General features: G+C 36.5%; 1 protein-coding gene across 1 annotated transcript; it reads left to right on the top strand.

The window, feature by feature from the left end:
- The first annotated feature begins 19,741 nt into the window (after positions 1-19,741).
- On the top strand, positions 19,742-71,694 carry LOC134651127 (uncharacterized). Its single transcript, XM_063506144.1, has 5 exons — positions 19,742-19,997; positions 59,323-59,393; positions 68,694-68,981; positions 69,588-69,776; positions 70,056-71,694. The coding sequence occupies exons 3-5, from the start codon at positions 68,703-68,705 to the stop codon at positions 71,223-71,225; spliced, it is 1,638 nt and encodes a 545-aa protein (XP_063362214.1). The 5' UTR covers positions 19,742-19,997; positions 59,323-59,393; positions 68,694-68,702; the 3' UTR covers positions 71,226-71,694.
- Positions 71,695-72,089: the final 395 nt, after the last annotated feature.

The following is a 72,089-nucleotide window of genomic DNA, read 5'->3' as shown; positions in this document are numbered from 1 at the left end:
CTAACAGCCGCAACAGCCAAAAACAGCTACAATAGCGCTACGCCGTAGCATCGCCACATGACTTCACAAGAGGCATTGACAGTCACGTGACGTACACATGTCACACGCCATCACTTGCAGCATAGGTACGATCTTATATCGTAGCTCTTTGGAACACGTTTTTCGAATGCACCTAGCCTAGACTAGCCAATCGTAAAGGATAGCTGTAGGCTAGGACACCGTTGTATGAATTTGTCGTCGTCAAATACGACAACACGAAATTATATTCTAATATTTTTTGCTTTATAAACAAATACACAAGTGAAACAAGACAAACACGTTACACAGTGTAGTACTAGCCTTGTTGTGACGGAAAAAAAATATTCAGTAGGTAAGTACTTATACTGAGAATAATATTATTAACCCAAACTAATATACTTTTTTACAAATGTTTCACTAATTTTTAGCATAATGGCTACTATCATGTACACGACTTAAAAGTTAGTTACCTCTGCATTTAATGAAAACACATTTTTATTGTAGGTATGTTAATAATGAGCGTATGTAGATCTTACTGTATTACTATACTATATTTAGTACTATATTTTTGTCATAGGCGTCATAGCTACGCGATAAAACAAGCGAAAACGTGAATAAATTTAATTCCCACTGTTTTAAAAGCGCATTCTATAGGTAGAATATTTTCTCTAAGTAAGAGATTACCCTAGTCTAGGAATACTTTCATCCCTATGAGTTGCGGTGCCGACTCTTAGAAATTGGTCGTGGTAGCCCCATAGAAAAACTTCAGCGGCGAACTAATTTCATAGTCAAAGCGTTAACAGAAAGTCAGCTTACACTCAGTAAAATCTACTTTGCGCAACGGGCTCACAGTCAACAGTATAGTGTATAAAACGTGTCCGTTCCGCGTCCACGGGCCGAGCAGCACGTGAGGCCTCCTCGTGATCCGCTGTCCTGAGAACGGCTGCGACAATAAGCAACACTCATAAACCTTTACCCCATAAACCCTTCCTTGGGGTTTATTGAAACGGGATTCAATGGGCAAGGAAATGTTATTGCGCATCACGGTTTTTTCCCTTTGTGGAATTGAGAAACTGATAATAGGTGCGTACATTCTTCACTTGATTTATAAAATACAATTAAGAAAATAAATCACGTTAAAATACTTATTAATCTGATACATTTCTATATAGGTAGGTAATATGCTGGTCTACTTAAAGAGCAATCAAATTCAGTATTCGTTATATAATTTTATCACTTCTAGGGTTCTGGGGTACTTTAATAGGTAAAAAGTAACATTTTATAATATAAACATTATCAAATACAGACCAAAACATTTTTATTTAACTGTGGCCATCTTTAAGTAATTTTTACAGTTTTTCAAATCCAAAATAACTGAATTATATGAACCTTCATGGCTCCCAACTGCATACTCGTATTAAAATAAAATAAAATAATTTTACGTTCTAAGCTGAGTATTAAAGTTAATAAACACAGAGATAATACAGGATTTGGCCAAATACCTGAGATTATATCACAGAATAACTAATAGTACTATTATATTTCTGTCACCTACACAGCGCACACTTATCCCATCCAGTATAAGTGTCAACTCCGATTAGGTACGTATAATTTGTGTGAATCTCGAGGTCACCATATTATGGTGTATCAATCAGGTAAACGCTCCATTTTGGATGAAACGTAGAACTGAATTCATAAATCAGCGAAGTAGGTCATGGCCCAGGAGGCAATGATCCTACATCGCTAACTTTATTTTAGACCTTTTGTCTACGGAATAAGGTCCTAAATTACATACATGTCGTTTTAGTAATACCTGTTGCCAATCATTCGGACGTTTTCGCCAGCCATCCTAATTCCATTACTCAACGTAACATTCTCACAATGATAAATCTTCCCAACTAAAATCCCTACTGAAACGAGGTATGCATATGGATTCAGATCATATGTGAACGATAAAATAAAAAAAGTCGGCGATACCTAATTCAAAATCTTTGTATTTAATACACACTTTATGCATCACATCAAGATTTCAGTCATGACATGATGAGCGTACCTACGTAATTTCACTTCTAAAAGTTCAATTCCAATTGCAACTGCATTACCGCACCGCACTGCTGTCGGCTGCATTGCCGTAGGAAATAAACATTCAAACCAAATAAATAACCAAATGATGGTTTTATGTTTTAAGACCCCAGATTTGCATTTATTTTTATACATTTTATGAAATTCAGGCTCATAAGAAAAGTGAAAGCAACTTTATGTTATGAAAATGTTTATTGCCATTTTCCGGTCGTGACGTGCACGGAGCAAGCGATTCGCTATTGTTTTGGACAGCTTTTTTTCTTGTTCCCATAACAAGTTGGTAAGTACAGTATAGGAGCCAATGTAGCCATTCGGTTCGTCTATCTATATATGTCCTGTTATATTATATTATATCTACATATATAGATGCGTATGTCCTGACTGACTGAAATCAACGTAGAGCCGCAACTATTTACAATGTTAAAATTTGCGTAATTATCAGGTTACCTGACGAATTGTACTAATGACGACTGTTACTTTTCCTGTTTTGTTTTGATTTTTATACAATAAAGTGTTATACTAAGTACTACTAAATAGGTACTAACTACGTTAGTAATGCAATGCGTACAAATAGAAGCGATTTTGAAAAATCCAATTTCTAGTTGATTAAACAGGGGATGAAAGTTTATATGGTGTCCACAGGAGAAAAAACTGTACAGTTTTGATGAACACACAAGTTTTCTCTCCTGTGGACAATAGTTAACAGCTTGTGGGCATGTAGGTAATGGTTTGTTGATACTTATCCAAATAAAATGAGGACCTTTCTCCGTAAGCTCCGCACCAGCTCAACCACATCATCCACGGCCTGGTGCCGTTTATCTTCGAAATGTTAAGGTGCAGTGATTAGCGAAAGTTACGTACCTATTACCTAAGGTCAACCGAGGTAAATGCGTCACTTGAGTTAAATGCGTCTTTTAAAGATTTCTTATAAACGGAACATTTTAGAACTATTGCAACCCCTCTGTTTGAAGTGTGGTCACTGAACTTTTAATGCAGACGGCTATAATAGTTATAATATGATTGCGTTTCGAAGATATCTTCAAATGACGTATTTACCACAAGGGACGCATTTACCTCGGTTGACCTTACCTTATTACGTACCTAAAGGTACCTATGTAGAATTATATACGAGTAGACTATAGAGACCGTATATGTAGACCAAAGTTTTGCAAGAATCGAAAGAGTAGGTATATTTTGTATAAGCTTCATGCCGCCCTACACGTGTCGGTGCGCTAGTGGGCCGATAAGTGGTTACGCTGTTAACACCAAGCTTATCGGTGCAAACATGACATTGACAAATTGGCAGGCTCGTGCCCTTGACAAAGCATCGTGGGCGACCTAAACACCGATACTTGCATACATTTCAATGCAGTTCTGAACAGAAGTCTGTGCGGAAAGAGAAGAGTCGTGGGATTTTAGGGCGCGCCAGTGGTATTTTATGGTTTTTGCTATGCTGACAACACTAGTCACGTGATTATAGTACGACACTAAAGGTCATGATACTTGAATCCCTTTGTTGCGGTTTTTTGCCACGGCTTACTACAGGGAGCCTGGTGTCGGCTCGTCAACTCAATCTTCTGAATTAGCGCAGGCACTAGTTTTCTTCTACCCAAAGTTTAAAACAAACTCTTGTTCTTATGTCTCAGGTACTAAAGTGACAGTGCGATTGACAAAACTACAGCCCAATACAACTGACATTTTAGTACCAAACTAGATAGAGTTTCATTTATATACTACCTACCTAATCTGTCCAGACTTCAGTCCAACAGTTATTTTAATACAAAACCGGGTAGATCGGGTAGAAATTGGGCAATCGAATAGTAATTTTAGTATCTGGGATATAAAAATAGTGCATAAGTAGGTAGGCTTTATCGAAATATGCCCGGTTCTCTCATCTCATGATATTTTACTTCGCCGAAATGTCACTGCTAAATATGAAATATAATTTCGTAACTAACTAACATAACCTAGTAAACGATCTTACAAATAAAGAAATATTTATTTTTATTAGAAAAAGTTTTATTCTTTGTAATCGAAGTCTGAATTAAAATATTCAATGTCACTTGTGTTTGAGGTAGCTTCAGAACAACCAGGAAGACTCATAGAACTATCTTCATCTGAATTGGATGTGCTTGAATCCGGCACGTAGATTACAAATTCTTGCATAATATCACCTACTTACTGGTCTTTTATTCGAGATACCGTGGGTACTTTTACTCAATCCTGAAAAAAAAAACATAAAAATATGCATAAAATGGCAAGTATCAAGACTATTTGTCAGTTATTTTAAAGATCATGAATGACCTGCATATTTATGAATATTAATATATTTTGAATGAATATACTTACCGATTATGTACCGGAGACAAGTTACTTAGGGGGCCTATTAAATAGGTAATTACAACATCAATACCCGTCAATAGCGGAAACACGTTCCGCGATTATTTGTAAGTCGAAAGTCGGCTTTTAGCCGTTTTCTTCCCGCTGACAAAACCGAACAATGTTAAATATAATTTTCCTTGTGGTTTTATGTACGGTTTTATCGTATTTTGAAAATATTTTATACATAAAACTTGCGGTTTTTGTTAATAAAAATATACAATGACAGAAGTTTGTTTACGTTTTACAAGACAGGTGTCAAAGGTTTGATTGCCATATAAAATTGAAAATGTTAGTTCCCGTTTCTGCCACGACTCTTCTCTTTCCGCACAGATGCTAATTGGCTTCTGCTTATATTATAAGATTAAAAAGACCTCACTCATCAACATCATCTTAATTTAAGAGCTTCGCTCTTGTGGATGTAGTATTCTCTACGAATTTCCTTCCTTAGCTGTTTTTTGTCAGCTTGATATTCCACTTTCTCCTTCACTTGATCCATGTAAGTAAGTCCTTCTTTGCTTCCTTCTCTTCCTTAATTTTTCGATTTTCCCTTCTGTGATAGTCTTGATGAAATCATCGTGTTGTAACTAACAGACGTCCCAACATGTTCCGTCTTTTATTTTTGTACTTTCCTGAATAATAAAGTTCGAACACGACAAAAAGACTAAACCAATTTGTATTTTAAAATAATTCTAATTATCACAGATTTGGCGACCACCCACTGTTTGTAATCCGTACCGCAACTTGAAGTTTTAAATCAAAGCCACTGGTAATTTTTGCAATCCATATAAGTCACAAAGTTGCTCAAGTACATTGTACTCTCGGCGATCTGTATTTCACACGCAGTTATGCAAACCAGAGATCAAGGATGTTAATAAAATTAATGAGGTATCACAATCTAATTGTACAATTTTAACACGTTCGCGGCAGCAATTAACGAATATTCTGCACGGGGTCGAATATACCCATTAGACCCCGTACTGCCAAAAGCGTGTACAAATCTGAATCAAACCTATTACTTTAGCATTTGTGAAAGTATTTTTTTACCACAACAGCTAGTCACACTTAGAGGATATAACCAAACGGAGACGATTTGTCTGTAATTTTCGGTACAAAACAGTCTGCCGATTTTTGTGGGGAAGGGGCACGTCAAATTTATGCGTACTTAACGTAAAAATAGCCATGTCAGATAAACGTCAGTCCATACAATGTGTATGACCATTGTCCGCCTATTTTCGACAGAGGGGAACGCCTGTTGATGGCTACCTACTCCGTTTGGTTATATCCTCTTAGTCGTAACAGGTTCTCTTTATTCTTCAAAAACCAAATTTTGAGTTGTTTCGTCAGGTTGGCTGGTGGAATTGAGTTTTAAGTTACAATTTTATTACAGTTAGTATATTTTGCGTTGGTGTGGTAATAATTGCGCAAATATGACCATTATTATCATTTTCATGCCTAACTTTTAAGAAATGTTAAAAGTTACTATTCAACTAACTAGTTGCTTTTCAGACCTCGTATAATTTTCACGGTGCTATAGTAACGAAATATTAAGGAGATGTTTAAGAGAAAATATTGAGTATTTTTGATATTTCACAGCACGTTGAATGTCATATTCGTCTTTTAGGTTTCAGACGTCCAATTATAGGGGGGTTTACCATATATGACCACATGTATGTTAAACATCATAGAAAAGTACCTAGAATAGATACGCCGCATTATACTCGCTCGCCACAGTGTAACCTAACTAACCTAAGCCGTGCTTAATACTAAAAGCTTCGAGATAATAACCCACTGGCGTTTTTATGAAAAATTGCATAAAACTGTCATATCATATCACATCATAATTAAACGAATTACGTACGACATACCTATCAGCCATATGTAATCCCCTTATTTGTTACTTAATTTATTGTTCTCTTACACTCATTTGTTTTTCGAGTTTGATTATTTTTAGACACATGGTTGATATTAATGACATTAAAGTGTCATTCAATAGAACTTGCTAACTATGTAAATAAAAGTTACTAGTAATTTGACATTCAGTGTCAATTTTAGTATGGCGGTTTGTTTACATAGTTAGCAAGTTCTATTGAATGACACTTTAACATTTCATACGTAAAATGGCATTGAGAGCAAAATGCAAAAGTACCTAAAACAAGGTTAATTACTATTTACTTTAGTTACAATTACAATTGTACTTGTACAAGTCACAGTCTCAGAACTGCAATGAGCATTAAAATTTTAATTCTGTACAATGATATTCTGTAATTTTGTATACTTAAGGTATGTGCCATGCCAATGTTGTGTGAAAATAATTTGAGTAATATACTACTATTAAGCTTTTTTTTATTAACAAGCTTTTATTAGGTCGACCTGTATGTAACTAACTATGTAATGGAATCTAAGGTAACTAATTTAACCAGCATCTTCCAAGGATCGTAGCGTCATGAAAATTGGCAGCTGTATGTAAAATGCGACCGTGCTACTAGGGCAGAACTACATACTATGTAGTTCTGCCCTAGTAGCACGGTCGCATTTTTATCATTTATCACCATGCCTGTCACGTTCTAACAAGTATGTAAGTGCGAAAGTGACGGGCTTAGTGATAGTCGATAAAAATGGAACCGTGCTGAGCCCGCTATGACAATACTATAATACTCGTATGGTACTGTCGAACCGATCAGATGATGATGGAGACAGGAGGTGGCCATACTCTGTGAACTGTGATGAAACAACGCAACCTAATTGTGTTAGGGGTTTTTAGAATTGTCTCGATGAGTATTAGTTGTCTGTCGTAAGATAAGTACAGTCAGCGATAAAAGCTTGTACCAAAAATGATTGTTTTTCCAAAAACTTGTTTACATTTCCGCGTGCTTACTAGGTGAAAGTAGTGGATCAAACGACGCGTCACAAGTATGTATTCTCTAATACCTTAATAAAAAAGGTATCTTTATTATGTAGAACAATTAGATAGTTAACAGATACTTTTGAACGCGAACTATTTGGTAAAGTATTCCAGGGTGGCCACTACTATTATTGATGATGGCTGTACATCTTACAGTTACGAGTAGGTTTCTAGTTGCTCTCTTCCACATAGAACCTGTAATTGAAGTGCCCAATACCTCGAGCTGTCAGTAAATTTCAACAATGACAAAGTGCAAAAGCACTATCATTTTGGTCCAGTAATGGAGCTTCATAAAATATATACTCATATAAAATTATGCGTGATGGAAAGTGGAATCGTGACATCTGTCGCCATTCGCGGGGATTACGGGAGAAACCGCCTTTCTACCGACACGGGCATTAACATCTATACACTCGTTCACCTTACGACATTACAGCAAGATGAAAATGTGTTTACTTGTTTCTGACCGGAGTGTACCGCCCGAATTATATGCCGATACGCTGTGGTTGTTTTGGTTAATGCCTCTGGGTGATTATTTGCATCGCTTGCTAAGCGTTTGCTTGTGGTACGAATAAACAGGTTTTGAAAAAGCCTACGATTTTAATACGAGTTGTTAGTTTTAGGTGGAATATCATATACCTACCTTTAGTTAGTTTCAGGTAACAACCGAAAAAAGTGCGCGACTCTTTCAAAACCTGGCTTTTTTATAGGTACCAGCACTCTTCATTAACTAGAGGTACATGTGCTGCATAGGTACGCATCTCAGGAGTACGGCCTAGATGAGTTCAAGATCGATTTACTAAAGACAGACAGTTATCTGGTCTGGATTACCTTAAACTTATTGCTTCGACGCAAATGTTTCTAAACATTGTCATGGGTTTATTTATCTTACAAATGTATAAACACGCAATGGTTCTGCGAGGTAGGTACACTAGTACTCAGGCATTAAACATGTTCAATTCACTTATCATCGCTTTATTGTGAAAACAAAAAGGTATTCTGGGGGTCTACCGCGACTTCTAAAATAGAAATTAGTGTAGGTACTATTTGTCATCTCCACGTTACTGTCACTGTGACGTATCTGTCACTTTAACAGGTAAGCACTAAGCACGCGGCAGTAACTTTACCATAGCATTAGTAAAATGTACCATACTTTTAGTTTAAGTTACCATACTGTTCTGTTCCTTCCAATACTGTACTGTTTTTGTGTTCTGGTAATAAACGTATTTTTTTTTTAGTTACTAGAAAAAAATACAAGAGAGCCAGTTAAGACTTAATACCTAGTTGAAAAGAATCCACGACACGTAAGTATTTTAAAAGTCGAAAGCTTGAAATTTCGAGAGTTTTGTTACTTGTTAATATTTTAATGATATACCTATGTAGTCCACTTTAACAACTTCTTGAAAATCCTATTGTAAATAAAATATAAGGGCTGTGTACAATTTCACAAGTTCACGGAGTAGTTCTGCCTTTTTATTAAAAAAAAAATATTTTAAAATAAACTAACTCACCTATAGTTCGTTTTTTTTTAGCATTAGAAAAAAGGTAAACAATCTTGATGTGTCTTTTAATTGAAAAACATGTTTGTCACAACAAAAAAGTCACGGCAAATATGTAACAATTATGAATCTAATACGATCATTTATATTCTTCTGCTTTCATAAGTATAAGTTACTGATTTTTAAAAAGCGTTTTTCAATTAAATGACATGTCAAGATCGCTTACCTTCTTTCTAATGCTAAAAAAACGAACTATAGTGCCTCTCAATCACTCTTGCTTATTCGAGCAATTGAGAGGCAGATAAAGAAAGTTCGATTTACGTTTTTCGCAGTAGGTATCGCTCTGGCTCGAAATTCAGTAATATAGCTGGTCAACCAAATCTTGTCAGTAAAAAAAGGCGCGAAATTCAAATTTTCTATGGGACCTTATCTCTTCGCGCCTACATTTTTCAAATTTGCCGCCTTTTGCTACTGTCAAGATCTGGTTGACCAAGTATATCTATTAAAACGGCTATGACCAAAATATAGGGTTAGGGGGCAACCCTTATTACGCAGCGCAGTTAACAAATGCCCATCACAATTGTTGTTATACAACTCTAATATCCTTCGTGTTATTTTAATATTCCAGTAAAATCCTCTTTTAATTGGATTCATCAGTTTTTAGGTAGCCCCGTTGCCTGTGTTGTCATTGTTATTGTTACTTGTGTAACGAGATAAATCCTAGGTTATTGACATTGTTTTTTATAACAACATTTCAGTATCACTTATATAATAATATTATTTACGTCACCCTAGGCCCGTAAGTGGGATTTTCTCCCCGCTATGCGAGGAGAAAATTTCACTTCCTGGCCAAGACAAGACGTAAAACTTTAGACAAACCACGGGCGGTAATTCGTAAAGCCCCAGATCGCATATTTATGGCCCTCACCTTCGGTTCGGGCCACAAACACCTGCGATCTGGAGCATTCACGAATTCACCTCCCTGTATGTAATGTACTATTTCACCACACCAGCACGTAAAATTAAGCTATTTACAGTTCGTATTTTCTTCGTGTTGGTGTGGTGTTTTTTTTTTGTGTTTCACTCGGGTTTTTTCTACGCTACCCTCATGCCTTGAAACCATGAAACTGGTTCTGTTCTTGTAATGTTTCGCCTGCTCGAGTATCAGTATTAGCTTAAGGGATTAAACAACAATTTTGCCCCTTACAAAACTATTTATCTTTATCTGTCCCAGCAAGTGGTTGTTCAACTTGAGAGGTATTAAGATTTATTGAATTGATTTTGCTTTCTATAATGTATGAACGCGAGCGACATGTAGTAAGAATAATATTTAAACATAAAATTTAGCATACCTACTTGCCTATTTGCCTAACATCGGTGACATTAATATTTTAACTGTAGTTTCCCAATACATATATTATAGTATTATTTATGTTATTAAGAATCTAGACTCCTTCACTAAGAATTCTGATGTCCATAACTTTAACACTAGAAATAAAAATAAGCTTGCTATCAGAAAGTTTCGTGTCCGTAAAGTACATAAGTCATTCGTTGGGCAATGCATTCATTTTTATAACAAGTTACCTGAGGATGCTTTAAGATTACCCTTTCCAGCTCTTAAGAATTACTTAAAAAAGTCATTGATGTTAAAAGCTTATTACAGATTCGAGGACTACTTGACAGACAAACATGCATGGTCCAAACCAGAAACTAATAAAAAGTACATAGTAGCAATTAAAAACATTGTATTATGTATAGAGTTATAGGTGACACAGCTCAGGTAAGCAAGAAAGCACATCAAATATTATATGTTGGTAATTCATAATAATCAATCAGATTTATATAATATGTTTTCCCATTTCTTTTAATAACTTTATTTTTTTTTCCTTTTGTAAGAATTTGATATGTTTTCTGAAAGAGCTACGAATTTGTATGATTACATGTACATATGTATATTTTCTAAATCAAATTTCTATTACACCTTATGTGTATAATTGCATGAATTCTGTAGTAATTTAAATTGTATTTTTTTTTCCTTATTTTCTCGTAATGCATGTTAATTATAAGATGTAATTATTTTTGAAAAGATGTGTCCCGCCGAGTTTGTTGCAGGTCCCATATTGGGATACCCTCCTCCAATTAAGGGGGTGTTTAAATCTTCTCGGGGCAGAGGTGTAGGATTGGAGCCGGTCTACCTAGCTTTATTTGACGTTCATAAGCGCATTGTAATTATGCCTACTTGAATAAACTATCTTTTATCTTTATCTTATCTTATTGATTTAGACTGAAGATAAAAAGATAGCCAGTGTAAGGCCTGAGTAGACGCTCGAAGCGGAGCGTTCGGCGGAGCGTGCAGCGTGGCGTCGGGCTCACAAGTGATTTGAGCAGCGTGCACTATGCCGCTCCTATACGCTTGCATTTGTTTAACATGCACGCCGCACGCCCCGCCCCGCTGCACGCCCATCTTGAGCGTCCACTCAGGCCTTACACTTAGGATGATAAATAAATAGATACAACCCCAACAGGGTACGCTTCAGGTTCTGGTTTTCCACGGACAACAATACCACAACAATTCCTGCAGCTAAGCAAACCCTATCGAGTTTGGCCGGTTATATTTTTCACGAGTAGTTGATGACTTTATAGAGAAAAGTGGCTTTTGTCAACAATAAATATCTATAGGTACTATGAATATTTTTTTCATAATAATATGTTAGTAATAATTACGCGATGGGTTAAACTACCTATGCGGTGTGTCTTTCAGCATGTGGATCATGTACGGAGACAAACGATAGAGAACCTTGCTACACACATATTAACCGCATTTGACTGAAAACTGTTCTGATGACTATCAATATATGGAGATTATTAGATGTTTGTGCTGCTGAACATTCCTAGAGGTCAAATCGGTAGTATTTAGGGTTTCAGGTAGGTTTGGGGGCCTTCTTTTGATCCGGAGGTGTATTCTAATTGTAATAACAGGTTATAAATTAGATCTGAATGTGTTATGGATAGTTATGCTTATGATCTGTCAATGTCAAATTCATAACCTGTTATTTCAGTCACAATACGCCTTCTGTAATGAAATGAACGCGACAGCCTGTATTTTTAATAACGTGGTATTTATGTAGTAGGAACCTACAGGTCTACTATAGGTTACTACCCGTAATGGATCCAACTATTAGTTTTATTTGAGTTTTTGAAATCCTTTCTTATTTTTAATAACGTAGCCACATTTCCGCCCAATTTTAGTTTAGCTACATTTTTATCCAATAACACCAAAACAACGCACGATACAATAAATAGTGTAATAATGATGTTAAGAAATAATCTCTTGGAGAAGTCTACTTAATACAATTCACTGTTTACAGCTTGTTGAAACGGCTACGCCATAATTTTATTGGGCGTAATAATTCGACCAATAAGAGAGCCGTTAAAATGTAACGAGCAATGTCTCGGACTTTCTTCTCGTTTAATGGGCATCGCAAATGTTGTTGCAGCAATTGAAATACACTTGCAACACAGTGTTGCAGTCGTTGCAGACGATTTTTATGTACCTAAATATGTTTAAAATGTTGTATCCAAATCAGTTTTACACATTCCTCCCATCCTCCCAATACATGACAAAATAAAAAAGAAAACATATTTCACATCACACCAGCTGGTAAAATCTCTCTTGGTTGTTCAAAAATTGATGAGAAAGTTGCATTTTATCCACATGTGGGGCAAAGTAATCGGATGCAAATTTTGAGTTGTCCCCTTAGTTAGCTGGTAGAATTGACTTTTAAATTATAATTTTGAATGATAACTATTTAATGACGTTCATTTGGATTTGATTTGGTTTGATTTAGTTTTATTCTTACAGTTAATATTTTCTTCGGGTTGGTGTGTTGAAAAACGGGGGCAAATTTTGTTTAACCCTCGTGCTTTGAAACCTTCGCAAGGCTTTAAGATTCCATTTTTCGAATCAGACTCTTTCGCTTGCTCGAGTATCAATATTGGCACGAGCGGTTAAACAACAACATTTCCCCTTGTAAAACAAATAACTATTGTCTTAACCACGCTGCAGAGATTTTAGTAGGTAAAATACAGGTTGTACACCTCACGAGCATAACTTAAAACCGAATACATACCTACATTTATTCAGTTTCGGCTCCGCCATTTTGAAAAATTTCCAAAAAATGAATCGACAAAATAATTCTAAGTGTTTATTCATTGAATCTGCTCAAGTGCTCACAAATTTTCACGTGAATTTTTTTGCCCAAGCTGAAACAGAAACCTTACAACACGCTTATATATAGTATCAAACAAATGGAAAACTAAAGATAAGATAAATAAAGATTGAAATAAACCTGTTGAAAATATTTTTATTATAAGCATTCAGTTTATTAGTGGACTTACTCGTCATGTTTAGAATTATCCCAAACATTTTCGAAATTCACTATTAGTTATCTTCAACTTTATTTAAAATATCTTAGAGACTATTAAATCATTATAATATACTGTTAGTACTCGTTTCATTTTAGTCCGCACGCGTACATTGACTCCTAGCGAATGTCATAATAACTACTATTAATTCATTATCACATTGTATGGCAATGTTATGCGGTCTCCTTGTGTCACTCTCACTTTCAATGTGTCTATACTTGTGTTGCAATATTATGAAAGTTACTCCAGGATTACACATTGATTCATGAATATTTAATAACGATAAATAATCGTGAGTAATAAATTGATCGATCATTACTTGCGAGTACTCGGGTTACAGCATATTAAGACAACAACAAAGTTGCAAGCTTACCTACATGAAAATGAAAATGAAAAAATGAAAAAATGATTTATTTAGGCATCAAAAATGCAGCTTATTACATAGTGGAAGGGTATTACATTTTTAGGAGTAAGTATTCTATTGTTAGACAGCCTAGGAATAGTGTCCTGAGACTCCTGAGCCCTAAACTAGGTAAACCTGTCTTATAGGGATCAGGGAATAAACCACCGCTACTTCTAGCAATGCAGGTTGGTTGTGAAGTATACACATGTTAAAAATATTATACCTAAGGTCTGATCGCTTACATATCATGTATGTAGTGCATGAACATGTATTTAGTTCTACACATGTGCTCAAAAAACGTAATTAAGTTAATAAGTAAACCGAATTATTTCGTTATTTTATTACAACGAATATGAAACTGAAATGTTTCGTAAAAATAAATAATTGGACTCATATATATATACCTATATAGTAGGTATACCTATTTTATAATAAGGTATAACAAAAAAAATTCACCATCAGCAGTTCCGCTTCACCCAATGATGTTTTTCAAGAGCAAATGCGCGAAAAAACCGGCCAAGTGCGAGTCGGACTCGCGCACGGAGGGTTCCGCACCATCAACAAAAAATAGAGCAAAACAAGCAAAAAAACGGTCACCCATCCAAGTACTGGCCTCGCGAAGGCGTTTGACACTGTTTCTGTCCCTATACTGTTAAAAAAGCTGGAGCTCTGTGGGGTTAGGGGTAACGCTCTAAGCTGGTTTCAGAGTTATTTGACCGGTCGTACCCAGAGAATAAAGATAGGCAAAGATGTGAGCGGCGCGGTAGAGCTAGATTTTGGTGTCCCGCAAGGCAGTATCTTGGGCCCCACACTCTTCATTTTATACGTGAATGACATAGCTAATGCAAACATTGATCGTGCAGACGTCATATGTTACGCGGATGACACTGCCATTCTATTTCATGAACACGTGGAGTAAAGTTGTCAATTCCGCCGAGAAGGGAATGGCAGTGGTGGCCAAAGGGCTTCAGCATAACCTACTTACATTAAATGTTGACAAGTCTAAGTTTGTATGCTTTCATAAATCTAAAGCTTCCGCGCCTACTAGCTTGCCAAATATCGTGATACATAGATGCAACCCCTTCGGGTCGCAAATTCCAAACTGCACTTGTGAACATATCAGTCGGACTAAAACGGTAAAATATCTTGGCGTTACATTTGACGAAAAGCTTGACTTTCAACAACACATACAACTCACTGCCAATCGTATACGTAAATTAATATATATATTTAAGAACCTGCGCAATTCCGCTGATAAAAAGCTTCTTAGCACTGTTTATGTTAGTATCTGCCAACCGATTTTGTCTTATTGCATAACTGCTTGGGGTGGGGCGGCTAAAACAGCTATGATTATGTTAGAAAGAGCTCAACGTGCTGTACTAAAAGTTATTCTTAAGAAGCCAGTCTTGTACCCAACGAAGCAAGTGTATGGGGATTTGGAGGTACTGAACGTTCGTAGTTTGTTTATTATGCGGGTAGTGATGAACGAACACGCTAGAGTTCTTGAATCGCCAGATCTCTCGGCTATGATGCAAAAACGAAAGTATAAAATTCCCATTCCAACAGTTAAAACAGCATTCGCTAAAAGATTTATAGTATATCTCCAACCGTACATCTACAACAAAGTTAGTGCAACCGTTAGTTTTAAAGATTGTTCAATCGCAGAACTAAAACGCAAACTCAAAACATGGCTAAATACGCTATCTTATGAGGAGATAGAAGAAATACCTAGCATAAACACATGGACTAGTTTATTCACCTATACACAAACATAACATACATACAAACAAACTCGCCCCCTTCACTTGCACACACACGCACTTACACACCTGCATTTCGCTACACCTTAGTAAGCTCAAAATGTAAATAAATATTTAACTTCATAGATTATATTAATATTATTTGTAATTTTTTAAATAAGTTTCGTTTTAATAAGTATGACCTGCAATAATCTAAGCCTGATTGTGTTAACTACGCGCTACATGTCGTTTGAATACTCGTAACTGTGTCGGCTACCTACGGGACAGGCACTGCCTAGTGTAGGAACCATGTATAATTTGTTCTTGGTTTATGTTATTCGAGTACTTGCTTAACCTCTTTGTTTAATACTTATGCTCAATATCAAATATGTACTGAAATAAAGATTTACTTTACTTTACTTTACTGACCCCGCCCGACGTTGCTTAACTTCGGTCAAAAATCACGTTTGTTGTATGGGAGCCTCACTTAAATCTTTATTTTATTTTGTTTTTAGTATTTGTTGTTATAGCGGCAACAAAAATACATCATCTGTGAAAATTTCAACTGTCTAGCTATCACGGTTCGTGAGATACAGCCTGGTGACAGACGGACGGACGGACAGCGGAGTCTTAGTAATAGGGTCCCGTTTTTACCCTTTGGGTACGGAACCCTAATAACGGCAATTGTAAACCTATTTTTTTATTCGGTAGACTAAAATGACATTTCATAGTATGAAATGACATTTTATGTTCATACTATGCAATGTCATTTTAGTCTACCGAATAAAAAAATAGACTTTACCGAATTCACTCTACGTAGGTATACCTACCCACCTATATTATTAACATGTAAATTGCAATGACGCCACGGCTGACTGCTGAGACAATGGCATCTACGAGTTTGAGTCATTAGTACTTTCTTATTATTTTTTATCATATCATAGCAATAACTATCATGAGGAAATAACCAGTAAAAACGATAAAAACATTAATTATTATTAGAAAACAAATTATTTATTTATTTAAACTTTATTTCACAAATTTACACAAAAAGAGTACAAATGGCGGACTTAACGCCTTGAGGCATTCAAATTAGCTTTCCTTAGGAAAACAGTGTAACAATATAAAATGAATTAGGTACTATCCAATCTATCCATTATATTATACCAGATAATAATGGTGAACTGTATCCCTGTACAAAAGCGCAAACAAAAGAAGTTCTGGTATAAAATATCCAGTTAAGAAATATTAAAAGGTTTAGCATCAAAGGGCCTTTTATATTGAGAACTTTTCACCTAGGTATACGATGTCACGGCCGACATAAACCAGAGGGCCTACCGCGAACCACGTTCGACGTGTTGCCTCCCTGTCACACTTACGTACGAACTTACAAGTGCGACAGAGAGGCAACACGTCGAACGTGTTTCGCGGTAAGCCCTCAGTCCTTCATGTTCACCGATGAGGCGATGACAAAATAAAAAATAAAACGATACGTATATTCATCAAAATTTTATTACTTATAAAAATTACAATGTAATCTCATCAATATCGATCACAGCCCGAGACAATTAAATAAAAAAGGCATCACATCTCAATACAACGTCCTATATCTCATCATACAATACAATACAATACAAATACTCTCTATTGCACACCTCAATAAAAGAAGACAATACAAATAAAACAGAAATACAGACAGAGGTAAACAACAGGCGGTCTTATCGCTAAAAAGCGATCTCTTCCAGACAACCTTTGGGTAGCGGAAATTAATAAATTTACATATGTCAGTAGGTGTTGCAAATGCAATGAAAGAAACCTATCACTAAATACATCGAAAACAAACAAATTACCATGCAAATAAAAATAAACAAAATAAAAATACATATACAATACATACACATACTTATATGTATATACATACATCATAGTCATCATTGTTGTAAATAATGTCAGAGGTCATAATCATAATCATAATCGCAATCCATGGTCTCAAGGATAACAGCATTATCTACTGAGTTATTAAGTGAATACTATTTTTGAAACATTTTTTGGGTCCTTTTTTATCACTGGAGTAGAAACTCCCCGAAAAATTTTGCGCTATTACGAAGCACACAGTAGACATTTTTGTGAAATGCTTATTGTTATATTGGCAGCCTTTATTAAATACTTGTCCTGATCACGGCTTTACGATATACCTCATAAACATTTCACATTACACCCGACACCCTGCAATTGGCCTTCACCCGGAGGTGACATAATTTTTTATCGCCTTACTTATGTACAAGTTCTCAGAGGGCCGTTTATTCCATAAAAAGTTAAATTTCTTAGCATAGAGGAGAAAATTGCACTTAAGGGAACTTTTCTTTATGAATTATGTTGTCCCTCTTAAAAGCGTTAGAACCACCCTCGCGCTTAAAGTATTATGTCGCCGATGTCATAAAACATAATATAATATTATTTCAGCGCTTGCGATTCAAGGACGATTAGGTTTTCAGAGGTAATTTTTGGAATAATTTACTATACATTAGGGTCTAGTTCTTTTACGACACAGTCGTTACTGTTCAGTGTCCCTGAATAACTTAAGTTTTCGAGGCTATTTGGGAGTAATTTCAGTAATTTACTTTTATTGTGCAGGAATAATCATCGTTTGCTAATGATAGTTAATTTAAAATATTGAAGAAACCGGCTTGATGGCTAAAAAGCTACGAAACTCTGTGTTTTATCGATCAATAGCACAAAATAGAGTATTGCATCGTAAGGAGAGGTTATTACGTACACAAAAAATACGTCCTATAAAGATGAATCTTCCAGCGCAATTTTAAATTTATAATTTAATAATCTATACATGGTGAAATTCAATCAGTGATCAGGAGTTGAAAAATATTATATCGATTGCAAAGTAGGCGTACGTAAAGTCTATCGCTTTGGCGGGGAATTTGACAATATTTTTATAAAATTGTCAGTTTATTAAATACTCAGCAAGCAGCAGCAGCAGCAGCAGCAGTGCCCGAGTGGATATGACATCAGACTTTCAATCCGGAGGTCGCGGGTTCAAATCCTCGCTCGTACCAATGAGTTTTTCGGAACTTATGTACGAAATATCATTTGATATTTACCACTATCTTTTCGGTGAAGGAAAACATCGTGAGGAAACCTGCATACATCTGCGAAGAAATTCAAAGGTATATGTGAAGTCCCCAATCCGCATTGGCCTAGCGCGCGGACTATAGCCCAATCCCTCTCGCGCATGAGAGGAGGCCTGTGCCCAGCAGTGGGACGTATATAGGCTCAAATTATTATTTATTAATTATTATTAAATACACAAAATAACAGCCATAAAAAAACTCAAGATATATATCTTGAGTTTTTTTATGGCTGTTATTTTGCAAAGAGGTTTTAAACTCTTCTTTACACTAAACCGTAACCGGATTCGTAGGTGACAATAAATTTCAATTAAAATTTAATTTAACTTAAAATTTAGGAATTAGGTATGATAAAAAAGAACTCAGTTGTGTTAAAGTGCTAGTGCTATATAAATGTGATCGACAACGATTACTGAATTAGAAAAATTGGTTTCTGATCAGCGGTGATTCTGATTAAATTTCACCGTGTAGGTATTTATAACTGTGTGTGGCTGCGATTCTATGTAATATTATTTGTATTTATATAATACACATTTTCCTGCCGCTTAAATTATTAAATAAAAATAACATGGATAATTATAAATAAATTCACAGCATCTATCAAGAAGTAGGTAGGAATTCATAACATAAAATAACAAAATTAAACAATATTTTTAGCTGCATTTACATGTCGTCAGAAAATACATAGGCATATAATAAGCTATACCGTCGGTATATAATATAGTTAGATTTTTTATATACTATGGAACATTTTAGTTAATACTAATTTTTGCAATGTTAGGTAAGTATAAACAAAGAAACCAATAATCAAAATTACTAAATAGGTATTAAAAATTTATCAATGATACGCAAAGCAAAACACTTACATACTTATTGTTTTTGTTTTTATTAAACCATATACGGTTGATACTAGCCATAATTGATATCCCTACTAGGCATGTCATAATCAAAACAACAGAAATTTTAAACAAAAGATGCGTGTAGGTACGGCATGTGAGGGTTTCGATCGTTATTACTAATCTCAGGCCTCGGGCACATTATCAAAGACTCGCAAGTCCGGATGTGATAGAAGTGTCAGATTATGCACATTGGTGTATAATGCAGTCAATTTTCTTATTTGATTCGTCCGGAAACAGCAAGCAAAGGCAACAAAACGACGAGTGGGTTCGCGGGCCGAGCGCCGCTGCCGCTCCTCGCTCGACATTCGGCTCGAGTCTGCCGAGCGCGCTGCATGTGTCCCGCGCTCTCCGCCCAGCAAACTTTACTCGCTTCCACGATCGTGAATCAAGTGCACTTTATGAACAAACAGTTATAACTTGACTTACACTAGTGACAGTTTTTGTGTTGTTTGATTTTGTTTTGTGAACACATTGGAGGTGCCCAATATTCCGGTACCGGCTATTGGTGAGTATTAGTGAATTTTAATTTTACCGGGTGATTTACGAGGCGCCCGTGTTTAATCCGCGATTTTCTTATTTTAACACGGTGGAGGTCGACGAGTACCTACAGTGCATCGCCTCGGTTTCCATGTCACTGCGCTCTCAGAGAATTGTTATCGTCCCATTGTTATTGGCCCAGTTTCTAATAATTAACTCGCTAATTAATACGTTTCCATTACTTAAATTACTAATAGTGTAATATTGTCGAAATTCATACAATAATAGATTAAAATGCAATCATTTTATGGATAGAGTAGCCGGTCGGCTGCGGGGAGCGACCGCAACCGCTGCTCGGTGCAATAAAATGTTAAATAGGTAGCCGTGCGAAGCTATACCCTTAACAATCAATCATTTATCTGTCGAAAGCCTTGTTTGGCGTACAGCAAAACCAGTTACCATTTACAGGTACATCCGTTAATGACCTTACCAAGTTTTTGTTATTAACATTTAGAAATCATGGACTTTTTTGTTTTATCTCGCACTTAATATCGCGGCGCGTTGAAGTCTTTCATACTTAACAAAACAAAAACTCCAAAATATTTATAATAGTATAAACATTTTACTGTACGAATAATGAGGACAAATCTAAGGATTATACAAAGGTGTTAATTCTAATGAAGAGTTAATTGTCATCGCAGTGTAAATATTTGGACTGGTGTTACTGTTTACACAATGCAATTATTGTTGACATAATTCTCACAATCTATGGACTTCGGCCATACTCGTTCTTATTTAAGGACGACAAGATAATCCTAACTTTTAAATGTAATACATATTTGAATAACCGTATCATATGATATGAATCTATCGCGGAACGCGGATCGGAATCGGGAATCAAAACTTGAATTTAACAACAATTTAATTCCTGCAGAAAACATGATTCAGTTTCAGAATTTAGGTAAGTTACTGTTTAAATATTGTTTAGGCCATTGAAACCAATATGATTTGAATATCTACTCATAATTATTCTTCAAAATCCAATTGAAATTAATAATGAATAATTTAACCATAGATTTCGTCACTCGGTGGAAAATGGCGAAATGCTATATAATTTTTGAAAAAGCATAAGCATTGCAATTCAGCGAGGAAATGCTGCCAGTATCATTGGTACTATGCCCCAGGGGCCCTCTTCAGATATAGATTTTTAGTTTTCCTTTTTTAAGAAGTACCTAGTTTTAGTTTTGTAGGTAAGTAGTTTAATTTTATTTAGGTTATTTTATTGTTACTTTATGTTGTTTATGTTGTTGTTCAATAAAAGGTACTTATTGTCAAATAAATAATATATCATAAATTTTTGAAATACTAGCGATAGAAATTGGGAATCTAGTGGTATTGACCATTCGTTTTCAATTCTATTAGTACATGCAATTTAAATGCCTAGTAGCGGAGATATTATTGAACGAAACGAAATACACGAAATCGAGCGGTCGAAATTCAGAAATCGGTCTCCAAGTGATACGCTTACGCTGCACATACTTGTAAAGTACAATACATTATAATACGCTTTAATTTGCCACCTTACACAAATGACTGAAATTTTAATCAAAACAGAACAGCGCTTTCCATTTAACCGGATGGGCATGAACTGTGGGCATGAAAAATTAAGCGCAATTAAAAGGCGTGCCATCATTGTTATGATGTTGTCTCCGATAATCAGTTTGTTGATAAGTAAACAACTAAAACAGACGGGCAGATGTGATGAACCCACCACATGTTGCGCCTGCGATTAAGGACACTACAGAAACGCCCGATGTAGGCCACTATTTGTTATTTCCATATTTCTTATTCTACGCAGTAGGGAATACTCACATTTTTGTAAAATAGGTTCAAATTGATATCTCGGTCCCCATCAAACTTTTTAAGAAATATCTACGAGTATTTTGAGGTATTCTGGTTCTATCCCTTTATGTGACTCGGTCGAAAGTTAAATTATTTTTTAATACATAACATGTCATCCTTTAAAAAGAATCGCATATCAGGAATATAATTATTCAATGGATTCAAGTACAGCTAATATATATTTAGTACCTAGTCTTTTGTGACCAAAGGACATAGAACACATTAGAGTCCTCCCCCATGGATACGATATTTTTCCGCTTGCTCCCCTTGGCTATAATAATAGGGATTAGTTTTTCTATCTGGATACAATCTGTCGGGAAAATCCGTCGGATCTAAATTAATATCAGGATAAATTAACTCTATACCAGTTCTGATTGAAAACACTTGGTTGGGATAGTAATGTGTTTAACATAAACATACCTACCAATAGAATATATATGTTATCTTAGAATACGCCACGTGATTTATTTTGTTTATTATTTTCAATTGCTTACGTCTTAGCTCATCATGGTTTTGTTTATAAACTTTCTTATCGTTTTTGTCGTTTCTTCATATACGGAATTACCGAGTCGAGAGCCTGCTGCATAAAACGAAAAGGTCGAGGAAGACCAAATCAAAAGAGAACAGCACTCCATAAAGCTCAAAACAAATATCTATGGGAGATCACTCCTTCGTGCCTACCTTTTCCAAATTTGATGCTTTTTGCTACTGACAACGCTGGGTTCCCGAAGTATACCTAGACCTACCTATCTACAAATCTACAGCTCCCCGGGTGATAAGCTATTATATGTCATCTTAGCCTGAGGACACTTCTAAATCAATAAGTTAAAAAACTGGAAGTCCTGACAAGAAGATTATTTAAGCTTCAGCCCTCGCGGAAAGTATAATTAGGTATTACTACATATTAATATTCCAATTAAAACAAAATCAAATTCGGCTTTATTAAATTTTTCCGACTTTATGACATCGACGGGTCTCAAACAGTGCGAACTTACATACGTTAGTCATAATCCTATGCTTCTTATTCCATACGAGCGCATTGTCGCGACATTGTCGATATAAGATATTTTTTGAATTAGGTAGACGGCCGCGTATAAATATTCCCATTGCTTACGAATTGGTAGTAACTAAACCAATGTGATAAACGAATATAACTGTGACCGCAACGTGCGTGACATAGTCATGCCTTATCACAGAGCACAAACTGGTCCGCTTAAATATTCGATTTGCCCACACTAGTTAAGCGGTTGAAATATTCCCTCGAACCGCGAACGAGGGCCTAATCTAATTGCACATGTGCGACACGATCGCGTTTACCTCGGTCACCGTTACCAGCACCAATGACGCAGCACAGCCGTAATATATTCATTCGCAGGTAACCTATTCCATTAATTTCTGTACTCTTGGTAATATTTCAATGCTAAATAAATGACTGAGAAAATAAAATTAAAAACCTACTTCAATTATTACTGATGGTATATTTTACATCCAAAAATAAACTTTGCGGAACTGGGCAGATGTTATTAGATTTATTTTCCGCATATATGTAGGGATATCTCGTATACCAAAATGTATTATAAAAATATGGTTTAAAAAAGGATTTTCCCTAAGCATTATAAACGATTTCATAAAATTAGGTATCTACGCGACGTTTAATATACTTGAATAGATTCAGATTACCAACAAAGAATACCGGTTAATATCCAACTTGAATTTGTAATAGAAATCCTAAAATAACCACGATATAAACCGGAGATTAAAGCCACGTCACTATTGTCCGTGTTATTAAGCTCCCCGGGAATGTTAATCCTTTGTACCGTGATTTAAAAGTAGCTTTTATCGACATTGTTACATAAATAACTGGCTCAATCAAATTTAACGAAGCGGATCGCGAAGTAGCAGTGTTATGTATTTACAATATCTGGGAAAACCAACGCAAAATGTCTCACGACGTTCTTAATATACTTACGTTTGAAATTAAGCTCAAACTAATCAGGCCTACATTGTTTTCAATCGTCTATTGATCACAATCATAAAGATGTGTTCTCCCTTAGAACCATCTTAGAACCTTATCACAGACAAAATGCAGTTTTCAGTACATAAGTACCTATGCAAAATAGAACCTGACAAAACCTGTTAAATTAGTTATCTGCAAAGTTCAGTGTTATCTGGTTATCTCCAATACACAATACCTATCTCCATAACATACAATAAAACTATAGTATTTATTTAGTTGATATTGTTTTGGAATTATTAATAGTGGTATTTAAGAATAAGAATAAGAATCTTTTATTTGCGATAAACATTACCAGGTTCATGCGATAGGTGGTAGGTTTCATGTTTAACGTATTTGACCTTTTATTTCTGAATTTTAACTTGTGTTTATAAAATTTATTTTTATTAAAGCAAACAATAACATACGTAACATTAACAAACATTTCAAACAATTTATATGAAAATAAAATTACTTATATCAAATATTGCTCGAAATTAAACCTTATGGACAATGTTACCTCATAAAATAATTATTCATAGACAAACGACAGAGTTCAACGCGTATTTGCAAATTGTGTAAGTTGCAATGGCTGTATGGACGTTGGCAACCGATGACATTACTAAATTGCATTGCAGTTAAGGGTTTTGGGTGGAATCACATCTGTCAGCATCGAGCCGCATTTTATATATGAGAAATCGCTCGTTAGTATGAAGATGCGTACGCATCGGAAAGCTGAAAGCATGCGTACGCATCTTCATACTAAAGCCCTTGCTACACGGTCGCCGACAAGCCTTCTAACCGTCTGTCCTTGGTCTGACCTTGGTCAGTTTTGGTCAAATTTTGTTGGAAACAACTGTCTACACGGTCCGTCCAGACCAAGACCACGCGGTCTGAGGGGCTTGTCGGCGACCGTGTAGCAAGGGCTTAACGAGCAATTTCTCATATGTAAAATGCGGCTCGATGCTGACAGATGTGATTCCACCCTTTGTCTGCATTTACGAACAATGGTGTCCACGATCCACATTGCTAAGAGTACGCGCGAGCGTGCCGCCGCCGCATAACACGGGCTTACATTACAGAATCGGAACACAATCGCATCGCATTCAAAAACAACTCAACAAGCAACTGGCTCTGGAGGTACTTGCGTTCTTTCTAGATTCGATGCATACTCTTTACGAGATAGTTATGCAACAATGGAATTTGAAGAATTAATCGTTTCATTGTGATCGTGATTTAAGTACCTACTGTGCTATTTTTTAAGCGACTTTAAAGAGTCGCGAAGTCGTGAACTTCCTAAATATGGAAAAATAATTCGTTACTTCTATGGAATAGGTACCATTATGGTGACAGTCCATTTCCAACCGCAGCTGCACTACTGTTCATTTTACTATGGAAATTGACAGTAACAGCGACGCGTTCAGTACCAGTAGTGCAGCTGCGGTCAGAAATGGAATGTTACCCTTAATTTCATTTAAAGTCTTACGCATTTACAAAATATGCAACTATCACACTGCAAAAAAGCATGATAATCAAACCTAACCAAAAATGTAACTAGTTAATTATAAAAACAAGAAACAATTAAATAGAGGAAGTAGATTTCATAAAATCTATTGACCTCTATTGAAATTGAACTTGCAGCACAAGAAGAGCTGCTATTGCTATGATTCAGAACGCTCACTGTATTCATATATATCGGCTCAGTCAGATGGACCAGTATAAGTTTGAGCTCCAATTAAGGATGGCTGTTTCAGATTTATCGGTCAAGTTTCATTCGAGAAAAAAAAGTGAATTAAACAGCAGGTGTCGCAGGCTTGACGCATCGAGCAACCTGTCGCGAAATCGACGCCTGCGGCCGACCCGACCCCTGCCAGCCTGATCGAGGGACTCACGTTCGATTCAACTTTTACGACTGTTTTAGATGTTTACCTACACTAAGCGTGCCGCTAAATTAAGTTAGCAGCAGCCACAAGCGGCTTGTCAGATACAAAATATGTAGGTATATTTCATGTTTTTTCAGTAAAATTATTACTATTAGTTACATAACTACTAATAATATTAATCCACCTACTAATCTTTCAATCGCAATTGCCATTAAGGGTCAATTATAAAGTTTAAAATATTTTAAATATATTCTGAAAATAATTTAATTTGTTCTAATACAAGGGTCAATTAATTAATACAAACACATTATTCAGACTTGATACAACCATGTGAAAAAGTTAACAACAATATTGGTAAAATAACGACGAGCGCACAATTTCTTACTGAAGATCATTAAACTTGTAATAATGTATTGCATTAATTTAGATATAAGTTCCTATGTTCAAAAATTTCAAGGCTAAAGAGTTTCAAGATAAGAAAAATAATGGAATACAAATTCATCACCATCGTCATCAGCGATGCGATGTCAAATCTGCTGCTGGACCCGTCGTAAGCTAATATCCTATTTGCAAATTAAATACTTACACAAAGTTGGATAATATTTTTGGAGAAATTCTAGATGTACACAAATGCACACGTGTTTAATTACTCTCCGGTTTCAAGATTAATGAAATTTCAAAAGACCTCGTAAACGGATACAACATCAAAGGCTCGAACGTCGGACGTATGCAGTAGAGTTGCCCCGAATAGTGGTTTTGGCCGAATACCGAATATTCGGCCACTCTCTTGGCCGAATACCGAATATTCGGCGACCGAATATTCGGCATGAGATGCGAACATTGTGAGTCACAATTATGAAAACTGTTCGCCAACAAAGCACAACGTTTGCTAAGATATAATTTTTGTAAAACAGAACTAATGAATGTAGTTAGAGTCAATCAAATCAGACCCACGATAAAAATAAAATATTTCATAATCAACAAATGCTTAAAAAAAGGGTCTTTATAATTAACAACTTTCCAATAATACATTTTAAATATTAAATATACCTAATTTTTGGTATTTTTTTGTGTAACTTTTGTTATTAGGTATTCAGCCGAATAGTAGGCAACATTCGGCCGAATACCGAATATTCGGCAAAGTGGCCGAATAGGCCGAATACCGAATAGTTGCCGAATATTCGTGGCATCTCTAGTATGTAGTGCACTGCGCTTACGTTCATCGAGTTATCCGCTGGTTTCATTATCCGCTGGTTTCATTATCCGCCATTAATAGTATACACTAACAGTGTTTATCCCATGCCACCATAAAACGAGTGGATTTTTATTTTATTCAGTTCCGCGTTTCAGCCACGATTGTTGCATTGGGACTGGTTTTATTCGGAATGCGCGGGAAAAGTCGATGCGATTTTTATACATATAAGTTAACATTGGATGATGTGAACTCACGATACGCAGCGCGATTTCCCGCGATGGGGCAGGTCGGCCCCGCGCTCGCTCCCACGTCTTCCGTCTTCTCCTCATGGATACACTTGCACAATGGCTTCACGTTACTGCATTGCTTATTTTTTCTCCATCTTTGTGTTTATATTAATCGTTAGCGTTGATCGAGAATTCCTGGAAGAGAAACTAGCTTTTTTCTGAGGCTGCATAGAATGAAGATGTCTTCCGCGTACCGATTTTTTATTGGTAACGATATCAGTCCTTCGGGGCAGACGACGGCCTGATTCAGTTCCGATGTAGAACGCGTCGTTTTATTCATTAACAAACGCGTTTGAACAAACAACGTGGACTTGAAAAATTGTTGGTAGATAGGTACTTTCTTTTCGTGATGCTTCCTCGTTATGCGTTTATTTTGAACTAGCTGTTGCCCGCGACTTCGTACGCGTGGATTTGTATATTGGTGGTTATATATTCTACATTAGCTTAGAACATTATGCAGCAAAAGATAGCAGTAGGGACGGTTAATCATTTGTTAAGTATTATACAACTTAATTATTAGATTTGTCTTTCACAACCTGGCTACGAAGTTTCAAGCCCCAAACTGAATAAAATTGTTCTCGATAATAAGTAATCCCTCTCAACCCCCAGAAGATTTTCAAGTCCACTATTTAATAAAACCTACTACGTAACTACCTATTTACGAAGCTTGAAGTTCCTAGCTTAAAATAAAATTTAAACAATCTTTCAACCCCTTTTTAACTTTAACCCTTAAAGGGACGAATTTAAAAACAAACGCTGAAATTACTTTTCTTAAGTTCTAATAATATGGCTTTATACAAAGATTCAAGTCCCGCACTCTCAAAAATATTTGATCTGCATACAAACTTTCAACCCCTTTTTCACCACCTTGGGGGATGAATTTTTAAAAATGCTGTAATTATTTTTCTTGAATTCTAATAATAAGACTTTATACAAAGATTCAAGTCCCGCACTCTTAAAAACATTTGATCTCCATACAAACTTTCAACCCCTTTTTCACCACCTTGAGGGATGAATTTTTAAAAACGCTGAAATTATTTTTCTTGAGTTCTAATAATATGGCTTTATACAAAGATTCAAGTCCCGCACTTTTAAAAATATTTGATCTCCATACAAACTTTCAACCCCTTTTTAACCACCTTAGGGGATGAATTTTTAAAAACGCTGAAATTATTTTTCTTGAGTTCTAATAATACGGCTTTATACAAAGATTCAAGTCCCGCACGTTCAAAAATATTTGATCTCCATACAAACTTTCAACCCCTTTTTCACCACCTTGGTGGGTGAATTTTTAAAAACGCTGAAATTATTTTTCTTGAGTTCTAATAATACGGCTTTATACAAAGATTCAAGTTCCGCACTTTCAAAAATATTTGATCTCCATACAAACTTTCAACCCCTTTTTAACCACCTTAGGGGATGAATTTTTAAAAACGCTGAAATTATTTTTCTTGAGTTCTAATAATACGGCTTTATACAAAGATTCAAGTCCCACACTCACAAAAATATTTGATCTCCATACAAACATTCAACCCCTTTTTCACCACCTTGGGGGATGAATTTTCGAAAACGCTGAAATAAGTTTTCTTATTTTTTTATATAATATATTTTCACAAAGTTTCAAATTCCTAGCTTAAAATAAATCTTGAACCCCATACAACCTTTCATCCCCTTTTTAACCCTTTTAAGGGATTAATTTTTAAAAACGCTGAAATTACTTTTCTTGAGTTTTAATAGTATGGCTTTATACAAAGACTCAAGTCCCGCACCCTCAATAATATTTGATCTCCGTACAAACTTTCAACCCCTTTTTCACCACCTCGGGGGATGAATTTTTAAAAACGCTGAAATTAGTTTTCTTGTTTTTTAATTTAATACCTTTTCGCAAAGTTTCAAGGTACTAGCTTAAAATAAAATTTGCACCCCAAGACAAAGTTTCATCCCCTTTTTTACCCCCTTAGGGGTTGAATTTCCTAAAACGTCGCAATTACTTTGTTTTGTAATCGGCTATTATGCCTTTCTAAGAAGTTTCAACGCATTTGTAATGGATTCAAACTTTCAACCCCTTTTTAACCCTGTTAGGGGATGAATTTTTAAAAACGCTGAAATTACTTTTCCTGTCTTATAATAATATACCCATATACAAAGTTTCAAGTCCCACACTCACAAAAATATTTGATCTCCATACAAACTTTCAACCCCTTTTTCACCACCTTGGGGGATGAATTTTCGAAAACGCTGAAATTAGTTTTCTTGTTTTTTAATATAATACATTTCCACAAAGTTTCAAATTCCTAGCTTAAACTAAAACTTGAACCCCATACAACCTTTCATCCCCTTTTTAACCCCCTTAGGGGTTGAATTTTTCAAAATCGCTTCTTGTCTCTTGTACACTTTACAAATGCAACCTCGTGTCCAAATTTCAACTTTCTAGCTTTTGTAGTTTCGGCTCTGCGTTGATGAATCAGTCAGTCAGTCAGTCAGTCAGTCAGTCAGTCAGGACACTTGCATTTATATATATAGATAGTCGGTTCACGCGAAGATGTCACGTCGATTATGCGCCGTCGGTAGTCGCTCGGAGTGATTAGTGGTTCGTGGGCCAGCCACGCCTCGCATCTGATCGCATGTAAGTATAGAAGCCAAAACTGTTTTCACTGGGAACTGTGCCATCTGGATGAACTAAAGGTGACAACCGACCGACTTTGCTTTATTTATTGCAGCTTTATAATCACGATCCACGCGACATATCACGAGACGTCTATACCGCCATGCGATTAACTTGATATATTAACGCAATTCCATGAACACGCAGTTAGTTCAAGCCCATTAAGACAACGCAATTTTTTTAAAGTAGCGTTAGCTAAAGCCGTTTACAAATGGATAATGGCGTTAAGAACAGCGTTCCGGCATGGCGTAGCTTTTAATTACGGACCAATTGTGACTGATAAAATCTGACGACTGCAATTGTGGCGGTGGCGTACTGTGAAGGCGCTTCGACCTTATGTAGCGAACAAAGATTACCGTTGCTCGCTGTCATTTTTTCTTTATTTAATTCCGCGAAGCGCTGTAACGGTGTCGCGTTCATTTGTTTTGGTGGCCGCCGCATTACATAGTATTTATATTGTTATGTAATTACGAGCTGTATTTAACATACTGCCTAATTAATTATGTCGTGGGACTTTGTCGCTGAAATGCTGATGATATAAGTGTAAACAATCTTGTGTCATTCCGTGGGACACAATCTGACCGGTGCGTAAGGAATTCGCCGGCGCAGTTGAAATTTGATTACGGTGGAGCCTTTACGCAATGCAAAATATGCACATTTGTTTACGTGTACGTATCACAAAGTAAGTACGGCTGCGATTATCTCATGATCACAATTACATATATTTCTTTAGCATTTTCTGCCGTGGATTTCATCATTTATCCTTAACGTATATAATTACTCCGTTATTCCGTTGTTGCAACCGTGCGTTAGATAAATACACTAGATTGATTGACAGCATGAAAATGATTAAGTCATCAACTTATTATTTCACACATGAAGGCCGCGTGTTCAGTTGTGATTAATTTCATTAAGTCAGTGCAAACACAAGAGTAATCAGCGAATGAAATGCCACAATGTGCTGGGAACAAATTTAAATCCTGTCATTAGTTAATGAATATCAACCGAGCGCAAATTGATTACTTACTTACTCACTTTAATGCGCAGTTAGGTAACGTCTAGCGTACCTATACCTATCGATTTTGATGCTAATGGCTAAAAGCTGAAATTACCTATTTATTTTACTTACCCAAAGGCTTCTCTATTTCTTACTTAAAAACTCGACAATTCATACTTAAACTCTCATGCGTCAAACGTTACACTAACATACCTACATTAAGCATTAAGCAAATTTTTCGATTTGACTGGTGATACTCGTGCACTGTTTAATAATCAATAATGGAGGCTCTCCGAAATATATGTGATATGTGAGCTAAACTGTAAAATTAGCTTAACTAGGAAATTACTTCATTGGCAGATCAGAATACTCAATCCAATGCTAAATAAAGAAAACTATAAGGATTATTACTGTCGTTCGAGACTAAATCAAACCAATCTTCACATTGAAATACAAACAATTATAAAATTTATTTTAAATTAATAATTTATACAAGCATAGGTAACTAATCGAATATGACAGAAATGTCCCTGTAGCTACTTAATCTAATGAGGTCAAGGTAGATAAAGTTTCATTAAACAATTATTCGTATTTAATTTCAAATAATTACTTAAACACGAATTATTTTGTACGATGTAGGTATTAATTAAAAATCATTCCATACTCAGGTAACATCCGTATCCAATAGGCTTAATTTATTTAGTTATAAAACATGGAATGAAATACTATCCATTTTGTCCGTCGCCAACAGCTACATTATATATTCATTTAGTTTTTCATTATATTCTCATAATAATCTTCAGTTTATGTTAAAACGCTCCTTATAAATAATAATACGAGTACGGACAATAAGGTCGCCCTCATAAGTTCCTAGCATTTAAAAAAATAATAATACGATTTAGTTGGTTTTATGTGTAAATAAACGTATTGCATAATTAAAGGTTAAAAATAAAGTAATATAAAGACTTTAAAAAATTACGATTAGCAAAAAGTATTCCATTTGTTGTAAAATTGCTATCTGCTGTTACATGTAGGACATGTAGGTGTCGCAGGGAAATGATCAAAACAGAGATTTGAACAAATCTCTAAGGGATATGATCAAATCACGCAGGATGTTAAAATGGCGAGTCCATATCATCATTTCCCTAGAAAAATTCAGTCAGTTGACCAAATCACTGACTCTGTTTAGTGAAAAGATAAAATCGGGCAATAAACGCGAAACGCTTTTTCATTTCACTAGATTTGTTTAGGAATTTGACAAAATCCCTAACCACGACAGTAAGTTGACGAAACGAACTTAAAAAGTCAACTAGTTTTATCATTTCGCTAAACAGGTTTAGTGAAATGATAAAGTCTCAACTGGAAGATGGTATACTCGTATGGTGATTTGATTAAATCTCTAAACGGTTTAGTGAAATGACGAAAGCAAGTACAGAATACAACAGTTTACTCTCTACAGTTAAGCGATTTGATCAAATCTCTGAATAGATTAAGTGAAATTTTATGAAAATATTGGCTGAAAAAATGAAAGAGACTTCTCTGCACAAATTCAAAGAGTTGCTTATCAAATCAAGTTATTGGACGTCCCTAAGGTAGACAGAGGTCCATTAGATCCCTCTACGAAGTACAGTCTACGTGAAATTGCAGCTAAGTTATCTGTATTTGGACGTCAGGGGTTCAAGAAGTGTTCCTGTAAAAAGTCCAAACTACAATGCAAAACAAATAGATGTGCCTGTAAAAAATATAATGTCTTGTGTAACTCAAGATGCCACAAATCTACATATGTTTTAACAAATAATTGGCTACTTTCCTACTAGTCAAATCAGCTACTTTTTTAGAACTGTAAAAACGATTTCCTAATATGGAATTTATATGAAAACCTGTATAGTGACGTGACGTCACGGTCAACTCGCATACTTTTTACATTTCAATCTGATTTATTAAATAGAAATTATGTTTAAAATAACAGCTGTCTATGTTTTTCTAATAATTATCTGGTGCTTTATTTCGTGCACGGTGTGAAATAATTAATTTGAAGTAGAGGAAAGTCCTCAATTAAAATTACGTTTACGTACTTGTAGCTTCGTTTTTCATTACCGTCAAAACTGGCAACTTTACCATCAGAAGGTAACTTTACCATAGTCTATTGTAGTAAGAAAGTATGGTATAATTATAATAATGAAAAAGACAATCCCTCTTAATAATTAATTATTATGTTTCAGTTTCAGTAAACAACCACCTATTTTTGTATTCGATGAAAATAATAAACAAAGTTTAATAAACAACTTTGATACCTACAGTACTATTGACATTTTATTTTACCATTTCACTTAATCTAGTCAGATATTTGATCAAATCGCTTAACTGTAGAGTAAACTGTTGTATTCTGTACTTACTTTCGTCATTTCACTAAACCGTTCAGAGATTTAATCAAATCGCATATATGTACCATCTTCCAGTTGAGACTTTATCATTTCACTAAACCTGTTTAGCGAAATGATAAAACTAGTTAACTTTTTAAGGTCGTTTCGTCAACCTACTGTCGTGGTTAGGGATTTTATCAAATTCCTAAACAAATCTAGTGAAATGAAAAAGCGTTTCGCGTTTATTGGCCGATTTTGTCTTTTCACTAAACAGAGTCAGTGATTTGGTCAAATGACTGAATTTTTCTAGGGAAATGATGATATTGATTCGCCATTTTAACATCCTGCGTGATTTGATCATATCCCTTAGAGATTTGTTCAAATCTCTGTTTTGATCATTTCCCTGTGACATAGGTACTGCATGCAAGAAAGCACTCAAGTATCCAGCCCAGCGCATTCTGTGGCCGAATGTACCAAGAGATAAAATTAGAAAACAGACTAGTTTTATATTATTTGGAATGAGGACCTGTCACCGTGTCCCGTGTTTTGTTGCATCGCCCCATTGCTCATCCCCCCTCGGTGACAGTTCAACAATTGTCTTGTCCCTCAGAATGCATCTTGAATTTCTTCTTTGTAAGTTTCTGGGTGTACTGCCCTACGGAATCCTAATTCAAATTCAAAGCGATGTAACTTAATCTTTCTTTGTTATTTTTTATAATTTTATAAGATGTTCGGCTTTGATAAGTTGTTTTGTTTGTTGTATTTTTAAACCGATGCAGGAGCATAATTATAAGGAAAGAAGAATTCATGATTTCTACGGAATATGCATGTGGAATATTCCAGCAGTAGGCTTCTACAGCTATGAAATGTATTTCCCAACATAAGGTTTACCAGTTTATGAACCTTGATTATGAATATATGTGAGCTCGTTAATTCGGATTAAAGCTCGACTCTTGATTAACCTAGGGCTAGGGCTTGCCGAGAGTACGACGGCAAACAATGGGAATATCAAGAATGACATTCAAAATACATAATAATAAATAATAATAATAATTCAGCCTTTATACGTCCCACTGCTGGGCACAGGCCTCCTCTCACGCGCGAGAGGGCTTGGGCTATAGTCCCCACGCTAGCCCAATGCGGATTGGGGACTTCACATACACCTTTGAATTTCTTCGCAGTCTCCTCACGATGTTTTCCTTCACCGAAAAGCTAGTGGTAAATATCAAATACATATTTCGTACATAAGTTCCGAAAAACTCATTGGTACGAGCCAGGATTTGAACCCGCGACCTCCGGATTGAAAGTCGGGCGTCATATCCACTCGGCCACCACCGCTTAAAATACATAAAAAACTGATATTTATATGGTAGTATTTGCAGTTCAGCTCGTGCGCACATATTTATTGGTGCAAGTGAGCAGCATTGAGCGTAATGTCAAATCCAAATCCAATCAAGATAAAAAGTTTAAAGTTCGAATGCCGCTCCAGCTAAGTTTCCGAGTGAAATTGTCATGGTCAGGTGCGCCTTAAATGCGACAACACCCGCGGCCACTCACCCGTGTAACGCATCAAATCTTTGCCAATCGTACTTTGACTTTGAACTCGGACGTAGTAGTTGAAGTAAAGTAAACTGTAGATAAGCCGATGACACTTTTCATGTATTTACCTCTGAAATTCGACTCAATACATATTTAGATTCAAGTTTTCAATGTAATGGTTATCGACGATTTTACCACACAAAGTAAAATTATAATTACATAGACTACTAAAATCATATTAACCCTTCCGTAGGCAAGCCAATATCTGAATCCATTTAAAAAACATTTAGTCAATTAATAGATTTAAGGTAACGTGCAAGACGTGCCGGAATGTTCAGTGTCTGTTAATTGCAAAACAAATCCAATACATACTTTTTAACTTGCGGTTTTCTAATGATAAAAACCGGATATGCTTGATTGTAGAGATATTGCAACTCTTAATTGACATGTTTGCTCACCACTTATCAAAATCATATGTAGCTATATACTGTTACCATTTTGCATTGGAACATAAACCGACTACGCTTCAGGTTAATCGCCTTGTTTTTTTTTCTATCTTTGACAACAGATAGCATTATTCAAATTGATTCATACTTTCACGATTGCCAATATGATTTAACGTAGGTAATGGTGACATAAATTAATTTACATCAACATGGCGTTTAGGGTGTATTTAATGTTAAGTTCGTGATCATCAATTCTGGAGACCGGAAATCACCTTCCTCTATCTAGTTAATTGTTTTGCGAGTCTTCGAACTCCAGGCATGTATTACGAAATCCTTTCGTCCCGGCACCTTGTTCCCTATTATGATAAAAGAAATCGAGTAAATATTACTGTTAATTAGTGTAAATTATCGCGAATTAAAGAACTTTACTGTGGTTAGGGTTATATTATGTTTATTAGTCTTATTAAGCGTTCCGGAAGGCGAGGTATGAACGGCAAGACAGGGCGAGGCGGCGCGCATCGAAAGTGACAAGCGTAGTCGAAAGTGCCCGCTAGATTTATTTACACTTGATTGAAATAGACGCAGCACTCCTAAACTGGTGTCCACTTTACATTACACGAGCGGCCGGCTGGCTGGCTCGCTATTAATAACACTGCGTCTGCCTTCTACGGCAAACTAGAATGCCCGAGTCGCGACACATGCAATTAACTGTGTTTTGTGCATTAAGACATTCTTATCTCCTTTAAATGAATTACTTATAATCTTGTTTCACGTTTTTATCAGACGTACAAGTGTTTGTACACAGTTTTTTCGCGGGGTTGACGAACTCCCCCAGTTAAAAGCCCTTTGTTTGTTAGTAAACAATATTTGAGAGCGTTTTATGTTAGTTCGATATGTTTTGTAGGCTTACATGGGTTTTCCAAACAGCTTCCGCGTCGCCGGCGCCGTAGTAACAGGAAATCGAATTTCGCCAGTGTGACCCGCGCGGTCTAATTCAATAAACCGGGATGTTTGCTGCACCAAGTTAGCCTCAAAACGATAAGCTCGTAAATGGAGCAGCGAGTAATATTCCGATGATTGGCCGTGGGTGACTAACCACCAATTGGATAATACCAGTCGGATGTCGCACTCACTGCTCGCTTAGGGCGATGGATCTATCGAAAAAACGAAAGTTCCGAGCGGGGAAGATATAAAAATGTGGGAGCGATTCCAGATATGTGAAGAATGTGGATTTTTAAATCAATCGTTAAAAGTAAAACCATGCGAGGGTCAAACATTCGAGAGAGAAATGGAATGCTTCATGCAGAGAGATAATTTCGATTTCCTTTTATAGAAAGTAAGTTTATTCCGATAGTTAGATATCGGAGGCATGTTAACGAGCCACCGCGGTAGCCGGGAAGGGAACCTGCTGGCCAATAATAGACATAAGACCGGGTTACTAATACCTGACATGCCGCAGGAACATTGATACAACCATTACTACTTTGTTTATAGCTCATACCGATTTGTTACACACGCTGCGTGCCTACTCCGTATCGAAACCTTGATTTTACCATAACCAATGTTTAGACTAGGCAGAGTAAGTTGGAATCTCATAGGAATTAAATACTTATTACGAATAAATATCTAAATATGCAAACTTTGTTCATTAATAATTACGAAAACAGACATTGTTAGTTGTATTTAGAGAATGATTTGATCACATAATTTTATTTTATAATAATTATTCTATGTTAATCCATATTGTAAATTTATATTACGATCTTCAAGATCTTGTTAGTAAAATATTCATATAACGTACTTTACAAATTCAATTGTAACTCCCAACCGGAGGCCGATTTGAACTTACAATTTGATGTAAATTTCGTTTCATTTTGACGTTATTCGCCCTTGTATCTGGCTCGTACAACTTAAAATATATTGTTGCGAGTGAGTTATAAACATATACCTACATAATCAATAAATTTAACACTTTTACAATTGGTAGCCGCTCGGACATAAATAGGGGAAATTTTGTCCTCATAATATGCAAGCCATATTTTAAATGAGTACCCAGCTATATCTAAACTTTATCGCATCTAGCACGAGAGCATAAAAGCTAAGTTTATGGGAAGTCAAATAAAACTTTACTGTCTGAACTAAACCTCTATTTCCGCATTAAAATTTCACTCGTAATGCACACACTGCTGAATTTTTAATGGGCTCTTTTTACCGGTTACTTTCTAAGGGGCGAGAGGTTGTTAATTCTGAAACGACACATTTTTCTAGACTGTTTGTTAGTAACACGGTTTTGTGGTGAGGGAATGAGACAAAAACATTTTAAGCAGTCGAATAACACAGAATACGGATGCGGGTCGGCATGGAAGGTTGGACACCTAAGGTAACATTACGACAAGACCACCCTCCTAGACAGACATTGTATGTATAAGTATACACGCACGTATATGTATAGGTATAGGTACCTGTAAAGCCAGAGCTATACATTAAGATGTGGGTACCAACGACACTATACCACGTAGGTAGGTGTTTTGTTTTCTTTAGGACTATACATATATTTAACTGTCTTTGAACTTAATAAGTTTCAAGTAAAAAGTTTTAGTATACGTGTAAGTGAAGTCATTTATTTAATCCTCCAGTGATTCGTCGTATAAATTCCTAAATAGTATTTTAGCGTTTCCATAGAGTGCATAGAGAGATGCTCCGCTTGCTCGTGATTGTCGCGGTTGATCCAAATGATCTAGCAGATGGGCAGAAGGGAAATGAAAATAAGACTGTTGGGTCATAAAATAATCAAATTTTAACAAGGCTAACTTTTTTTTATATTGGCAAAGAACTCGCAATTTTTTGTAAAACTAAACATTGTCGTGTTTAAATGATCGTGCATTATGACGGCAACGTAGTTCAAAAGCCCTACAACTCTTATTCAGCCCCGTTAAAACTGCAACAGTGCCAAAACACATTAAAAGAAAAACATTGGCACAAAGCCATTTCCACAGTCGGCCGGGCGTTTCCCTCGAAACCCTAAAAACACAGACTCATTCCGCAGCCCCATAAAGCGCACCTATCGTTACAAATTGCAGCATCCCTGTCCCCGGGGGCATCCCCCTGTTCCGTATCACGGTGAGACGAGAAACATCTTTGAGGTGAATACACGGTAATTGAGATTTGCAGCTATAGAAGAAGACGGATAATTGTATTGCTTAATATACGTTGGAATCCGTCGCTGTCTTAGTTTTGGCAAAAACGAAAATTGATACATGAAAATTTTGCAGTTTTTAAATATTTTGATACATAGGTATTTGATATAAGGACTTTACGTGATGTTCGCTTAAGCTTGTGTTATTTGTTTTATTTCTTATTAATTGAGAATTTTCATTAAACTGTTATTTGTTCATTTCCTGTACCTACAGGAATTAATTATTAATTAGTTTATTTAGTATACCTATACTTAATAGAACGACTAGAAATATAGATAAGTCAGAAATTTATTTAGAAGCGCATATCGTAAGTAAATCATCAAAGTTATCAGTAACTACCTAACTGTTTAGGTTTAATGTATAGATAATCCTAATAATTTGATACGTATTTAAGCTTATAAATAAATTATAAATCATAATGTCATGACATATATTAAGATCTCTTAACATGTACCTTAGTTTTATCGAAATTGCCAAAGCCTTTGTCTGTAGTTGATCAGTATACACTTTATCAATATGTCGCTAACGTGTAGCAGTACAATTCAATTTCGCAATCTATATCTACTACGCTTCATGGCAAGTGGATGTTATGCTGTGTACTTGTATAGAACATTATAGAATTCCCTCGCAACAGGTTGGTGCCTTAAATCATGATTGACAAGGGACGTCCCTCGTCACGTCAAACAATCAGTATTCCACAGTGCAAGGCGACTTCCGCGAGGTTTTGTCAATTGTCACGTCAAAAGGAAGCTATTCGCTCACGTCCACTCACATTTGCCTCTCTAAATTTTTGATTATACGTCCAGCAATTCCCTTGACATAAAACATACCTATTGTTTTCATAGGTCAATCCATTAGGTACAGGTTTTCAAATCCTTCCCCAAAAGAAAACGGCCAACGCGCATTACAAATAATGTAGGTAGGTACGCGTCATTTTACGTTAGCTTTTGCATATTCAATAAAATTAAGTCGCTCATCATATTAAATATAAAAATGCGACTCTAGTTCTTTGCTTTAAAATCATACTTGTCCAGCTTGTCCTTGTTCTAAAATAGTGTAAATAATATTTGGTACCTACATCAAAAGTTGGCAACTATCGGGATGGGAAAAGACAAATTACCTGCCATAGACGTCGATGACCCTAAATATCTTTTTTGATATATTATTGTGCTATAACAATGGCTGTTTATGAACCAATTCCGAAAATTCCAATAAGGGTCTCTTATTTAGTTAATCCGTAATTCAGCGGGTCGGGTATTTCGCAATGGCGCTATAATCGTGATCTGCTTCTGACTAATTGTTCGAAAGGTATGGAAGTAAACAATCGCATCCATTGTCCAGATACACAAGAGATCAGCAGAGCCAGACGACAATAATGGCGTGGCAGACGTGTTTCACGCAGTAAAAGTTGAAACGAACAATAGGGAATGGCCATTCGATTCCGTGCTTTCCCATTCTACCAGCTTGGCCACCCGTCAAAAGGGTGGCTAATATTTTTGATGAAACCTAGACAAACCTATCGTATTGTCATGACACTCATGACACTCGTGGTATTTTCCGTATCGCGCATGGTCAAACACAATGTACCGTAAAATGGGGTGAGTAGGGTCAAAACTGAAATTCAAACCTCGATAACATTTTATTTTTACATATGAAAACTGAATGGTGTATATAATAAGTGTTCCGAACGTTTGTATTTTAGTTTTTATTTTATTTTGGGTAGTTCCATTTTATAACTTTGACGATAAAGAGGAAAACCCACCTCACCCCGTAGTGCCTCGTATTTGGGGTGAGAGGGGTTTTCATACAGAGGTGATTTTGGAAGATTGTTGGATCGATTTTTTTTTTATTATGCGTATTACTATAGCTCCATTTTAAATTGGAATACATTATTTTTGTAGCAGTAGCCTTAAAATCCCTTCTCACCCCCCTCTCAAATCTTCTCTCCCCATTCATAACCCACCTCTCCCCGCGAAACCTACTCACCCCGTTTTACGGTACGCTACCAAAATAGAGAACACTACCTATATAATATGCGCAAACGAATATTTACTCGTTCAAAAAGCCGAAACCAAATCAGTTTTATTAGAAGTAAAGCGTCATATAAAGTGCACATTTCTAGTTTTCATTGCGTTCCGTAGACCAAATACAAATGTTTAGACTAGCTAATTCATATCAAGAAACCAAGCCGTATCACGTTTACAATCGTGCAGCGTGAGAGAAACAGAATACGTTTATATTTGGATTTGTTAGCATATCAATCAACATCTATAATGATCATTATTAAGTAGAATTAATGTCAGATAAGGAATATAGATACGCGCATGATTTCTTCCTTATGTTACCATTGCCTCCGCGTTGTGTTAACTCTGCCGTCGTATTTAATAATTCATCATGACCATTCTTAGATTTCATCATAATCATCATCACGTCAACCGGAAGACAAACTGCTGGACACATACCGTCATTTATAGCTGAATGTGTAGTAATTAAGTTTCATAGGCAGACCGTCAATCTTGAATTATACTCCTTTTTACCAAATTTTATTGTGTTTTTATGTAAACCCTAAACAAACAAAACCCTAATCGACTTAACACTTTTTAACGGCAGCTGCAAGTTGTTAACCGATGCATGACACGTTGCACTATTATCTAAATCGGTTTGCCCATTCCTAAACTAAACACTTTTAAGTGGTCGGTATGCAGTAGACAAGAGAAAACAATCGGTAAGCGTCAGATGTTTAAAGTTCCAATAAACGGGTACTTCCGCAACCGCATGTGTTTATTAAAACTGAAAATCGAGTTATAACTCATCATAAACCTCATATCCTGAGATTCCTGAGCAGCTTTTTTAGTCTAAATACAACCATATGAAAAAATCTAAAGGTATGGCAGCTAAGAAAAATAGCACTACTAGTACTAATCATTCTTTACTATAGTTATCTTACCGATCAAATATGCCAACATCATTATCTGATCTAATAATAGTTTAGTAAAAGGTAAAGGTATATTATAGCCAAAAATCGTTTGACCAGACAGATTAACTATTTACCCGCGGTTTGACTAAGGTGCCAGATGATAAAATATCGATTACATATTATTAATATATAACAGTATTTAATAACAGTATTAAATGCACTATTAATGAGACTATCCGTGACTGTTGGGCTAATGACTTTATTCTTTTTCTATTAAATTTAAATATCTGGGAGACCGAGCTATTCTCGGAAAACATATATAAATTCAACAATGCGCGTTTTCCCAGAGATAAAACCTAGCTAGATCGATTTTTCACCCCAGAAGACCCCCATATAGCAAATTTCATCGAAATCGTTAGAGCCGTTCCCGAGATCCCCGAAATATATATACATATAAATAAATAAATATACAAGAATTGCTCGTTTAAAGGTATTAGATAGATAGATAGATGCATTTATAAATAATATACCCATCCTTGAATTGACTTGGCCTTGATGAAGAATTATTGTTGCTTTGAAATCAATCCTTTTTTTGTGGTCAATAGAAGAGTCCCTTATCTTCGGTTCGTAACTTCGTTAGGAAGAAAGGTACATGTGGGTAAGGTATTTCGTGCGCAGTTGACACCGCTCACTGTTCCGAGAAACGGCCATTTCCTCCTAATGACAACCTGTCCACAAACATTGGCCCTTCATTAGTAATAACGTCCGATGACCTATATCACCGACTTCTTTAGAAAACTCTCACAAATCGCGTTGTACGGCCGACAGTAGGCAACTTTAATTAAAAACCTACATTCCTCGCTGGTTTTCTAATAGTTACTTGATTGAGTTTATATATCGGCAGTTCCTTATGGGTTGGTACAGTCGAAAGTTTTAATTTATGACTCATTTTGTACCTTGTCACAGTGACAATAGTATGAGGTCTCTAGCCACTTTCATATTGATTGTCACTGTGACAAAGTACGAAATGGGTCATAAATTAATATTTTCGACCGTACCTACCTATAAATAAATGATTGATTGATTGATAGGTACCTCGTTTTTGCTTTACAGTTGTAATTACATTCTCAGAGCATATACAATTTGTTGCATGCTATTGCCTATTGCTGTCGCTGTAGATAATACTCGTACTTGTAATAAAAATCTTCGAAAATATTATTGCATTTTAATTTTGAAACTAATAAGCGCCTATTATCTCATAGTATTTAATATACAAATCAATCAATAAGGCCACTGGCTATTAGGTAAAGGCTACTGCGTCTAAACTATGACCCATTGCGTAAATCATGAAATATCGATGAATAACTATTAAAATCTTAGATCACACTGGTTTTAGCACTTGAATTATAAACTTGCTGCATTAGAATTAAAGTTGAAATTTGTATTACTCGTGCTACTGTGATACGAGGTCGCGAAAGTTACACCGGAACGTTTCTACGCTTCATTGTCGGGTGTCAAGGCGACCGTTGTGAACAATTTTCCGCGCATCATTGTTGATAATACTTATATCGTAAATCATACTGGTTTAAAAACATTATTAATGTGTTAACTCGACGTTCAATAAATCAAAATTTATTTCATTTGATAAATGCTTAGGTAGGTACACTTCTTAAATTTTAATCACGCACATAATCTAATAGAAGTTTTAACTAACGTTCGATCTCAATCTAAAGTAGTTTATCAAATTTTATTGTAGAAACTTAAATATAAATACAAACTAAATATGTAAAATAACTACCTACTAAAACCCGTCCCGGGCTGCCTCCGACGCAAAGGTGCCCATCACGCTCGTTGCTTATCAAGTTGAATTTTATTTTCAGTACCTATTCTAGGCGAAAAAAATCATCTACCATTTATTCCTTCCAACCAAAAATAAACCATCACACAATAAAATCCCAGTAGATTGTAATAATACCTATGTACTAAAACGTTAGCAAATTTTAATTCCCATATCTAACAACACAACAACAATCTTTACTCAGACGGCAACAACAACAATGAGATTTAACAGGGAATAAGGAATAAGTATACAAACGTGAATTATTGTAAAACATCTGGAAAATATCGCTAACAGGAGATTGTAAACATCGAAACGGTCAGTCAATTGATAAACGTCTTCGTATATTCTCTAATGAACATCGGAATTACATTAAAATTGTATTCGTTCACGGGCAGTTGCATATTGAAAGGTTTAGCACGACGTGGAACTGAAAATATACTTCCGTTTAAAATTTTGGTCGTAACGTTCCTTGGCTATATTATTAGCTAAATCCGTGCAAAGTACAGTCAACATAAAATAGATAGTGACATGACAGCCAAAGAGTAGAAATATATAGCAGTACAGCATCTGTAATCGTGGGAATAAGGATGTCGTATTTGGTCATTTTGGCTGCGACTATCTATTTGACACTGACTGTATGCAAGGTACAACGGTCGTAACGTAACTAGCTTATTATAAATATGAATATCACAAAGGATAGAAAGTAAAGGTACCTACTACTACCTATACAGGGTGTTTCCTGTAACAGGAGCAATAAATTAAACTGTAGGCTGTACTCCTCAAACTGACCAACATTTGTTCAGCAACTTTTGAAAATAACTCATTTTTTTTTTTTATTACACTTTAAAGTTTATTCTAAGACGCAATGTATTGCAAATTTTGTTATGTTTAAAGCGTGACAAGCAACGTCAAACACACTGATGTCAGCGTACATTGAAGGCAATTTTTATTTTGTATGAAAAAGAGGAAGAGGAGGATTCATAATTTTTAAAAGTTGCTGAACAAATGTTGGTCAGTTTGAGGAGTACAGCCTTTAGTTTAATTTATTGCTCCTGTTACAGGTAGCACCCTGTATTACACATCGGTCGTCAAGGGACGACATTATGCGTAAGCTGAGGGGCTACCGCGAACCACGTTCGACGTGTTGCCTCCCTGTCACACTTACGTAAGAATTTACAAGTGCGACAGAGAGGCAACACGTCGAACGTGGTTCGCGGTAGACCCTCTGCGCTGTGTCACGGCCGCGGGCGGAATGGCTAATGCTCTCATTTGTCATCGCGGAAAGTGAAAACTGCTGCTGAGGATAATTCATTGTTGTGTTGCTTTATCATTTACTTAACAATAACTACCTTTTCTTTAGCTACGAATTTCATTTGAAAGGCGGTGTTTACTTAACGGCATCTAATTTGAATTATATTCCCTTTTCGAAGAACTTAAATAATCAGTTCTTTGACGCATCACAAGCATCGTGTTTATATGGGGCAGGAGTACTTTGTAGATTAGCCAAATCAATGTTATTCTTGTAAATAATATTATGCACGCCATTATCTTTTAAAAAAAAACATTGAGAATTTTTAAGTGAAAATACTGAAAATAACATTGTAAATTGCAATATTTAAATATTTACGAATTTTAATTGCGTCATAAACCTTACATACTCTTTGCACAACGTAACGTGTATTGTTTTTCTTCTGTACAGCGCATACAAATTAGGTTCAGAATTTAACAATCCAACAAATGCTAATGTGTTGCACACAGTGTGTGATATAACGGTAACTATTGTTATGGTGTCGCAATACGGCCGGTAGAAAAAGCGAAAGATAAGGATACAAATAATATACTTACTAAGCATAAGATAACGTTAAGAGCACCTAGAAATATTCATTATACTGTGTCAAGCAATTTCCGTCAGTAGAAATGAGCGGCAAATTTAAAAAATGTAGGCGCGAACGCGAAGGGTTATCGTTTAGTTAGAAAGGCAAATTACGTCTTTTTAGGGTTCCGTAGCCAAATGGCAAAAAACGGAACCCTTATAGATTCGTCATGTCTGTCTGTCTGTCTGTCTGTCTGTCTGTCCGTCTGTCCGTCTGTCCGTCTGTCTGTCCGTCCGTATGTCACAGCCACTTTTCTCCGAAACTATAAGAACTATACTGTTGAAACTTGGTAAGTAGATGTATTCTGTGAACCGCATAAAGATTTTCACACAAAAATAGAAAAAAAACAATAAATTTTTGGGGTTCCCCATACTTCGAACTGAATCTCAAAAATTTTTTTTTCATCAAACCCATACGTGTGGGGTATCTATGGATAGGTCTTCAAAAATGATATTGAGGTTTCTAATATCATTTTTTTCTAAACTGAATAGTTTGCGCGAGAGACACTTCCAAAGTGGTAAAATGTGTGTCCCCCCCCCTGTAACTTCTAAAATAAGAGAATGATAAAACTAAAAAAAATATACGATGTACATTACCATGTAAACTTCCACCGAAAATTGGTTTGAACGAGATCTAGTAAGTAGTTTTTGTTTAATACGTCATAAATCGCCTAAATACGGAACCCTTCATGAGCGAGTCCGACTCGCACTTGGCCGCTTTTTTTAATTGGTGCTTACTTTTTACCTCAATAATTGGACCATGAGAATGTATTGGTGTAAAAGATGTAAATTTCTAGGAAACCACTGCTTTCTGATGAAGTATTTCAAGGAAATATGTTTCCTTACTTACGCTGAATAACATAACCGCTGAACCAAAAATCATTAACCTAATTTCATTAAGAATTGTTACAGTGAAATTATTCTAACATCACATATTTGACAGTTACAAATTGACCCTTATATATATGACTTTAAGGCTATCAGTTAAACGGTAGATCTTAGCATCATATCTATCTATAAGGGTGAATTCATAACTGTCAAATATGTGAGAAAAGAAACACTGTAAGTATGGCGCCAACTGACAGATTAAATCAAATAGTATGGAGATTTCATCCCATGACATAAATATTGTCATTTTTCCAACACCATTGCCACACATTCCCCTACCACGCACTTCGTACATAGTCTAAACATATATCCTATTGTTACACGTACCTAGTTTTTAAAGCACACATTGGCAAACAAGCAGCCCTACTGTCAGTAAGGGAACATCGTAACCTAAGGGCGCTTGCATGTCATTACGTTTTCGTTAATGGTCCTTTACAGGATATATGCCAATGCGGGAGAAGTAGTAGAGTAGAGACTAGAGTTATATATAATGATTGTGGTCACAACAACTCGTATTGTAAGTCAAGTCAAACGCCACAAGTGCACGTGAGGCGCCAGGAAACTCTAGAATGTTAGACTTTGTCGGGATCTAGGTTATTAGAAGCAATTAATTTACATTCGTTTAAATATAGGTACTTACCCAGTACCTAATCTGAGCGTTGTTAGCTTAGCGCATACTAACTTATTATAAACACCTATATAATGGACGTGGCATTAATAATGAAACTTTATTTCACAAATCCTGTAAAATAAGTATTTAACATGATTTTTTAAACACTGACAAAATTTTATCATAAACAATATTTATAGAGCTGATTATTTAAGTTTGACGTTGCATTAATCTCAATCTGTTCTAAAAGGAACGAGAGGGTGGGAACGTTCACACGCCTGTTTGCCACCGTCGTGGTGTAAAAAATAACTACACTAAAGTGTCATTCAATGGAACTTGCTAACTATGTAAACAAAAGTTACTAGTAATTTGACATTCAGTGTCAATTTTAGTATGGCGGTTTGTTTACATAGTTAGCAAGTTCTATTGAATGACACTTTATAAGCTATTGCGACCATAACGCGCTGACAACGCTTTGTGTGCCTAAAACTAAAGCTACATCCAATATAACATATCAGCTGTCAAATAACGAATATGACCACAATATGACCCACAGCAACCACTTTATAGGACATGTTTTGAATATAGGTATATTATGTAAATGTGAAGTCTACACAATCTGTCAATCTCATCTCATAAGAGCGATGGGTGACACCGAGGTTTGACCTGCCGTACCTTACGTAGTATGTACGAGTAGGTACCTATACCTACCTACATCGCGTTAGGCGTATGATTTGCTATTTAGTCACGTGCTGCCTACACTCTGTTTATTTTCATATAAGAGCAACATTTACTTTGAAATTACGTAACTAACCGCAAGCCCTCTATCTTGTTCAAGCAATTATATTAAAGACTTGTGGCTAGAAACGTTTACTTTATTGTGTTATCAATTACTGTCCCTTGAACTTGTTTGTAAAAAAATACGCATTTTAATTACTTACGTAAATGTTATCTTTTTATGTTGTTATTTAGATAAACACTTGTTACAGGGCTTTAATTAGTTTACTTATTTATTAAGTAATAGTTCGTCTAATTAAGACTCCATGAAGTAATAACACCAATACATAATTTAAATTTTGCATCACAAATATATTTAAAACCCCAATATAAACAACACATTTCTCTGATTATGGTGGTATTTGAAACTTGATTTAGTTTAGATGGTCCTTGGAATATTGAAAATAATACCTATATAGGTAGGTACCTATTAGATACTTTGGAACTAATTCAGTGTTTTATGCCAACTGCCTACTTATGGTTTGGATATAGGTAGTAAATTTCGGAAATAAGTAATCTAAGCAGGCGTAAGATATTATGAAAATAGAACATTTCATTTATAATTGTAAATAACTTAATTGTATCTTTCATATATTATTTAGATAAGTAAATGATCGTCGAACAAATATCTCTAACAATAGTAACATTATGAATATTATGCTTGCACTTGCTTAGATATATTAGAAATATTGAAGTCTCGGAAATAATTGCCAAGACAACAAAAACTATCGGGCGACATAGGTAAGTATTCCAAGAATAGGCTAGGTTAGATCGTCGGATAGCTCAAAAACAACGTATACCAACGTACACAGACGACGCGAGTAGGCAGTAAATCGCATGGACACGGCGCGGCTAGGGTTACCAGATTTCACTAATTTTCCTGACCTGAAAGGTAATTTCATTGATGGGTCACGGACTTTTTAGATGACAGAATTTAAGCACTTATTAAATGATTGTACATTTAATACAAACACTGTTAAAACTCGTCTAATATTTATAATACATATAAAAATTATGAAAGTTACAGTTATGAAAAAGTCAGTGTCACTTTCTTGTTGTTGTAAGTTTTCATGCCTAAATGTCAAGTATGGAGCTAATAGGAATATCCATGCATTCTTAACGCCAAGTTTGTGTAAAGTTAGCAGTCTATCAAATATAACAAACAGCTCTATGAATCCCTTCAACTTATTACCAGTTTTTGATCCCTTGACAAACTATGTATAAGGCAAAATTTACATCATCTTTCTGTAGAGCCCGTACCACATATATTATTACTACTCTTTGTATGTACCTACATTTCTTAGCCAGATTTTGAGGCCTATGAATTGGAAAGGATGTTTGAATTGCAGATTTTTTAATTTGATCGGTTGAAGGGTTAATTCAGGACTTTTGCTAAAAAATCGAGGATTGTATCCGGTGTCTATAAACAGTATCTGGTAACCCTAGGCGCGGCGCCAGTTGGCATTCCTGTCGCAGGAGCAACTTTCATGAATAGTTAACTGACTAGTTTTAGTTTAAGCTAGGACCACGCTCGTCACGCTGTGTAAGGTAAACACAAGGTTCGATCAACTTCACAATTTGCGAGCGGCCCGCGACTATGTTGCGCGTTGCATGCACCCAGGCAATCCTGATTGCAAAGGGCGCTCGCTTCTTGTTTATCATGTATTGACTCCTGTCAATCGGGTCGTTTGTTTTCGGTTTCAATATCGTGTCGGATGAGGTAAAAATGCACTCAAAGGGTTTAAGTATGTGCATTTTTTATTAGTTAATCATGGAAATTTGATGCCTAAGGAAATTCATCATCATCGATCATTCGTAGAACTCATTATTATACTGTGTAAATTGATTAGTAACACTGCTGAAGTCACCTGTTGCGTTATCGTACCCAAATACTTGGTAGGTAAGATATATATGACATTTTGTGTAACGAACACGTCATTTTATTCAAGATTTCATAATAGTTAAACGTGTAGTAAATAATTATAGACCAATTTCAATTTTTCGACACTTAGATTTTTAAATTATGATTTATGGAAGTGCTCTTATCGGAGGTATGTCACTACGTCGATTATGTGCAAACTCAAATCGAATCCATTGGTCAAGCTTCAAAACCAAGGCTTCTTACTTATATACCCTTTCTTCTTCATAGCTCTAATTACTAAGGCATAATTTCCATTTTCAGATATAAAGTTTAAACCCAGTTATATTTTTTAAGAGCTATCTTGTGAGATTCTAACTCTAGGGTCCCCAGGAGCTCTAGGGGCTTACACTCCGATAGGATGGTGTTACTTAAGTAGGTACAATATTCACATTTTTAGGGTTCCGTAGCCAAATGGCAAAAAACGGAACCCTTATAGATTCGTCATGTCTGTCTGTCTGTCTGTCTGTCTGTCTGTCTGTCCGTCTGTCTGTCTGTCTGTCTGTCTGTCTGTCTGTCCGTCTGTCTGTCCGTCCGTATGTCACAGCCACTTTTCTCCGAAACTATAAGAACTATACTGTTGAAACTTGGTAATTAGATGTATTCTGTGAACCGCATTAAGATTTTCACACAAAAATAGAAAAAAAACAATAAATTTTTGGGGTTCCCCATACTTCGAACTGAAACTCAAAATTTTTTTTTTCATCAAACCCATACGTGTGGGGTATCTATGGATAGGTCTTCAAAAATGATATTGAGGTTTCTAATATCATTTTTTTCTAAACTGAATAGTTTGCGCGAGAGACACTTCCAAAGTGGTAAAATGTGTGTCCCCCCCCCCCCCGTAACTTCTAAAATAACAGAATGATAAAACTAAAAAAAATATATGATGTACATTACCATGTAAACTGTTTGAACGGGATCTAGTAAGTAGTTTTTTTTTATACGTCATAAATCGCCTAAATACGGAACCCTTCATGGGCGAGTCCGATTCGCACTTGGCCGCTTTTTTTTAAAATTAGTTGTTGCACTCTACGTCAGGAGGACAGTATTCTAATAACGCACCAAAAATATACAACGTCACGCATATCCCTTTTAGGTTACAGTGGTATAGGTAGATTACCGCATAAAAACGTAATTAATTACGCGATTGCGTGAAAGGATAGGGAAAAAGTCGGAAAAACTATACATATCCCATGGCCCATATACAGGTTGCCATTTGAGTCGTGATCAGTAAAATGTTTTTCTAACACCATAAACAACGAGCAATTTAATGCCCCTACTCTTAATAAAATCAGACAAGATTTTTTTTTATTTTTTTGTTTATTTTTTGTCATTTATTTTACTTTTACAAGTGGCAATGTAGTATTTAAACAGCTTTGTAAGATATTTCAAATGAAAAATTAAGTAAATTTTATTTCTAACTGGGACAAATTACAAAATTGATGTCAATGACAGTTTCGATGCAAAGAGGCGATTCAATTTACTAATTTAAATATCTTAATAAGCCGTTGTAATATTCTAAATCCACTTATAAAAGTAAAATAAATGACAAAAAAAAAAAACAAAACAAAAACTTGTCTGATTTTATTAAGAGTAGGGGCATTAAATTGCTCGTTGTTTATGGAGTTAGAAAAACATATTACAGATCACGACTCAAATGGCACCCTGTATAGGTAGTACCTATTGAAGACAACTTAGGTACCTACCTACATACAGAGTTACCTACATACGTACATTTCAATACAAATTATTCCGTGTAAAAATCACAGGTTGACAGAAAAACAGAACACACCGTACGCCACGCAAAATCGTCTAATTATTTTGGCATCAATACGTTTGCCTTCGAAATATCGATCATAGAGCATAAGTTAAACAATATCGAATAATAAGGAAAATAACCAATTGAGTTCACGTTAGATAGGTACCGATCGACTGCGCTGGCCGATAATTAGGTATGTACGAACGGTGTCACCCTATTTCACAGACAGAAATTTCATAGAATATCGTTTCTCAGAAATTATTTCATATATTATTTGGTTCATATACTTTCAGTTTCAATATTATTGTTTCATAGACTATTTACTTGGTTGAAACATATTTCACAGAACTTTTTAAATTTAGAAACTTATCAAACAGTAGAATTATGTTTCGTGTATTTTTGTTTCGTAGACACAGATTTCATAGATTGTTATTTCATAGGAACTGTTTAATATAACATTTAGTTCGAGTATTTTCTTTTCAAATATTATTATTTCAGAACTTATTCACTTTATTTAAATTTATTGAAAAGAAACTCAATGCAAAGAATTGTAATATTAGAACTGCGACCCCCGCAGAAACAAATTGTTGCTAGAAAAGTAGGTTAGGTTAGAACTGCGACCCCTGCGGAAACAAACTGTTGCCAGAAAAGTAGGTTAGGTTAGGTTAGAACTGCGACCCCCGCAAAAACAAACTGTTGCTAGAAAAGTAGGTTAGGTTAGAACTGCGACCCCTGCGGAAACAAATTGCTGCCAGAAAAGTAGGTTAGGTTAGGTTAGAACTGCGACCCCTGCGGAAACAAACTGTTGCCAGAAAAGTAGGTCAGGTTAGGTTAGAACTGCGACCCCCACAGAAACAAACTGTTGCTAGAAAAGTAGGTTAGGTTAGGTTAGAACTGCGACCCCTGCGGAAACAAACTGTTGCCAGAAAAGTAGGTAAGGTTAGGTTAGAACTGCGACCCCCGCAGAAACAAACTGTTGCTAGAAAAGTAGGTTAGGTTAGGTTAGAATTGCGACCCCTGCGGAAACAAACTGTTGCCAGAAAAGTACGTTAGGTTAGGTTAGAACTGCGACCCCCGCAGAAACAAACTGTTGCTAGAAAAGTAGGTTAGGTTAGGTTAGAACTGCGACCCCTGCGGAAACAAACTGTTGCCAGAAAAGTAGGTTAGGTTAGGTTAGAACTGCGAGCCCCGCAGAAAAAAACTTGCTAGAAAAGTAGACTAGGTTAAGTTAGAACTGCGACCACCGCAGAAACAAATTGTGCCAGAAAAGTAGGTTAGGTTAGGTTAGAAAATTAAAATATTAAGTTTAATAAAATGAGAAACACAATTCTATGAATATGCAGGCTTGGAAACAAGTTTTATATAAACTTAATATTATAAGGAATAATAATATATGACCTGAAATTTCATAAAATGAATTTCGAAACATTAATTTTCTGAACTATAAAAAATATACAAATAGATCTTCTACAATGTATGTGCACTGGAAGTTGATCATTCTATGAAATGATAATATGAGAAACATTTTCTATGAAGCGCAATTCTACGAAAATGTAGTATATGAAACAACGTACAACCATGTACGAACATATCGTACCTACTGTACAACTATTAACTGCCGTATTCGAACATCAAGATATAGTTTAGATTTCAACTAGTTCTCTTTTGCAGCGCAATTCGGGCAACCAATGTCACTTTTACTAGATCGTGTTAGATATCTATTAGATGTGAATTAGATCTCTAAGTAATATCTTGTGGAAATCGTTCAAGAGTATATCCAGAATCGCGGAAATGTCAAATTTGACAGGTTAGATCTTAAACATATCTTTATCGTATCTTGGCGATGTCTAAAAGATATCTAATAGATGTCTATTACAAAATCCGAATCGGGCCCTAAGTATCTTCTTTACTAGAACTGACGAAAGTAGGTAGTTGTAAATAATTAGGTAGCATTATAAACAAGGCTAGAGATACTGTTTTGAGGCCATCATAGGTTCCAATTAAACTAGAAATCAACTTAATCTTTGAAGAACATAATTGTGGCACTTATTAGTTAATTGCAATTTTATTGTAACCTTTCGTTTATCTATGTTGTTATCTAGGGTAATAAATAATAACAATCTGAAATATTTGTACCTACTCGTATCGTAAGGCTTTAGAGCTCGTTCCCACTATGTCGGATGTCGTGGCGATTTTTAATCGTGTGTCGTTGCCGCTGTTCTCACTATGTCGGATGTCGGATCCGGATTTCAATCGGGTGTCGGCGGTACTGTTCCCACTAGTCGTCTGTCGTGCACGATCGCAGCTGGCGTGTATTTTTCGAGTGGGTAGCGAGGCTTAGTACAAGATGAACGTCGACGAAATGTTTGTGGTTTTGTATTATTTGCGAAAGAAACGATTAGAGGCAGTTAAAAAAAGGAGATATTGGGTTCTCAGGGAAAGATACTCTCCTTCCGCGCCAAAATATGTTTGCGCAATGCGAGCGATCGCAACGACGCGGCAGCGACGCGCGGGTGTGTGAGGGGGTGCCGCGCGGGCGGCGCGGGCGAAATCGTTCCGACATCCGACAAAATGTGAACAGCGCTATATTCACTCGTACGCGAGCGAGACACGACACGATTTTTTTCCGGGCTGGGAGGGCTGGCAAAACGCACGACATTTTATGTCGTATCCGACACAAAATCGTTGTCGGAAGAGTGTGAACAGCTTCATATAAAATGTTCTGCCAGTGGAACGTACGATTAAAAATCGCCACGACATCCGACATAGTGGGAACGAGCTCTTAGAGTGCGTAATACAGTGAGTAATATCTTATGTTGTGCGGTCCTGGGAATGCTGTTCCATTTTGTATTGGTAATTAAGTATTCCCAATTTCCCAATAGGGAAGAGTCATTTAGAGAGGTAATTTAAGAGGAGGCGGAAAGCCAGGAAATCAGAAAGGAACAAAAGATATGGCGCGCCGCGCGAACCTTGCGACAGAATATTTGACCACCACGCGGGTATTAATTAACGTATTAGAAGCCGAAAGTAATCTTCTTAAAAAAAAAATCTGGACATGCTTATCCCTCAGCAATATCACTATGAGCTACATATTTTATACTAGCATTACACTGTTATGATATGCACGGAGCATTACATACCTATAGATACAACTTTATTTCCAGTTATAAATAAGACATGATTAAATTGAAATGATTTCGTAATTTTTTCTAAAATATTAAGCCAATTTTAAGGTTTTGACCGGAGTTTGCCCTTGCAAATAGTTTATAGCTGGTCAACCAAGTCTTGTCAGTAAAAAAGGCGCGAAATTCAAATTTTCTATGGTACGATATCCCATCGCGCCTATATTTTTCAAATTAGCCGCTTTTTCTAGTGACAAGATCTGCTTGACCAGCTATATTAACACTTTGAGGAGCTTTTAAATTTCGGGGGTATCACTATGCACCCTGCAGATTTTAGGCCGTTCAAACATTGTAAATTCAGTTTTGTAAAATATCTACTGCTGACTTGTAGTCTCAAGAGAAACCCTTCACAGAAAAGTCATTTTACAGTCGTTTATCTGTTCGGAATATTACAAGTTGATAGTCACGCGCCGACGTATAAAATCTGTTAACCTTTTGCTCTCGTAACCATAGATAACATTGAACTATCTAATTGTTTTTTTTTATGATAGCGCTTATCAGTTCTAGATATTTGTCAAATCGTATGTATGGAACCAAATACATGTAGGTAATAGGGGTTTCATATTATGACAGAAATTGAGCCTTTTCAAGCATCCGTTTAGTTTAAACTCAGAATAAGGTGTTTTATAAAACACAACCTTACTTAAGTACCTAAAGCTTAGTATTTTTTATTGATGTAAAATATAACAATGAACAGTCAGAAACAGTCTTGTTTTGCTTGCAACCGGACTCGTATACAAAGAGTAAAGTAAGAATAATTGCTCGTATCATAACAAACTCTCCCATTCCTCATTTTCTTTACCATCTGAAAGTGACACACGTGCTAGTTTCCATATAATAAAATGTTTCAATGATAATTCTTCACGTAATTATTAACGTACGTGACTAAATCGTGAACGTTCACTTGCGCCGCTTGGATCATAAACTTTAACTACTATTTCGTCTCATTCATGTTATTGGGTGTGAAAACTTAATTGTACTTAGTATAATGTACTTACTTCCGTAGAATATTTACTTTCATTTACGCAATCAACTTAGAAAAATATCTGTGAATTATATGTTGAAAGATATAGAATTTTTAATTAGAAAATCTATAATCTAATAAGAGTTTGATTTCCTACGAAGCGTCTTAACCGGTTAAACCTGGAGTTTACCAGCAATTTGACACTGGGTTAACGGTTTAACCGCTTAACCCCGGGTTAGTGGGATGGTGCAAGTGAGCCTAATTAATGGTCCTAATGTAAAGGTAATGCTAATGGGTTATTACTAATCATGGTTATTAATAATTAGGTACCTACTAAATCGAAGCGACTACTATGTACCAGTACCACCTATTCCACTCTATAAACTGTCCTTTCCGTGGAATGGGTCATTGTCTTCTGCAAGATTGTTGTACTTAAATACCCAATGCCTGAACCTGCAATGCAGTCAATATGACACATTTAAGACCTTATTGAAGACCTCAAAAATGCGTAAACGGTTTACAAAACGCATAACAAGACAAGGCATCCGCGGTTGTGTACGCGTATTTGCTTTTATCGACAGAAATTTGCACACAATGTTTAGAAACAAAGAGGCACGATGTTTTGCTTTCACGGCTCATAGCTAGCTGGGAATCATTGTACTGTTATTGCAAACGCGAACAATTTGCGTTTTTATTTATATTATGACAACTACCGCTACTTGCCTTGTGGGATTGAAAGGTTAGATACTTAATACGAAAAGTTCAAAATCTTAAACTTGTATATTTATTGTCCCTAATTTGCTCCCCACTAGCTCCAGTTTTTATGAAAAGTAGTAATAAAACTTCGAATTCTGGAGCCCATTTTAAGGCGGCACCCGCTCAGCGATATAATGTAATGTAACGTTTATTTCAGACAAACAGTCCATATACATAACAAATTACAAAAATAATTAAAAATAAATAATTATCACAAATTCATTAAATTAAATTAACACTTAAATCATAATAAAATTAAATTTAAATTAAATTCTTAAAATTCATAAATCACATTTAGACATAACAAATTAAATAAAAATTAAAAATAAATATAAATTTAAAGTCTGTATATCAAGGTTATAATATACCTACTTAAGCATGTCCAGATATACGATACCGCGCCGGATCGAGCTGCCTTTTTTTCATTTATGTATGTACATATTTCATCCACGCATTAAAATGTAAAAAATAGGGTTATAATATGGTATAATTTTTAATACATTAATTTAAAACATCCAAGCCGAAATCTATAATTACTTATGTTTACATTTACATACAATTGAATCCGACCGTTCCGACCTAAATCGAATAAAGCAACATATTGACATGGCTTCTATTGTACTGCATAAGATACCAAAATAGTTACAGCTCACGAGAGATTTCATCGAAATGCGTAGTAGATAGGTATTCTTCCCTATTGTTCATTCCCTTTGACTCTGCACAATATGAACCCGATATTACCCGGTTCTAGCCAGGTTGAATGAAAATGTCCAGCGAACGGTAATTAAAACACCGAGCATAAAACCAGGCCGATTTTTGAATTTCGATCGCTCGATTTCGTCACTCAAAAATCGGTGGAAAACGGCGAAATGCTAATTTTTGAAATACGAGTGATAGAAATTTGGAATCGAGTGGTATTGACTACTCGTTTTCAATTCTACTTATTTGTAGAATTTATATGCCCAGTAGTGGAGATATTACCTGGATATTACTGAACGAAATACACGAAATCGAGCGGTCTAAATTCAAAAATCGGCCCCATCATAATAATTATTAGTATATAGGGCGTTTTTTAGGGTTCCGTAGCCAAATGGCAAAAAACGGAACCCTTATAGATTCGTCATGTCTGTCTGTCTGTCCGTCTGTCTGTCCGTCCGTATGTCACAGCCACTTTTCTCCGAAACTATAAGAACTATACTGTTGAAACTTGGTAAGTAGATGTATTCTGTGAACCGCATTAAGATTTTCACACAAAAATAGAAAAAAAAACAATAAATTTTTGGGGTTCCCCATACTTCGAACTGAAACTCAAAAAAATTTTTTTCATCAAACCCATACGTGTGGGGTATCTATGGATAGGTCTTCAAAAATGATATTGAGGTTTCTAATATCATTTTTTTCTAAACTGAATAGTTTGCGCGAGAGACACTTCCAAAGTGGTAAAATGTGTGTCCCCCCCTGTAACTTCTAAAATAAGAGAATGATAAAACTAAAAAAAATATATGATGTACATTACCATGTAAACTTCCACCGAAAATTGGTTTGAACGAGATCTAGTAAGTAGTTTTTTTTTATACGTCATAAATCGCCTAAATACGGAACCCTTCATGGGCGAGTCCGACTCGCACTTGGCCGCTTTTTTTTTTGTTGTCCCGTTACGGGACTCCCGTACACTTTTTTTTTCAAATTTGGGATTTTTATGTTATTTCTACTCAGAATCACGAGCTCTTTCTATCCTAATAGGAGAAAAAAAGTGTCCTAAGGTTTTTATTTCCATTACGTCACCATTTTTCATAGACTTTGTATGGCGGTCGCGGAATGGAAAGATCGAAAAATGTATGGAAATTTTGGGACACTTTTTTTCCCCTATTAGGATAGAAAGAGCTCGTGATTCTGAGTAGAAATAACATAAAAAATCCCAAATTTGAAAAAAAAGTGTAGGGGACCACAAAAAAATGCCCAGTAGCATTGCTTCATAGAGGTACTATTTTAGCTATACAGAGTCACTCGATTTTTTGTCATAAATCAAGTGTTGATTGCCAAGGATATTGTTAAACAATAGACATTTACTGTGTTCATTTCCTCCTTCCATTTCATGCATGCGTACTAATTTAAGCCGAAACGATCGATTCATTATCATCCGCCGAACTCTAAAATTGCCAATGAATGTACATAGTGGGGAAATCAGTAATTGGATTAAGTATGTAACGTAGCTATATGTTTTAATCACAACAATTCGTATCAAGGAGCACGGCAGCAGCAGAAAAATACAACAAAAACAAAACAACGAATGACTATAGTAACTTCAGCTAGGAAGATCCGAAACACCCTGGAACCTAATCTAAAATATAATTTTATTTAGTGGTAGGGATCCCTAACCGCATAGGCTTTGTTCCTGTAACAATCAAGTCTATAGCAGCTTGAGTTGAGTATCGAATGGATATAGGCGGATTCTCGGGAGTCGGTCGCCCGAGACGCGGCGTGTTTACCGCCCATACAAACCAATATTGACATTGGCTTTGTCTACTAAATGACAGTTAATCTCTTTGTACGGGATATTCTTTGTGCCTTTCATCATTGACGCGTTTGTTTGAAATGTATGCTGTAAACGCTGTATTCGGTTAAATCGACTGGCTCATAACTAAAATCTTATCGTAGAGTTTAGTAGATATATTTTAGTAGTAGCGAAATATTTATAGATGAATCCCCTACTCCAATATCAGCTATAATTTTATGTATGAACACCCTTTCTACGACATAATTTTGACTTCAAACCCACAACGCCGATACATCAATTTCTTAATAGAATATGCATCATAAAATTCATAAACAAATCTCAATAAAGTAAAAGCTCGTAAAGGGCTCGCTGGTGCAGAGCTGGGCTCGGCCGGTCCACTTTCGTCCAGTTTGTGTGCCAGCGCGTCCACTGCACCGGCCGGCCGCGACTCATTACATCACATCATGCACGCTAGAAAGCGTCCCAGACAAATCATGTCTCTAGGATGTTCAAAGGGAACAGCAGTCGCCGGAATCAACAAAGCGCACGAGTTCAAAGAACGCTTAGACGGTGATTGATGAAATATAAATTGATTTGATTAGCTTGTAGGATACAAATGTGCTGCCCTAAATGGGTCACGTTACCATGATGTATGGAGTACCGAAAGTAGTGCGCCAGGGTTTTAGTCGTTATCTTTTGACGGGAGAAAGTTCTCAAACGTTTTAAATTTGTTTATATCTTTTCGAAGTAAACTTGCGACTTAATTAACACCGATACACTTGGATTACAGGTAGTCGGCTAATTGCGCCGGTTCGCTCACTTTGAGCCTGGAACTTGAGAAGTTCCCGAAACGCGTTGCGGACGTGTGATATATCATTTTAATGAAGATTTATTTGTCGCAGGGCTGCGCCGGCGCCACACCACGGACGCCAGTTATGATGTGAGCGGCGCACAGCACCGCGCGTCTCCCAAGGTAAGCCTCCTTCACTCACCCGTTTTCCTCGCCGGTTCTTTTTAGGGCTTTTGCATATGCTGTGGCAATAGGTTAATTGCATTCGTGTACCTAATAAATATGAAGTAACGAAACGCCTAGACGGTAGTTAACTCAAAGTACCTATTATGATTATGACCTAGGTATAGGCATCGGATTGCAGCACTATTGCCACCTAATAAATTGCTACTACTACTATGTCGGACAATTTCATGCCCAGTATCTACTGCTGAACTTTTGATCCGTTGGCAACTTAATACAAATCTCAGTAGGTACATACTTAAATGCCTAAGAGGACATAAACGAGTTCTATGGTAACGCATTCAGGTAACCTTTAAAGGTCTCGCGATGCGTGGGTACGCACTGTAGGTATACTTAACAGGTAAGTGCATCCGTGGCCGTGAGACTCGGCGTAAATCTTGATACAAGTTATTTGTTATTCACCGAGGAAAGCAGCCGCCGCGCTTCCGTCAAAGCTGACTTCTCTTCCAAAAATACGAAGACGATATTCTGAACGCATCCGTCGCGGTGCGATGCGTGCGACTTCGTATTCGCACACTCATTAACAACGACCATCCTTCTGTTTAGAGAAATAATTTAAATATTTAGACCGTAAAATTAACCCTTAGGGTTAATGGTCTTTTGACAATTTCCTGCTCGATTCTTTGTTATATTGAACGGGAAAATATTAATATAACCATTTAAAATGTTTATGCGTTAATAAATAGCTTAGCTAGCTTTGTTTGTTTTCTCAAGGAAAACATAAATTCTGTGTAGGAATTTACGCTGATGATAAACGACGGCTTTAAAATTACAAAAGGGAGTTGAATGGGATGTTTTATAAATAAACGACAGTCGACTCCAACCGCGCGTGTCGGAGGTCGGGCACACTCACGCTCGCTTCGATTAGCTCCATTTGCTTAAATTGTTTTTGGACATTGACGGGCATCTGCTCTAACACAAACAAGACTCATTACTGCGTATTACGCCGCACTCCGACTTACCAAGGCGTATGCACGTCGATTACTATCTCTGAACGGACAGTTGAAATTTATAACCATGAGACTGCACATTATGATAGACACCTTGAACTCTACAAAGATCGAAATTGTGTTCGGAATAGACTAATTTATGCACCTTACAAGTCCACGCAATTATCAGCCGATCTAAAGTGCCGAAAACACTGACTTAATATAAAAGAAATAGACACACAAAGCAGAACAAAAACGTCAAGAAATGTGGATCCCAATGACGTTTCGCACCATTTGCATTGATGATAAAAACGCTTACGTAAATTTTGAGTCAAGGTAAATGTTTCGTACAGAAAAGAGCTTAATGTCGTAAGCATTAAGTGTCAAATTTGCATACATAAGTACCAACACTGTTAAAAAATTTAGTCCGATGGCACTAAACGTAACGTATTTACGTCAAGCAACGTCAAACGAGAATAATGAACGAATGGAGTCACTTTGGTACACTTGAATAGGTATTACTGTACAGAAAAACCAATTGAAGTAATAAATAAAACAAATTTAATTTAATCGGGAGTTTAAATAAAATTAATTCGTGGTTCAAATTCAAACAAATTAAATTTTTAATAAGTAAGTATACGTCTTTAAATACTAATTTCCTTGAAATAAATTCAACTTATTAAATAAAATAACTGTGTATTTTAGATCTACATTTACTCATCGCACGGGTGCACGGGGACATTTAGGTACTGATTGGATTTTTTTTTATAAAGTCCATACTTTATAAAAAAAATTGGGTTGTTCCCACTAATTACCACCAAGTTGATATCAGTGGTAACTACTAGGATTTTTTTTCCCACCTTTTACCACTGGTAACTACTGGGGAAAATAATTCCCACTAGTTACCACCAAAGCGAGTTGGTGGAAATAACCCAAAAAAATCCTGTGGTTGTCACTGTGTTCAGACAGGTTTAGCATTTACAGTTAGTCGATATAAGCCCTTATTGGTTGTCGGAAACAGGGAAATGGGCCGATCACACAAGTGCCGTTTTGCTTTGTTTAAAACTGCATCACCCCTATCTCTTGCTATAATTAAATAGCAGTCCACTTTGCACGTCGCATAGGTTTTCTTGGAAATCTTGAATTTAAACATAATATTATTCCTTACGAATTCCATATAAAAATAAAAATAAATATTGACCTCACATCGACTCATTAGATTTTTGTTCCTTGACATCCCTTCTTTGGTACTAACAAATTAATTTATTCAAAACCATAAAATTACCACCAGATTACATAAATTATGAAATGCTATCCAAAGAACTAACCGAAAGAAATACATTCCATCCTTTTTCCTTGTTTTATCATTGTTATTTTTACATATTTTAACGGCACATTTCGTAATAGTTGACAACTTCACATTTGAGCGTTTCAAACAAGACTAAACGAAAAAGTAACGCGTGATCTGTTTCCACGTTACTTTTGTGGGGCCATTTTTTGCGGCTGATTGGGTATCCAGTTCTTTATTCTATATCAATGGCCGAAAATGAAGATGTAAAATGTCACGACACATGTATCGAGTCCGTCAGTAGGTCGGCGCTCTCGGTAGCCGTCGGTCGACACACTTGCCTACGAGAGTGACAAAACGTCTCGTACTCTCGTCGTACTGCTGCAAAAACCAAATTGCAATCACTATGAATGATTAAGAGGCCGAAGCGTAACTTTCAAGCACGCCCGCCTTCTTTATTCTGCCGTGAGAACGTATTGTAACCTGCCTGCGATGTAGTATAGCAAAGCATTCAATTTAATCACACTCTGAGAGCCGGAACGGTTTTAACAAGTTTTTAGTTTCATATAAAATATGATCAAGCGCGAGTCGAACTCTCTTTAATAAAATTCTTCTACGACACAAAACTGTCCTTTGAAAATAAAATGAGGTGCTTATTCTAACTTCTCAGTTTACATGGTCCTTGCATATGTGTAAAGTAAGTAAAGAATCACCATAATTTATTATTAAGATCCATTAACATAATGAATTATTTTAAGTTTAGATACCTACTTATATGTATTACCTACACCAAATGTACCTATTAATTCCTTTAATTTATACAATACCTAAGTACAGGAATTAGGAAAGTACTAAATACTTACTGAAATCCTATTATTCCTAAAATATTGTAGGTACATGCTTTTTCTATAAAATCGATTAAATGTTAATAAGCTCTAAGGTTTATTCCATTGTGTATTATGTACCTAAGTAACGCACTAACCTAGTCAAGAAATTTATATGCAAGTCGCAAACTGTTTCTTAAGGCTTTGAATAACTATAAATTTCATTTTATCTACGAACCCAAACATATAGCAGACACTAAAGTCACGTGATGCTTTCAAGTTACGAATACACCAAGGATTTATCGTCAATATTGTATGGAATGGACTGATTCGTCCTATATAATATTTACTAGACCGGCATATAGAATGTTTACGATTTCCTTCGCCTTGACTAGGTTTTACGATTCCTTATGCGACATAAATTCCATTTCAGAGCTCAAACGTACCATCTGCGTAAATGTCAAATCAAAGACCTAAATAAGTACTAAGTTGTAAGTAAGAATTTCATGATTTCCTAAGAAATTATCAAGACTTTGATGTTCATGTGTCAATTAAATTAATTATTGTACCATGAGGTGTTCGCCAGACCCTTGACAACTTGCTTGCTTGAGCACGTACGTTACGTACGTAGTACATACGTTTGTTGATACGTACGTAGGTACTCCTGTAATTTGTAGTTTTGTTCTGAAACTTAGTACATAAAATGCCAAAAGTTAAGTAGTACCTACTTAAAACTCGTGAGTTATATATTGAGGTACCTATATACGAAAATGACAAACATATATTGCAGCTAGTGGAAATGGAGACAGTATTCTCATTAGTACTGCTGCGCGAGGGGCCGTGACAAAGAGCTGCTAGCAAATTATCGCAGACGGTACTGCGCTGTTATTCCCGCAGCTTTAACAAGCACTCGCGTCTTACTGCACCAATAAGTATGGTCTCCGATTACGCATAGTTATTACAAGTTTCAAGACCAGACTTCTTATCTACTTCTTTGCCTCGGGCGAGTACTCGGTAAAGCAATTGTAATAACTGCACGGTTTAACGGTAGTACACAAAATGTTCCTTCCTAACCAATTGCAGTGAAGGAAGATGATTTAAACGAAAGGTGAACTAGGCTAAAGTCCGGTTTTGCGAGTTCAAGTTTACTCGAGCAAAAAAGGCTGCACGACCTCCGGCAGTCGGGACAAGTTTTTTGAGTTTTACATCAATTATATGTCCAAAAATCACGATTGTCTAGTAATAAACAAGTACATATATACCTATTTTTATTGTGAACAAACTTAAGTGCCAATGATCTAAACATAATGACGTTATAGATCGCATACGGAAAATATTCATCAACTATTCCATTATGTACTCATACTTACTGCCTATTAAGTACCACATACGATACGTAGACCAAAAGCACTATTTACTGTTTTTTGAGACATACTTAGATGAAATTGACAACGCTGTACCTATTACATACCCGGCTTTTCTTCAGGTGCAGAAAATTTTGTAGTAGGTAATCGAATTTCATACACAGTGCCGATCAGACTGTTTTATGATTATTACCCACAAAACTTAAGTTCGTGATTGGTACAACGGAAATAAATCTCATCAGTCTGACCTCCGTGACAGTGCGTGGTGGCGTGAATACTAAGCCGTTTCTGGGAAAATCACTACTTCTGAACAATCCGGAACCTATATGATCCACGTGTCAATATTGTCAATCGATATCCTGTGCAGGTGACAAGTCAGTTACCTAATATGCAAATTTGGCCGACATCGTGTCCAACCAGTTAGCGGGCACTTTCTCGACGCTGACCATTACCATACAATGGACATTTATGGTTGGCAACCCGAGTTCGATGTGGCCTAGCCTGGAATATAAACTTATTGGCACAGTCAAAGAAATGATCAAAACGAAATTGCCATGTCATATATACTTAGTTGTCTTAGTAAAATATTTGTATAAGGCCCGATTCTGCCCCCGAGAACCGAACATGTCGTTTGTTTTCTGTAAAATATTGTCTGGATCTCTGGAAGGAAAAATTAAATATTAGGCTATTGCTGATCTAGTGAGCCATATATTTGACCCTAAAGTCACTTCCTATCAGGAGAGTAAGAAACTAGGGTCAATCGTGGTCAGATCGTAAAATAATACTGCCGGATCAAAAAAAGATCTAAGTTAATGTCAATATTGTATGGACTGTTTGAAATAAACTACCCTTATCACTTAGTTGAATTCACGTCGGAGCCCATGACTTCAATATAACGGAATGGAATACGAGTGTAACACATACTTAGCCTACACCGTTATTTATTATCAGGTGCACCACAACAAGGATATCCCTAATTCTGACCAAAACGCTAATTAAAAAGGGTCCCGTCTCGTGCGCGGTCATAAATCGTCGCGTCGTGGATATCCCAACAAAATCGTTATTTTCGTGTGCACCGAGTCCTTGGCGGAGGGTGGCGATGTAGTCCAAGCGTGACTGTAGAAAGTTAGGAACGCCCAATCCCCTTGCTGACCCGTTTAAACAATGTTGATTCACGCATTCGTATTAATTAAACGAACATGTCCAAACAATAGCTGCCCGAGTAGGTACGTACAATTTTTAATGACCGGCGGGATGTCAGTCAGGCGTGTGTTATTAACGATGGCCTTATCTCCAGTGGTATAAAGCTAAAGTAGTTCATACCGGCATCGAAGTATTCTGAGAAGCACTCGACTCGAGTTCTTGTGACTGGAAAGCTATTTGTGTGCAACCCTGTGCCGACGCACCTCGGTTGTGCGCGGCGCCGCGCTCGCATGCATGTCAAGGTAGGGTTCAACATTCGAGGATTCGGCGCGGCAAATATCCGTGTGGAACACCCGACGTCTGCCTGCTCGGTGTAAACACGATAAACATTTTATTAGGTCAGACTCGGCTACTAAACGCTCACTGTTCGCACACCTATATTGAGACAATTTCTGACACCACCAGACTATGCTGGGCAGCTGAAAGCTGGGCAGTATGTAGGTGCATTTGAGTCTATATTTTTATCATACATTCTCATTGCTAATAACGGCAATGGGATCGTATAATTCGTATAAATTACGAATGGTGAAGAACTAGCGTTAAATGCAAAAAAACCGTTGTATTCACGACGCGTAACCGCGTAAACGCAAAGATACAAACGCGGGATTATGGCATCGTATTTCACGGCGGGGTGTTATAACGTGATTAACGTGAACCGAGCTTGAATCAAGGACTCCTTGAAACGCGGTCAGCTCTCGCTTCCGCGTACGTCTGTCTGTACGATCATTGCCAGATGCCCATAGACGGGGTCAACAGCCACTGCCCCTGTTTTGCGCACCAAATTCATTACTCGATTGTATGGACGCCATAAGGTGTTTAATGTTCATAGTGGAGGTCAAGGAGACCCGATAATCCATTATCAGAGTGACGAGTGACACGTGTAGTACACATTAGCGTAATGAGTTGCACAATAGTTACGTAACGGTAACAGTACCTAATTATTATCTATGTGTTGATTTGTTTACGGTTTTGCGTAGCAGTTTAGTCAGTAAAAATGACTCATATTTTTTCTAAAATATATCAAACCTAGTTAAGATTAACCTATATGAGTTTTATTTTGGATATTTAGCATTAATGTCGTTGTGTTGAGTTTTATGTTATTCCTTAATGATCAATCAATTAGAATATGAAATAGGTAGGGTACTTATGGTTTACTAATTGACAAAATGTACCGTGTAGGTAATAGAGACAATGAATGAAGCACATCACATTGCAAAATGCAACGTAGACGTGACGAGATATTGACCTGACCTCGAGGTCATTTAAATCCGAGCAAAAAATCAGGTACATTTTTACTTAAAAAAAATCTCAACACGCTTGCATTGATCTGAAATGATCTATGATACTCGTATATTTTGAACCCCTTTCTTACTCCGACGATGGTTAATTGTGGTCACCTTGGCTGCCTCGACTTAAGGCCTCTTTAGGATTTTTTTCTTAGATACAATTCAACGGCTATTAAATACTTGTTTTTTTGATACATTTTCTTCAATTACAATGGAAAGCGGAAACAACTTCTAATTAAGTCCAACCCGCTAACTTTGTAAGGTTACCTATTTAAAACTAAAACCACAGAACAAGTAATAAGGTTAGAATGGCGATGAGAGCAGGGTACGTGTCGCCACGGTTTTGAGCAAACGCTCGCCTGCTACTCGCCCGCGCTGACCCAAAAACGAAGTAAACATGCCTTTTTGCGCCACAATAACGTTCAGATTAAGAAGCCAGACATCAAATCTGTCTAAAGGAGGCGTATCCATTCTCCAGGCACACAAGGCGCTAGCTAGTTTTTACTACCGTTGCGCGAGTGTTAGTAAATGTGGAGAGGAACGAGCGGCGACGCCGGTTCCGATACTAACTGCGCGCGATAGCCATTCTAATCTCTTTAATATGTTCTGTGACTAAAACCAAGAAAATTATTAAATTATTTCACGCGATCGCCAGAGACTAAGTATTAATGTAGAATAGAATAGAATAGAAACGTTTATAAATATTGCGAACCATGGTAGGTACGTAATACAGTTGAACATACAATCATGCTAGTGTACGTAGGTATACGAATAATAAAATCGCGTGCCTATAATTCCTACTTAAAAGTACTCAATTATCAAAATGTTATTGTACCAATTGAGTTTGGCTTCTTAAACAATGTTAGAATCGTAAAAGTTTTTTGCACATAGAAACCAACTCCGTCAACCGTGCCGGCTAGGATGTCATTACGTTGGTCTTCCAAATGTAACTTGTAATTTCACTTTCTCTTGCTCATTACCCATACAAACTTAAGTTACATTTTATTTAAAGGTAGCAACTTAGCAAGCACTTGTAAGAGCAACCGGATTAACATTCCACCATAATGTGAAATTATAGTGTTTTGTTTTCCTTTTATATCTCACAACGCAGAGACAGGTGCTGTACCTGCAGTCGTGATCCGATCGGCCATGATGGATGAAATACCGGGCCAAATTTGACTTCCAATTACCATTTAACAATTTAATAATGGGATCGAAATATAAGTGCATTATTCAAAGTGCTTTAAAAGTGAAGGCGAAACTTAGGGTATTAACTTTCACATGGCTGAATGACAAAAGGGCTCCAAGGTCGATGATGTGTGGTATCTGGAACACGTTCACTGTTTTTTATTGCGCGAAATGCTCCGACTTCGCTAAAAAAAGGTAGTCACATTTGCGTCGATGTTTTCATTTCACTTTCTTGACACTTCAGTCTTTGATTATTTTGTTTGTTTCCAAATATGTAACATTATTAGCTAGCTAGGTAGTTTGTGGCCCTTGTCTAATGAACACATTTACGATATTGATGCCTTTCCAACTTTAATCTTAGTCACCAAGTATAGAAAGCATAAAAAATAGAAAAAATTAACTCATCGGGGCCTATCCGTACAATATTTACACGCTTTAAATTACGCATAAAGACCTAACGCACAGAAATCGAAAGTGACTTAATGACAGAATCGGCGGTAGGTAATGGAAGTGAGTCCAGTGAATACGCAATTCACTCGTGCTCTAGCTATTGAACTAATGGCTGAGGCCGGGCCTTGGTCCAGTTGACATCACACGCCTGGACACAATTGATCATCTCCTTGAATAACACAATGCAAGTTTGTTATCGCAATCCCGATATTGATTTGTTGAAACATATTCATTTTTCGTATAACGTCGATAATAATTGAGATAACGACCGGTAGGAGACTAATGTGTTCATAATACTTAAACTAAAAGACGGTGGCTACAGTCCCTGTCTATTATGTAACATTAAGATCTACTCGGTGTTGGTAAGTGCTCCTCACTTTAATGGGCAATCCGATTACGATAGTGACATTTTGAATTTGTTATTAGCCACCGATAGAATTCTTCAAGCCACGTGCGTATTAGGCATACTGATACACACTTATCGAACTGTAACATGGTCAACATGGCAAAACTAATTGAAATTATGAATGACAATTTTTTTAATGGGCAACCATGTCTTATTTGCCATTCAACAATCTGGAGATCGCCGCTGAATATCAAAAATGCCTTTTACTACGTATTTGCCCGATCCGATGACGTACCTACCTATGCTTACACCTATATCAACAGTCGTTACAGAAACATTAAAAGTCTCCATTCTATTTGCAGGTGTCTGCGATGTGGTACGTGTGGTGCGCGTTATTGTTGTCGTCCTGTGCGCTGGGGGCGGTAGTGGAGCCTGAGGCCACTACGGAGGCCGTGCCGGTGGCGACGACGTCGGAGGCGCCACGCACGCTGGACCGGCAGGCCTCCGAGCTCGCGTGGGGCTCCTGGCTCAAGAGTCCTGAGAGCGGCAACCCCAGCGCCCCGCCGAGAAGGATCATCACAAAGTCGCTCTTCATCACACCTTATGTGTGCCCTAAAGGACAACGGCTAGACAGAAATGGATGCGTTCAGGTAAATCTCATTTTATTCTATGTTACAAAGACTTCATTTATAACGTACCATTACCTAATACAGCGGTTCTCAATCTTTTTTTTTTGACGGAACCCTTTTGGAAAGCGAAATACTTGATGGAACCCTACAATAAAACAATAGTTTTTAGAAGTGTATTTTTTTATTAATAAGCATAATAATTATGCTTATTTTATTATTCTAAATTATTCTAAATTCTTGCGGAACCCCTGCAGGGGTGTCGCGGAACCCTAGGGTTCCGCGGAACACACTTTGAGAATGGCTGACCTAATAAAAATCTTAAGACGCTTCTGCTCATAAATAGTGTAAAATATATTTCGTTGGAAGGGTAACCGAAGTGCAGTGGGCGTAAGCAAGTAGAGATCGGATTTTCAAATGCTAGAACAACTTAACCCAACCTCCCTCCCCCTTCAAGTTATTAACTTAAATTCCATGTTGGTATAAAATTCTACCAAAAAAGAAAAGCGGTCCCTGCTCACTTAAACTTTCGATGTTTAAAAGCCTATTGTAGTAAAACGGCTTTAGAAGGCTAAGTATTTCCTAAAACAAACGTACATCACACGCAATAACACATGATGTACATTTCAGATGGTAACGGTGAACAAAGATGAGCACGAGCGCATCCTCCTGGAACAACTGAACGCGTTGTTCACGTCGCCGCCGAGCGACGACATGTACGACTACGGCGACGAGGAGGCCGGCCCCCTGCAGCTCTCCATACCCATCGGCCTGGACCCCCAAGCCGCGCCGCTGCAGTCGCATGAGCCAGCCGCTGAGGTACACGATTTGCTACAAAAAGTTGCGCAGTTGCATTCTTGAATAAAACAATTACTATTCATGCTTTTTTATTTCAACACATTCATATGCCCTCAGGCTCATGAGAAAAGTGCACCATTATCATTGGCGTTATGAAAAATCAGACAAACAATCAACGCCAAATGAATAATGTGATGATAATCCTATTTATCAGAGAAACCCAAATGCAAACTTTTAACTTAATTAGCTTAACAAACATGTGTAGAGAAGATACCTAATATGAATTCTTTCTCGTTTCAGGCTCACGAACAGCAACTGAACGTTGTCAAAAAAGACGAAAACAAACCTAACAACGACGCGAGTATAGAAGCTGAATTAGAACTTCTGAAACTGCAACATTCGAAACCAGATAACGATACTGCCTCGCTCGGAGGCGCCGGCATCCTGAATCACAACGTGTTAAACAACTTCTTACCGTACGCGGATAAACCGAAACGAGACAGTCCCGCAGTCAATGAAACTGAGTCATCTCAAACTAACACTACTGACCTAGGGCAGAAAGAGCAAGTTTATGGACACGTTAACGTCGACCCAGTTGTTTACGGTACGGAATACCAAAACCAACAATATGACGATTTACCTAAACAGACAGAGGTTACAACTGAACAAACAACAGAGTCAACGCTGGTAGTAGTTAACGAGACAACTGTTAACAATACCGATGTAGACAAGAATAATAGTGTTATTTTAACGCCTGTTCAAAATCAAACAAAAGATGACGTCTCTACTGAAAAATCTAACATAAGCACTAATTTAGATGAGCATTTGACTAAGGATAAAACTAAGTTGAGCCCCGAAAGTGAGTATTCCGACATCGGAGAAGCAATAAAACTGATTAGTCGCTACGCCGAGGTAACAACTGACGACAATTATGCCAAAGATCAGAAGAAATACGCTTCGAAAGACGATAGCATACTCGGCACACGTACCAAACCACTTCAGCACCGTCGGAATAAGCCCCTGGAACTGGCTGAGCCGCCATTGCCAATTCCGCATGTTTTCCCTCAAGACACCAAGGAAAAGCCGATATCGACAGGTTACGTACCTAACGAAGGTTACTACCGCTATCCCTGGACAAGTCAACATACCGTCACTCCTCCGCCGAATTACCCGTTTCGTCATTTACAAGATTACTGGCCTGGTAGGCGCCAAGTGGGCGGGGTCTACGCTGGCGTAGGTCACGAGAATCCCAGGAGGCATCATCATTCGTACCCGCACAGCTACTACCGACCGCACGGGTTACCGGACGCGAGCCAGGCAGGCGTGTACCTGAGGTCGGAGGGCGCCACGCAGCCGCAGGAGTACCCGTACAAGGCACACGCGAGCCCGATGCGCTCCCACAACCAAGACCTATACACCCTGCTCGGTCTAAGGCACTGGTTCAGCAGCGAAAGTACTTCAAAAAGATAGCTCACTTCCCCCAACACTAGACAATTCGATGTTACCCGACGACTTATAATGGAAGCTATGGAAGAAATGTGATAGAAAGTAATACACATAAAATGATTACTTGTTGCTCCAAACATAGGCGGAAAGTAGCAACTTTAATAGCAAATGTACTTATAACGATCCTTAGTCCTATCTGTTTGAGTTTAACATTTCTGTCAATAGCTTTCAATATATTAGCCTATTTATTTTAAAGCCAAATATTACAGTCATACATAGTTAAGTTTTTATTAGCTGTTTAAGTTTTTGTAAATACGCCTACTTATACAATTTAAGTGTTTCATCTTGCTGAGTATTATCGTTGTTTAATTTAAATGTAAATTGTTTATGAATTATCAATTACTAATTTAAATTATATTTATTTGATGTAATTATTTTGATGTTATTTTCGTTGTGAACTGTGGTAGTGTGTGTAGTAGATGTTTGGTGTATAGTGACGTTGTCTTAGTTTATTATATATGAACGTAGGTACTGGCGCTGGTTTGCCTAAACCCCTTTCAAGGATAATATCTAATACTTAATCAAAAAATTGTTTATACATTTGCGTTATTAACAAATTAGATAATAAGTTTAGCATACATGTTCTTCAGACAATAACTTTGTGACTTCCGACACCCATATCAACCCACCTGTATCAATGCAAAAGCTGACAATTATCCTTGAAAGGAACCTAAGTTTAACTTTAAATTTATTGGTTCATCGGAGCCTCAAGCAGACTTGCCTCATATTTTATAGAATTTGATGAGATTGAAGGACGTCTGTTCCTGGATAATTTTAAGTTCTTGAATGTATATTATGTAATTTTCGTACAATCTCAGTCAATGTCTT

The sequence above is a fragment of the Cydia amplana genome, chromosome 9 (genome assembly GCF_948474715.1).
Source record: "Cydia amplana chromosome 9, ilCydAmpl1.1, whole genome shotgun sequence".
Classification (NCBI taxonomy): domain Eukaryota; kingdom Metazoa; phylum Arthropoda; class Insecta; order Lepidoptera; family Tortricidae; genus Cydia; species Cydia amplana.
This window is presented reverse-complemented; position numbering and strand designations above follow the sequence as displayed.

Excerpts from the sequence above, each read along its gene's own strand:
- LOC134651127 (XM_063506144.1), top strand. The coding sequence starts at position 68,703 with ATGTGGTACGTGTGGTGCGCGTTATTGTTGTCGTCCTGTGCGCTGGGG. Across the intron at positions 68,982-69,587 it reads ACAGAAATGGATGCGTTCAG|ATGGTAACGGTGAACAAAGA; the intron begins GTAAATCTCATT and ends TGTACATTTCAG. Across the intron at positions 69,777-70,055 it reads CGCATGAGCCAGCCGCTGAG|GCTCACGAACAGCAACTGAA; the intron begins GTACACGATTTG and ends TTCTCGTTTCAG.